At 36.1% G+C, this 72,089-nt stretch overlaps 1 protein-coding gene across 1 annotated transcript; it reads right to left on the bottom strand.

The window, feature by feature from the left end:
- Positions 1–5,714: 5,714 nt before the first annotated feature.
- LOC127548001 (immunoglobulin alpha-2 heavy chain-like) lies at positions 5,715–36,115 on the bottom strand. Its single transcript, XM_051975145.1, has 7 exons — positions 36,067–36,115; positions 11,402–11,452; positions 10,491–10,844; positions 9,438–9,701; positions 8,986–9,054; positions 6,786–6,899; positions 5,715–6,309 (listed from the first exon to the last, which is right to left on the bottom strand). The coding sequence occupies exons 1-6, from the start codon at positions 36,113–36,115 to the stop codon at positions 6,787–6,789; spliced, it is 900 nt and encodes a 299-aa protein (XP_051831105.1). The 3' UTR covers positions 5,715–6,309; position 6,786.
- Between the last annotated feature and the right edge of the window lie 35,974 nt (positions 36,116–72,089).

A 72,089-nucleotide genomic window follows, 5' to 3' on the forward strand; every position in this document is an offset into this window, starting at 1 on the left:
ACTCGAGTTGACTCAGGATTTCATTGCTGAGTTTCTCAAGTCACTGGGTTTTATGATGGTGTGACTCTGTAGCTCTTTAATGACCTATTTATAATCCATTCTAAAGGATTACAACTAGAATAGGAGTGTTTGTTATGTATGGACACAGAACACACTATAATGTAGAGAAGAAACTGAATGATGGGAAACACAGGTCTGGTTCTGGTCTGAGTCCAACAGTGATTAACTATGTGCCCTGAAATCTTAGAATTTTCATAGTAGAGATACTTACCAGGGTCCACAGTTAAATCTGTCCTCAAACCAAAGAGTAATTTGTCTGTGTCTTCTCTAGTGCCCATCCTCCTTACATAATGGTATTGTCCAGAATCTCTGAGGGCCAAGTCCTTAATCTGTAGGAAAATTCTGCCCCTACAGTCTTTCCCAGAGGTGAATGTGATTAGATTGGCAGTGAGGATTCAGAACAGAGTTTGTGATACTGGTCGGAATATTATCCTTCATTGGTTGGCTGTGTGAAGTAGGGGGATAATTAGGAGGATTAGGATGGAGGTTAGTAGGGCAAGGACTCTGCTAGAAGTAGTGATTGGGTCTTCAATGGCACCTGTAAAACTACTGGAGGAAATGAGAAAGAAAAAGGCTTCAGATAATAAATGATCTAAAATGGTCAAAAGATATGGACAATTTTCAGACAAAGATTTTGAAACTATTTGTAGTCATATGAAAAGGTGTTCCAAATCACTATTGATCAGAGAAATGCAAATTAAGAAAACTCTGAGATACCACTGCACACTTCTCAGGTTGGCTAAGATGACAGGAAAAGGTAATGATGAATGTTGGAGGGGATGTGGGAAAACTGGAACACTGATGCATTCTAGGTAGAACTGTGAACGGATCCAACCATTCTGGAGAACAATTTGGAACTATGCTCAAAAAGTTATCAAACTGTGCATATCCTTTTATCTAGAAGTGTTACTACTGGGCTTATATCCCCAAGATATATTAAAGAAGGGAAAGGGACCTGGATATGCCAAAATGTTTGTGGCAGCCCTCTTTGTAGTGGCTAGAAACTGGAAACTGAATGGATGCCCATCAGTTGGAGAATGGCTAAATAAATTATGGTATATGAATGTTATGGAATATTACTCTTCAGTAAGAAATGATCAGCAGGATGATTTCAGACAGGCCTGGAGAGACTTACATGAACTGATGCTAAGTGAAATGAGCAGAACCAGGAGATTATACACAGCAACAACAACAAGACTGTATGATGATCAATTCTGATGGATATGGCTCTTTTCAACAATGAGTTGATTCAAACCAGTTCCAATTGTCCAGTAATTAAGAGAGCCATCTACACCCAGAGAGAGAACTGTGGGAACTCAGTGTGGACCACAACATAGTATTTTCACTCTTTCTGTTATTGTGTGCTTGCATTTTTGTATTCTTTCTCAGTTTTTTTTCTTTCTAGATCCGATTTTTCTTGTGCAGCAGGATAACTGTATAAATATGTATACATATATTGGATTTAACATATAATTTAACATATTTAACATGTATTGGACTACCTGCCAGGTAGGGGAGAGGATGGGGGAAAGAAGGGAAAATTTGGAGCAGAAGGTTTTGTAAGGGTCGATGTTGTAAAAAGTTCCCATGCATATATTTTGTAAATAAAAATATATAATAATTTTAAAAAGATAAATTATCTATGAAGTAGGCATTTCAGAGAGCTCAGTGAAAGGAAACTTTATAGTGGAATATTGGGAAGATTTGTTTGAGAGGATGAGAGCAAGAGAGGATAAGTAGGGGACAAAAAACAGGTTTAAACAATGTCAATCAGGAGTTTAGAATTGCTGGGATAAGGAATGGATAACAACAGTGAGAGTTTTTTAATTAATAGAATGAATTCAGGTTGGCTATCATCTGTAGGGATTCTGCCTCTAGGTGGGGTTCTTCCAAGATAAGAGACAGCAAGAAAATTGGGGCCCCTAACAACTGTGATGTAATGGATAGACCAGGAAGGGTCTTAAAACAATGTCAATTTCTTTTTGCTAGTGGCAAAAAAAGAGCTAACAGAACATTGAAAAATTGGTACCATTATCTACTTAAGTGCAGACCCAAGAGACTTAATGTTATATATTTTTATATGCCCTTCTCTTTTTCTCCCTATGTCTGTGTGCATGTGTGTTCATCTATCTCTGTCTGTCTGTCTGTCTCTCTTTTTTCTGTGTGGGTCGCTATCTTTCTCTCTGTGTGTCTGTCTGTCAATCTCTGTCTCTGTCTCTCTGCCTCTGTTTCTCTCTGTCTCTGTGTGTGTCTTCCCCTTTACACACTCAGAACTGATTGCTGTGTCTCTGGCAATATGCTAGATACTGAATCTGATTCAAAGACTCATAATTGCAGCACAACATAGGCAAAGTGGACTATCCTACTTTGGGGTATACATGATCCTCCTTCTCTTTGCTGATACCTTCAGCTCCATCATCACCTCTCTCCTATAGAACATCTCATCTCAGCATTTCGTGAGGTGTTGACTTAAATTCTGTGCTGTCACTCAACTGTCCTAAATGACAACAGAGAAAAGCTGCTGCAGGGTTTGAATTGTACAACCAGCAAAGATTGCTACTCATTGTTCATTGATATTTTTCTTCAAGGATAACTAACAATGTTGTCTTAAACACTTTTCAGAGCAAGGACATGCATAATCCTAGGTATCAATAATTGAATCACTGAAACTCAACTCAGAAGACAAACCACTGGAATTTCCCCAGAACAATCTAAGGAAAAATAAAATTGAAATTCCAAATAAGGCAGTCATTATTGAGTAATATCCTCTCACCCCTCATAACCCTTCAAAACAAACAAACCAGAGAACAGTATAGAGAGAAAAGAGAGATAGGACACTTAAGAAAACAGTTTTCCACCTTAATGTCATTAAGTACTGATTTTAGCAAAGTAAAACTGGTATCCAATTACATAAATGAAAAATATGATTTCTAATCCCTACTTCTGTCTCCCAGCCCCTTTGAATTAGATACATCTCATTCTGCAATCTGAGTCCTTCACCTCTGTATCAACATCTATCCTCTGGGATTTTAGTTCATCATTAAGCTAATTCCCCAAAGCTGTCTTTACCATAATGTTATCATATAAATTCTTCTCTTGGTTCTCTTCAATTCACTTTGCTTCAGTTAATACTTAGAAGTATTTGTCTGTCTCTCCAAATATAAATATATTTATAAACATGTAGAGAAAAACAGATAAAGATAGATATCTATGATGAAATTAATGCAGAAAATCCCTTAATAAATGACACAGAACCAGAGGTTTCTATTTAGGATCTCTGTGATACTTTTCCTCATCTTTACTCTATTTTCATAACATCTCTTGTATATGCCCTCTTCTGCCCCTGATACTGTCACTTCCTTGATAGGCCCTCATCACCTCATGCCTAGACTATTGCAAAAGCCTGCTGATGTGTCTCTCTGCCACAAGTCTCTCCCACTCTAGTCCCTCCTCAGTTCATCTGCCAAAGTGATCTAACCCCCTACTCAATAGACTCCAATGGCTCTCACCTCCAAGATCAAACATTAACTCCTCTCTTTGGTATTCAAGGAGTTTCACAAACTAGCATAGACTTCTACGTTTTTAGTCTTATATTTTACATCCTCCATGTATTCTGTGATACTGGCCTTTCTAGCTCTCCCTTGGACTAGACATTCCATCTCCAGCCTCTAGACATATTCTCTGACTATCCTCTGTGCCTAAAATTCTCTCACTCCTCATCACTGGCTCTTATTATTTCCAATTTCTGACAGCATGGATGGTTTTGAACACATGTGCTGACCAAATTAGTCTGAGTCTTTTGCCTTTGGCTTATTCTTCTCTTTTGTTTCTTTCCCCTGCCATGGATGACTGAAGAGTGATTATAAGATAGATATTTCCAGTCTTAGAGGCAACCTTGTCAGTTCACTAGGACAGGGACATGTGGTCCTCTCCCTCAGTTGGAGTTGAGTAGAAGCTGCAACAAACACCTGTGATTACATTCTTCTTGGAAATGATCTCCAACAGATGGATATGTTCATCTGCTGGCCTGGTTCATTCAAAGATATGGACCTTGCAATATTATTTGTACCATAGAGAGCTGAGGTACAAGTTAGGCTGTTTGCCTAACACAAAATGTTTCATGACTTGTTGTCCCACATTCCCCTAGAAGTATACAGTAGAAAGTATGTCTCTGCTTCATATTTAAATTTGTATTAATTCAGGCTCTAGTATGTGTGTGACAGCTTAATTGATTGATATCCACAGGAGAATTTTAGAGGGAAAATCTGGGGGACCCTGAAACCCAGAACTATTTTGTAAATATTGAACAAATGTGCATTGGAGTTGACCTATCAGAAGTAATGAATACTAGGCAAATAGATTGGTTGATAATTTTCTGTCCAATCAGGTTATTTGAATGGAGACAGACTGCCTAACTCCTTTGTATTTACTATACACACAAATACACACACACACACACACACACACACACACACACCTCATATTTTTACTAGGCCAAATAATGATCAAGAAATTCAATGAGATAGTACAGTAAATGACTTCTTTCACCTTAAAAGTGCACAGAAAATCAGTCAGCAGCTAGCTGAAAATTAGGAAGGGGGCTCCTATCAAAGCCAGTTTCAGTGCAAACAAACAAGATTAGTCTCATAGCAGTACTCATCAGAGAAAAGCCAGAGACACTTGTGGTCTATTCTGATTTTCCCATGAGGTCAATGATGATTGACAAAAAAGCAGCTTCATGCACTGTGTGCAGTACATAGAGGTATGTACAGCAAACAGAAGTGTAGGGGAGAGGAAGGGAAGAAAGAAGGCAGATATTTGTAGAGAGCTGAAACTCTGAAAAAGGTGTGCTTGAATCAAACAACCAAGCACTTAAGGATAATTACCTATTTTATATGAGACAATGACTCTATAAGCATATGTTTGGATAAATGGCTCTTTTCAGTGTTTGGTGCTTACTGAATGTTTGGTATTAAGATAATTGAAGACAAGGATTTGAGGGCGGAGTGAGACAGGGGCCAGAGAGTGACTTTGTGGCAGGACAAGAAGGAGAGAGGCTGGTGGCTCTGGACTCAAGAATGTAAGATTCTGCTTGGCTGCCTCTTTTACTTTTCCCCCTAAAGATCCAGGACATTTATCCTGACTCTGGCTCACCCAGGAGCCCTCCAGAGAGCTAGCCCATACTTCAGCAGATATTAGTATGTCAGATATTATAATGTTCTTTGTTAGTTTTCTGGAGGTCTCAAAGCAGCCTTCCTTTCAACAAAGTAATCACTTCTGCTTTATGGGGGAATTTATCCCATTCATATTTATGGTTAAAATGACCAATTCTGTATTACTTGCCATCTTGTTAACTCCTGCTTGTGCTTTTCTCCTTTCCTTCCTTCTTACCTTCCTCCCCAGTATTAAACTTGTGAGCACCACTTGCTTCTCTCAGCCCTCCCTTTGTAGCATCCCTCCCCTCACCTTAGAGTTCCTCCCCTTTTCTTACCCCTTTTCCTCACAATTTCTGTATTCCCTTCCACTTAGCTACTCTGAAGGATACTTTCTACCAAAATGTCACACCTCTGAGCAGCTTGCAGAAGTACCTACATGGCACAGTAGTGAACAGGAAGTGGACAGGAAGACATTAATTCAAATCTGAACTCAGACACTTGTTAGCTGTGTGATCCTGACATGTCTGTTTACTTCTGTTTCAAAGTATGGATATAATATAGAGCCCTGAGAACAAAATGAGATAATTGTTAAGGACTTGGCAAACCTTTAAGGGCTAGTTCTTATCATTGTCAATATCATCATTATCATCCTTCCATTAGTTCACACAATCTCACTTCTTTTCCCTGTTGTTATCTATGGTCAGTTTCTCATCGGCATGAGTGACCCATGTCAGCTTCCAATAGAAAGAAAGGAGTTGGGGATGAGGTGAGGACATCACAGAAGGCTAAATTGTCAGATCCATATATACGTAGTCTTTAAATAAACCACCATAATACATAGAAGCCCAGAGTCCAGCAAAGTTTTCTTGTCTTTCTTGTAGAACTAAAGAAATGAGAAATGCTATATCATGGAAAATGTAGACTCAGGACTAAAGACTCTCCTATTCAAAGGGGATTGAATGTAGCAGGGATAATTTTGGGTCCTTGGGATCATTATAGAGTTATCTTGAGGTTATCCAGAAGTCTTCTGGGATCCCCTGAGAGATCCAGAATCCAAGCAATAGCTTCTTGGACCTTCTTCCTCAGGTTCTTCCTAGAGAAACAGAAGGAAGAAGTCAAAAATCAAAAGGTCAGATGCCAAACATATTGCCTTGTCCTCAGCTTTTCCCTTAAGGTCTAGTCTCAAGAAGAAGGAGAGACAACAAGATGGAAGAGATACCAAGAGGGCAGAGATGAGACCAGGGTGAAAGGGAGTCTGAAGTAAAGCTGGAGAAGGATCAAAGAGTATACAAGAGGAGAGACAAGAGACCAGAGCAGAGAGGAGACTGAAAGGCAAATGGGGCAAACTGAATCAGGAAAAATCCCTGGAAAAATTATGACAGGTCAGAGAGGATTCTGTGAGAAATGAACAAAGCATACAAGAGACTAAAGAGAGTCTGAGGGACAACGAATATGAAAAGACAAATTGAACAATGAAGAAAAGGGTGAGGTTGAGCTATGAACTATAGAGGAAAATCTGAGAAAACAGAAGGAAACCAAGATTAATGGTAAGAGAAGCTAAACATTTACCTCAGAAGATCAAGGACCTGGCACTTAAGAGGACATTGATGGCCACAGTCTTCATGAATACCAATCTCATGAACAGTACACTGAAGAGTAGCTTGTTCCCCTGCTCAGGTCCTTCTGCAAGGAGCAATGATGATGGTCAAGGGGAAACATGCTAAATTCCAGGACTATCCTAAATAGTAGATACATTAATCCTGGCTAACATTTATGTAGGGCTTATAAGGTTTGCAAAACAATCTATAAAATATCTCATGAGATTTTCACCACAATATCATGAAGTAGTTACCAGTTATTATTGCCATTTTATCAATAAAGAAAATTAGCTCAGAGAGTTTGCATCATTTGTCCATGGTCAATAGCTAATAGGAATCAAAGATGAGATTCAATTTTAGATCTTCTGACTCCACCTAGGCATATCCTAAGTATTCTAAACTGAGTGTGAACAATATAAAACTCATCACCTTTTCTCTAGGAACACCTTTCTTATAAACTGCAATTTTTTTTAAGGAACCACCATCCTTCTAGTCACCCAATTTCCTTATCTTGGCACCATCCTCAATTCCTTCCCTCCTTCACTCCACAAATCCAACCTGTTGTCAGGTGTTTTAAATTCTGCATTTCTTGTCTCTCTTTTGTTCATTTATACAGTCACTATTTTACTTCAAGGTTTCATTATTTCTTATTTAACCTATCACAACAATCTCCTATTGAACCTCCTCTTTTCCATCTCTCCTTATCTCAAATTTACCCTCTACACAGTTGTCAAAATTATTTTCCTTAAACCATAAGTCTAACCATGTCATTACCCCCAGCTCAAGAATCTTCAATGGCTCCCTATTGACTCCAGGACAATTTGGTTCTAATCTACTTCTCCAGTTTTAATGCCCCTTCACACATTCCATTTTTCAATCCATCTGGCCATATTTCAATCCATCTGTTCTCCAACTTTTATTCTATTTCCCAGCTCCCCTCATACCACCCCCAGTTTGGAATATATTCCTCCTTACCTCCATTCTTAGAATTTCTAGCTTACTTCAGCACTCAGTCCTTAAACCAATTCAAGCAGAAAGTCTGATCTCATTTATTTATTTATTGGTATTCTTTCCTTCCACAAATAATCATGTATATATTTATCTATTTGTATGTTGCATTCTATCCTCCAATAGAATGTAAGCTTCTTGGCTGCAAAGACTGCCTTTCATTTTTTCCCACTGAATCCCCAATGTATTGCACAAAGTAGGTAATCAGTAAATACATGTTAAATTATATTGAATTTGACATAAAATTGAGGTGAAGAAAATCACTTGAATAATTCAAGCATGGAATGAAAAGTGACAGAAACAGTGATAGAACAGAAGGAACAACTTTAAAGGAAATTATAACAATCTCTATTTGAAATAGTATGTCTGTTGCAACAATGGAAGATAAGGGTAGAAAGGAGAATAAAGAAGGTCTAGAGCAATCTGTGAAGAATCAAGAGAAAATGAATTATGAAAGAGCAGGGAGAGCTTAGCTCAGTTTGTGGAATATCACATTTCCTGAGCCTTGGATAACATATACTTTGATCCCTGAATTCTGACACATTCACACTGTGATCTATTTGAAATCGTATGTCTGTTGCAACAATGGAAGATAAGGGTAGAAAGGAGAATAAAGAAGGTCTAGAGCAATCTGTGAAGAATCAAGAGAAAATGAATTATGAAAGAGCAGGGAGAGCTTAGCTCAGTTTATGGAATATCACATTTCCTGAGCCTTGGATAACATACTTTGATCCCTGAATTCTGACACATTCACACTGTGAATATGACACACTCTCTTGTCACTCTGAATCCTGGACTATTCATTATCAAAGGAGGACACGTAGAAACTGGCACACTTAGAAAGAACCTGAGTAGCTAAATGCTCCAACCTGTGCCTGGAAGGAATTCCCTCTACAATATTCCCCAAAATGTTCTCATTTAGTTTTTGCTGGAAGATACTCAAGGAGATGGTTCCTTAACCTCCCCAGACAGCCAGTTCCACTTTTGAACTGTCCTAACAGTCAAAAAGGTATTCCTTACATTATCAAAGCTAACTTTGCCTCCTAGTGACTTCTAAGCTTTGTCAGGTTCCTTTCCTGGTCACTAATGCACTTTTCTTTCCTATGAATCTCTCAGGTTTAATCTCATTAGCTCTGCCTTTTCATCATGAATCTTTAACTCACCCATGAGGTCCTGCTCAGAACAAGCTAGTTTCTGGCCAGAGGCAATTCCAGGGTCTGGTCCGGTAGGACCTGAAGCAAAAAACACCTTCTTAGAAGCAGCTGTGATCCTCAGTGACCCCAGGATTGGCTTTCTCAGTACACAGCTCCCATTAACATCAGGAATTACCTTTCCAGCCTAGCATGATGACCCCTTCAATCTAAGACATTTCCCAGACTAGAATTCCTACCTTCAGCATTAGGATACTCTTTTGCTAGGATACTCCTTTCCATCCTAGAACCCACATTCCAGTTAGACCCTTTTCCCTTGCTTAAAACTTTACTCAGCATTTTGTATTACCTCATCCCCAGACAGCCTATATCCCTGTCCCTGTTCTTCAGTGAACATACGATGCCCTGTCTTAGACTAAAATATCCCTGTTCTCAGTCTTCTTCACCCCAGGGGCTAATCATACCTGACTTGTGGGACACATTCATCTCTTTCCCAAAGTGCTTCACTGAACAGGTTACTGTATCATTCTCACCAACCCTGCCAATCTGGATGGCATTGTAATTGCCATTGGCCATAGGACCCAGAGTTTGAGTCTGGGCTGTGATCAAAGCCCCAGACGATGCCAAGGACACATGGATTTCCTTGGGGTAGAAATTCCTGATCAGGCAGGCCATAGCATCTTGACTCCTCACCAAGAACACGCTGGGTGACAGTGGGTTTCCAAGTCCTGCAAGAAAATGAAAATTTCCTGTCTCTTCCCTGCACCTAGCCCCAGATGTGGGAAAGGCACACATTTGAACAACATATAGCTGTGAAAAACAATCTTTACCACCTAATTTCCTGCCCTGCTCTTAACTTCAGCCTGTCCCTGTATGTGGGGAATAAATTCATGTGACCAAATTAACTGTAAAAAACAAACCTTAACCCCATTTCCTGTCCCAACCCCCAGTCAAAGGCTGCTTCCCAAGTCCCCAACTCACATGTCTGTACTTCCCCTAGATCAGTCTTCTCTCCCCTTCCCAACAACCCCCAATTCTTGATTGTCCCTCAAGTTGACAAGTCTCAGGATTTTATTGCTGAGTGTCCCAAGTCACTGGATTTTATGATGATGTGACACTGTAGCCCTTGAATGGCCTATACAAGGTCCTCAAACTTTTTAAATAGGGGGCCAGTTCACTGTCCCTCAGATTGTTGGAGGGCCAGATTATATTAAAAACAAAAAACTTTGTTTTGTGGGCCTTTAAATAAAGAAATTTCATAGCTCTGGGTGAGGGCGATAATCATCCTCAGCTGCTGCATCTGGCCCACGGGCGTAATTTGAGGACCCCTGATTATAATCCATCTCAAAGGATTAAAATTAGAGTAGGAATATTAGCTGAGTATGGTCATAGAGTACACTGTGATAGAGAGAGGAGATTGGGAGATGGGGAATACTGTTTCTGGTCTGCATCCAACAGTGACTATGTGCCCTGAAATCGTAGGATTTTCATAGGTCTGTGATAGTAGAGGTACTCACCAGTCTCCACAGTCACATCTGTCCCGAGACCAAAGACCAATTTGTCTGTATCATCTCCAGTGCCTACCCTCCTTACACAATGGTATTGGCCAGAATCTCTGAGACCCAGGTCCTTAATCTGTAGGAAAATTCGGCTCCCACTGTCCTCCCTGGAGGTGGTGATTCGGTCTTCAGTGACATCTGTAGAACTACTGCCGAGATTGGTCAATCCTAGTGGGGCATTACTAGGTGCCCAAAGGTACCAGCCAAGTTTGCTTGTCTTGAATTGGAAACCAGAAGTTTCACATTTGAGTTTCAGGATGCTTCCAGCTTGATGAGAGCCTCCCCCTGACTCTTTCAACACTGATTGTTCCACTGAATGAAGCAGAGATGGAGGTAGAGTAAATAGGGGGAGTCCACTGATACCTCCTCCCAGGAGATAGAACTTTGATTCTCTTAAACTTTCTCATATCCTAACCCTGACCCATTCCCCTGCCTCTAGCCTGGAGAAGGGAAGAGTATGGGGGACAAAGGACCCAGAGCAGCAAGAAAGATTGTTGGTAGGATCCAGGGAATCACAAGGATCAAGGGTGGTCCTAGGTTCAAAGGAGTTATCCCTGGGGCCACAGAGTTCTCAGATTATCAGAAGCTCTGAAAGTCAGCAGATTCTCAAGGATAGGGAGATAGAGGTTCATAGGTAAGAGCAAACTGACAGGATTGGGGATTCCTGGAGCAAAGAGAGGGAGTCTATTTAAAAACAGTGTTGGTCTCAGAAGCTCACCAAGTCTAATCAAGACATAGAATGACTGGAACCCTCAATCCAACCTAAAGTCCTCCCCCACCCCTTGGTAGTCTTCATTCCAAAGGAATGAAATCCCTCTGCCAAGTTTTCACCACCCCTACACACATTCCCTGAAAACACAGAAACTTACATGGCAATACAGAGAGTTTTGTTCCAGGACCAAAATTTTCCCACTGAGCTGCTCACAGTGACACAGGAAGGAACCTAAACCCCTTGTTGCCAGAGAATTAGAAAGGGTGGAAGAACATGAGGGTGACAGGAAGTGAATTAAAAGTCCCAAGAGTTAAATCATTCATCAAGGTAATGAAGTCCAGGGAAAGATCTTCAGATAATTGTGAGGGATTTCAGGATATACATTCTAAATCAACTTCACATCAAGGTTCCAGGGGCAGGCTAGACATTTGGGAAGGGATTCACTCTTGCAGGATTTAAGATCAGTCCCCCACATGTCTTCTGGGGTGGCTGAATTAAATGACTTGTATGAGTTTGAGTGATCTATTCTCAGGCTAATCCAGGTAACACAAAGGAATGTCTGAAAGATGACTCCACTAACTGGAAATTAGTATGGCAGAAATTAGGCATTGACCCACACTTAACACCGTATACCAAGATAAGATCAAAATGGGTCCATGATTTGGGCATAAAGAACGAGATTATAAATAAATTAGAGTATCATAGGATAGTTTATCTCTCAGACTTGTGGAGCGGGAAGAAATTTGTGACCAAAGATGAATTAGAGACCATTATTGATCACAAGATAGAAAATTTTGATTACATCAAATTAAAAAGCCTTTGTACAAACAAAACTAATGCAAACAAGATTAGAAGGGAAGCAACAAACTGGGAAAACATCTTCACAGTTAAAGGTTCTGATAAAGGCCTCATTTCCAAAATATATAGCGAATTGACTCTAATTTATAAGAAATCCAGCTTGATAAATGGTCAAAGGATATAAACAGCCAATTCTCAGACAAAGAAATTGAAACTATTTCTAGCCATATGGAAGAGTGTTCCAAATCACTATTGATCAGAGAAATGCAAATTAAGACAACTCTGAGATACCACTACACACCTGTCAGATTGGCTAAGATGACAGGAAAAAATAATGATGAATGTTGGAGGGGATGCAGGAAAACTGGGACACTGATGCATTGTTGGTAGAGTTGTGAAAGAATCCAACCATTCTGGAGAGCAATCTGGAATTATGGCCAAAAAGTTATCAAACTGTGCATACCCTTCGATCCAGCAGTGCTACTACTGGGCTTATAACCCAAAGAGATACTAAAGAAGGGAAAGGGACTTGTATGTGCCAAAATGTTTGTGGCAGCCCTGTTTGTAGTGTCTAGAAACTGGAAAATGAATGGATGCCCATCAGTTGGAGAATGGTTGGGTAAATTGTGGTATATGAATATGAATGTGGAATATGAATATGAATGTGAATATGAAAATATTATGGAATATTATTGTTCTGTAAGAAATGATCAGCAGGATGAAAACAGAGAGACTTGGAGAAACTTACATGAACTGATGCTAAGTGAAATGAGCAGAAACAACAGATCATTATACACTTCAACAACGATACTGTATGAGGATGTATTTTGATGGAAGTGGTTTTCTTTGACAAAGAGATCTAACTCAGTTCCAACTGATCAATAATGGACAGAAGCAGCTACATCCAAAGAAAGAAACTGGGAAATGAATTGAACTGTTTGCATTTTGGTTTTTCTTCCTGGGTTATTTCTACCTTTTGAATCCAATTCTTCCTGTGCAATAAGAGAACTGTGTGGTTCTGCACACAAATATTGTAGCTAGGAAATACTGGGACATATTTAACATATATAGGACAGCTTGCCAACTGGGGGAATGGAGGGAGGGAGGGGAAATCGGAACAGAAGTAAGTGCAAGGGACAATGTTGTAAAAAATTACCCTGGCATGGGTTCTGTCAATAAAAAGTTATTATTAAAAAAATAATAAAGAGGACTCCATTCTGGGATCCATTGGGGAATCTTGTCATAGACTGAATAATAGTCAAGAAAAATTGGAGAATCCCAAGAACCAGCTATGATTTCCCAGAGATGTCTAAGTTGTGTGTCTTTTCTAGACCTTGTCTTGATAGGCACCTGTCCAAATTATAACTAATCAATGTCTCAGGGGTTGGTAGGGTAGGTGGATATTTGGATTGATGTATATCACTGTGGATCTTGGGAATCTTGAACCAAAGTGTTTGGAAATACTTCAGGGATTCAATGATGGAACACTGATGCAGCTGCAAAGATGTTGCAGATTCTCAGAGAGCATTCAGGAAGGGTTTTCCAACACCATTTTGATGAATTCCAGATCATCAGAATTTCATATGATGACATAATTCTCATCTGGGATTTTTTTCTACTTAAGAATTTTTATTGTTATTTTTTTATGATCCATGGATTTTATTTTTTAATTTTCATTTTTTAAACCTTGAGTTCCAATTTATTCTCTTGTCCTCCTGCCTATCCCACACACATTTAGAAGACATGCAATATGATGTAAAATACATATGTGAAGTCATATTTCCATATTAGTCATATTTTTAAAAAACACAAAGAAAAATTTAAAAGTTTGCTTCAACCTGCAGAATTCATCAGTTCTTCTTTGGATCATGGTTCTTTAGAATCATTCTGCATCATTGTAATGATCAAAGTAGCCATTTCACAACTGATCATCATTACATTATTTTTATTAATTGGTACAATGATCTCCTGGTTCCGCTCATTTCCCTTTGCAAGTCTTTCCAGGTTTTCCTAAAACCATACTTTTATCATTTCTTATAGTTTTCAATAGTATTCTATCACAATCATACATCACAACTTGTTCATATATTCCCCAGGTGTTGAACATCACCTCAATTTTCAATTCTTTGCCATCTCAAAAAGACTTGCTGAAATTATTTTTATACAATTAGGTCCTTTAACCTTTTTTTGGCCTCTGGGATGTAGATCTAACCATGGTATGGTTAGATTTAAGGATATCTTTTATATATATATATATATATATATATATATTTTATATCACAATTTTATAGTTCTTTGGGAAGAGTTCTACATTATTCCTTTTTTGTGCAGAAAGATTTTAATTTTCTATTTGTTTATTTTAATGCATAGTACTTTGTGAATCATGTTGGGAAAGAAAAATCAGAGCAAAAAGGGAAAAATCATGGGAGAGAAAAAAATAGAAAAAAGAAGTAAACATAAGATGAGTTGATTTACATGCAGTATCTTTAGTTCTTTTTCTGGATGCAGATGGCATTTTCTGTCCAAAGTCTATTGGGATTACTTTAAGTCACTAAATCACCATAAATTGTTCTTTAGAATGATTGAATCAGTTCACAACTTTTACCAACAGTGTTTTGGTATCCAGTATTTGCCATTTTCTTTTTCTGTTGTGTTATGTCTCTAGAAGAGACTCTCAGATTAAGAGGTATGAGATAGTAGAGATAGTATCTCCCAGATATTTTTATTTCCGTTTTTCTAATTGATACTGACTTGGAGTATTTTTTCACATAATTATAGATACTTTAGATTTAGTTATTTTAACTATGAATGGGAATGGGATGACTCTCCCACAAAAGAAATGCAGATAGCAGACTGGATCAAAAGCCAGAATTGTACAATATGTTGCTTACAGGAAACACATTTAAAACAAAGTGATACATACAGAGTGAAGGTAAAGGTCCAGAGGAGAATCTAATATGGTTCAGGTGAAGTAAAAAAAGCAAGGGTAGCAATTCTTATCTCTGATCAAGTAAAAGCAAAGATAGATCTAATTAAAAGAGATTAGGAAGGAAACTGTATCTTAATAAAGGGTACCATAGATAATGAAACAATTTCTTTTTTAATTTTATTTTTTATCATAGTTTTATATATAAAACATATGCATGGGTAATTTTTCAGCGTTGACCTTTGGAAAATCTTCTGTTCCAACTTTTCTCTTCTCCCCCCCCCCCCACTCTCTCCTCTAGATGCAAGATGGTTCCATACATATTAAATATGTTAAAGTATATGTTAAATACAACATATGTATACATATTTATATAGTTATCTTGTTGCACAGGAAAGATCAGACTTAGAAAGAAGGTAAAAATAACAAGAAGAAAAAAACAAAAATGCAAGCAAACATTAACAGAAAGAGTAGAAATGATATATTGTAGTCCATACTCATTTTCCAGTGTTTTTTCTCTGGGTGTAGCTGGTTCTGTTCATTACAGATCAATTGGAACTAATTTGAATCCTCTCGTTGTTGAAGAGAGCCATGCCCATCAGAATTGATCATCATGTAGTATTGTAGAAGTGTATAATGATCTCCTGGTTTTGCTCATTTCACTTAGCATTAGTTCATGTATGTCTCTCCAACCCTCTCTGTATTCATCCTGCTGGTCATTTCTTATAGAAAAATCATCATGATTTCCTGAGAAATAGTTGTCTAGGCTCTTTTTTTCAATAATGATTTTCAGGGAGTACAATAATCCTTAGATTATCTTTCGTAGATCTATTTTCCAGGTCTGTGGTTTTTCCAATTAGGTATTTTACATTTTTTTCAATAAAAATTACATGTAATAAAAGGCCAGGGGAAAATAGGCCAAAATTAATTGGAAACTATTCTAATTCTAAAGAATGAGTGGGTAAAACAACAATTGATAAGTTCATCCAAGAGAATGACAATAATGAGACAACATATGAAAATTTATGGGATGCAGCTAAAGTAGTTGTTAGGGGAAGTTTTATATCTCTAGATGCTTACTTGCATAAAATATAGAAAGGGAAGATTAATGAATTGGGCTTGAAAAGTTAGAAAAACAACAAATTAAAAATCTTCAATTAAATGCCAAATTTGAATTTCTGAAAATAAAAAGAGAGATCAATAAAATTGATAATAAAATATTAAAAATAATAAAATAAAACTGAAAGTAAGAAAACTAATGAATAAATAAACAAATGTATGAATTGGTTTTATGACAAAACCAAACAAATAGATAAACCTTTAGTTCATTTGGTTAGAAAAAGGAAAGAGAAAAATCAAATTGTTAGTCTCAAAAATGAAAAAAGAAAAATTTCCACCAATAAAGAAATAAGAGCAATAATTAGGAGTTATTTTGCCAATAAATCTGATGTATGCCAATAAATCTGATAATCTATTAAAATAGTCATATAGTTTTTGTTAGTTTAGTTATTGATATATTCAATTATGCTAATAGTTTTCCTAATATTGAATCAGGCCTGCATTATTGGTATAAATCCTGCTTGGTCATGGTGTATTATCCTGGGGGTGATTTTCTGTTATCTATTTGCTAATATTTTATTTAAGATTTTTGCATCAATATTCATCAGGGAAATTGGTCTATAATTTTCTTTCTCTGTTTTGACTCAACCTGATTTAGCTGGCACCATTATATCTGTGTCATAAGAGAAATTTGGAAGGACTCTTTCTTTCCCTATTTTTTCAAATAGTTTGCATAGTGTTAGAATTAATTGTTCTTTAAACGTTTGGTAGAATTCATATGTAAATCCATTTGGCCCTGGAGTTTTTTTCTTAGAGAGTTGATTAGAAGCTTGTGCTATTTCTTTTTTCTGAAATGGGATGATTTAAATAGTTTATTTCCTTTTCTGTTGATCTGGGCAATCTATATTTTTGTAGGTATTTCTCGATGCCACTTAGATTATCAGATTTATTGGCATACATCAGATTATTGGCAAAATAACTCCTAATTATTGCTCTTATTTCTTTATTGGTAGAAAGTTTTCTTTTTTCAGGAAAAGATAATGATGAAAGTTGGAGGGGATGTGGGAAAACTGGGACATTAATACATTGTTGGTGGAGTTGTGAACACATCCAACCATTCTGGAGAACAATTTGGAACTATGTCCAAAGGGCTATCAAAATGTGCATACCCTTTGATCTAGTGGCTCTACTGGGCTTATATCCCCAAAAGTTCATCAAGGAAAAAAAGGGACACAAATGGGCAAAAATATTTGTGGCAGCCCTTTTTGTAATGGCCCAAAACTGGAAATGTGAATGCCCATCTGTTGGAGAATGGTTGAATAAGTTATGATATATGAATGTTATGAAATATTATTGTTCTATAAGAAATGACCAGCAGGATGATTTCCGAGAATCCAGGAGAGACTTTTATGAATTGATACTGAGTGAAACAAGAAAAACTAGGAGATCATTGTAACCATCAATAAGATTATATGATGATCAATTCTGATGGCCATGGTTTTTTTCAACAATGAGATGATTGAGGTCAGTTCCAATGATGTTGTGATGAACAGAGCCATCTGCACACAGAGAGAAGATTGCGGGATGTGAATCATGACACAACATTTTCATTCTTTGTGTTTTTGTTTGTATTTTCTTTTTTTTTTTCATTTTTTTCCCTTTTTGATCTGATTTTTTCCTATGCAGCAAGATAATTGTATAGATATAGATATAGATATAGATTAGGTTTAACATATATTTTAACATACTTAACATATATTGGATTACTTGCTATCTAGAGGAGGGTGCTAGGGAAAGAGGAGAGAAATTTGGAAGACAAGGTTCTGCAAGGGTCAATGTTTATCCATGCATATGAATTTTTTTATTTTTTTATTAAAACTTTTTATTTACAAAACATATGCATGGGTAATTTTTCCAACATTGACTCTTGCAAAACCTTTTGTTCCAAATTTCACCCTCCTTTCCTCCATCTCCTACCCTAGCTGGCAGGTAGTCCAATACATGTTAAATATGTTAAAATACATGTTAAATCCAATATATGTATACATATTTATACAGTTATCTTGCTGCACAAGAAAAATCAGATCAAGAAGGAAGAAAAAGAAAAACTGAAAAAGAAAACAAAATGCAAGGAAATAACAGAGAGAGTAAGAATGCTAATGTTGTGTTCCACACTCTGTTCTGACGGTTCTCTCTCTGGGTGTGGATGGCATTCTTCATCACTGAACAAGTGGAACTGGTTTGCATCATCTAATTGTTGAAGAGAATTACATCCATTAGAATCGATCATCATATAGTCTCTTTGCCATGTATAATGATCTTCTGGTTCTCATGTATATGTTTTGAAAATAAAAAACTTTAATATAAAAAAATCAGATTTTTTTTCCTGTACTGATGAATAACAGATAATCATCTGCCATAAATATTTTCCGTCCCTACTAGTCACTGCTAATCCTATTCAGTACCAAAGCGAGAACTTTACCCAGTGGTTTTTATAGTATAAACTTTGGGGGATATATCACTGTGTTTCCCGACCACCTTGACTCAGCCCTAAACCAAAACCTTACTTTTCCCAGCCTCTTCAGCTCTCTCCCCACTTTCCCCTTGTCCCAGGTCATGAGATTTTTTTTTTGGATCTTTGATCTTAGGGGAAGAAAGGAGGCAACTACCATTCTTTGATGTTAAGAGAAAACACCTGTGTCACACAGAACAAACTACCATTTTAAGAATTGAAACCCCATAGCAGAATAACAATTTTACTTAAATTCTGGGTGTGAACTCAAATTCTGGTTAGTAAGTTGCCTAGTCTGGTAGAAGTTAGCTACTGAGGAGTGGCTGCAGCTGCACTGGATCAGTGCTGACTCACTTGTGGTGCTGAGTGAGAGTAACCAGGTCCCATGAGACTCTGGTCCTTCAGGGTTCACTCTTTACTTTGTGTACTTATGTTGGCTGTTTTATAACTTCTCTCCCGATTTACTGGCTTGCTACCAGGGCAGAGTAGACAACACCATGGTAGAGTCCTCCCTGTAGATTCTCCACCACACAGAGTCTACACTGCCCCACAGAGACCAAACCTTGCCCGAGGTCTGCACAGTGTACACTGGCATCCTGTGCCTGGCCACAGGATATGCACAGTTTGATAACTTTTTGAGCATAGTTCCAAATTGCTCTCCAGAATACCTGGGTGTATTCACAAGGGAATCAATTGTTTAAAAAAGATCATTAAAACATTAAACATTAAAATAATACACAAAAGAAACTATTTTTGGCTGAAGAAAAAATCCAAGACAAATTTTTTCTCAAGCCAAAATGTAATTCAGAAGCAATAACTTCCAGAAATAAGAAGAAATTCTTTCAAAGGAAAAGTCATTTGAATTACATTAGACTATTTAAATCCTGGGCAGCTAGCTGGTGGCTAATGGATTGAATGCTAAGTGCTGAGTCAGGAAAACTCCTCTTCCCACCATTGTGATCTCTAATCAACATGAAATAAAACTGAGGGAATGGAAAAAATTACCATGAATCAAAAAAAAAAAAAAAAAAAAAAAAAAGCAGGATTTTCCATCATGATATGAGCCAAAGCAAAAACTTTCAAAAAATTGAAAAGGAATGTACAAGAAACTATATGATTCTTAGAAGAACCATAGACAACATATCAATAAATATCAGTATTAAACGTATATTTACTCCAAATGCCTTAGTAGCTATATTCATAAAGGAAATATCATTTGAGCTTTAAGGAAAAAATAGATAAAACAAAATTGTGTCCAGAGATTTTACTATTCCCTCGGTTTTGAACAAGTATAACAGAAAGTGAAATAAAGAATTGAACAAACTTCTGGAGAAGCTAAATTTAAAACACTTATAATGTCTTCAAAATAATATAGCGAAAATGCATATTATCAGCAATACAGGGAACTTTTACAAAAATTTGCTAGGGTACAGAGATATTCCATACATCCTTATAAGCCATGATACACTACAAATAAAAATTGGCTCAAGGATCACAAATAAAATGTATGGACCAAAATGGAGACAACAATAAAATCTTAAACAATGATTGGGTTAAAGAATAAATCATAGAAACAGAGAGAAATAGAAAGCTATAATGAAGAAATAGAAAATGAAAATTTGGGAGATGTAGCTAAAACAGTCCCCAGAGCAGAAATCATAGCCTAATGATCATATATTAACTAAATAGAAAAATAAGGGATTAATAAACTGCAGATATATTTTACAGATTAGAAACTCAACAAATAAACAAATCTTAAAATAATCACTCTGTTTCATAAAAGAACTCCGTAATGAAACAAATATTGTCTAATAATTAAATCATAGAAAGATAAAAACATAGAAAAGAAACTATAGGGCAATATAAGGGATATATTCTTTAATCCCAGAATTAACCTGGGATTTCCTAAATATTTCTATCAACCTTCACCTTTCCAATTGTCCTGTGTACTGCATATCCCTCATCTTTCTTTAGATCTGGAGCCAGCAAAGTTGATAGGTAATAGTTCCTGAAGTTGGTATCTGGAAGACTACAGAAATCCAGAGAAAGCTGTGGTATGGAGGGAATGAGGAGATGAAGAACCTCTTTCCCAACAAGAATCATGGATGGACTGTCCCTCCTTAATCTATGTTCATCTTCCCTCCCTGTTTAGGGGATTAGAGATAGCAGGAAAAATCAGGGGAAGTTCCACATCTAGCCAGCACAATGTCAGATCTGAAGCCTGAACCAACTTGGGTTTTGGATATATGAGTTCAAGATATATATGGAACAATTAAGTGAAGATGTTCAATTGGTGATATGGGACTAGAATTTGTGAAAGAGACTGCATCTGGGGAACCTCCTGATGTTACTCAAGTTTACTTGACAATAGGCAAAGCATACCCTTCTCCTCCCTTAATGCCATCAACTCTAGTATGTGATGCTGGCCTCTCAGCTTTTTCCAGTCATTTTGAATCCAGAGAATATGAGTCTGTGGTCAGAAAGATGCCAAAATCTTTGAATACTTCAGAAATCCTGGAATACAGGGGGGAAACTTGCACTTAATTGGGCATAAGTTATATAAAAAAGCAGAGTCAGAGACAACCCCAAATTTGCCAAGATTGGAGAGAGAGTAAATGGTAAAATCACAGATTAACAGTCAGAAAAGAAGTGGTTTGGGAGAGGACAGATAGTGAGCTTAGCTTTGGACAAGAGAATGATTAATGTTACAGGAATATGAGGGATGGATCACACAGGTAAGAGAGCAAAAGCAGGAAAATTCATTGGGAGATTATTAGAATGATACAGGTATTCTACCTGGGAGTGTCTCTGTTAAGGGTTAGAAATGGTGATAGAAAGGAAGGGGATAGATTTTTTTGTGCTAGAGATAGATCTGATAAACTTCTAACAAAGCAGGAATCTCCTTTACACCTTCACCAATGGGTGGTGCTCTAGGCTTCTTTTGAGTCTTTCAGAGATTAAAAAAAGCACTATCCCACAGGACAACCCATTCAATTTCAGAACATTTCTGAGTGTTTAAACTTCCACTGAGCCAAAATCTTCCCATTTGAAGCTTCTATCTAGTTCTGTCTTCTGGAACCAAGAGAATAAATCTAATTCCTCTTCCCCTGGACAATATTTCAACTACTTAAAGGCTTTTTATCCTTCCAAATAACTAGAAATGGGAGTAACTTGTCCAAAAGGACACTGGGGAGGGAAAGAGCCTCCAGTGAATTACCGAAAGTAAGGCCTGATATTGGTCTGTTGCACGTTACAAGAGTGTCACCTCACAAGGGGCCAGCCTCAAGGGCCCCATTTCTCATGAGCAACATTGTTCCCTCCATTCTATTCCAGAAGCTCTAGGGTCAGAGAAGCAGAGACCAAGCTGAGTAAGGTTGCAGGATATTGTGGCACCAAGGAATGTCTGCATTATCCTAACTCCCAAATGTCCCCAACACAGCTTCTAACCCCTTCAACTAGTTGGCATGTTTTTGCCCTAGTTGTTGCTAATGTCATATCACTGTGCTCCCAAGTCCCACAGTAACACATGGCCCGTTATAAACCCTAAGAACACAGAGCCCTGGCAAGGTTACAGAGATTCATAGGGAGGATTCACAGACCACAGCAAAGCATTTCAAGAAGAGACTTACAGTGAATACACAAGGCAAGAAAAAGAAATATGGAAGTACAAAGAGAATATATAAACCCTGACCACGGATACAGAGGAATGCAGAAGTTCTTTATAGAATGTTTCTGAGAGTGAGGTGGAGCCCTAATGAGGAACAGTCTTTTTACAATGTATGTGGTGGTCCTTATAAAGAATGCACAGAAAATGGACAAGTCCAGCAAAAGATGAACAGGTGCAATATGAAAGATTCATGGGGGATAGATACTCAGGTTCTTTCAGATGAATGAGCCTCTTACAAAGATTGTAGATTGTTTCAGAGGATATACAGGCTCAAGAGAATATTCATCTTTCTGGAGCTGTTGAACTGATTCAACCATTTTGGAGAGATAGAACTATGCCAAAGCACTATGAAATCATGCATACCCTTGGATCCAGTATATTCCTACTGGGCTTGTATTCCAAAGGGATCATAAAGTAGGGAAAGGGACTTATATGTGCAAAAATGTTTGTTTCATAGTAGCAAAAAACTAGAAACTGAGTGGATGCTCATCAGTTGGAGAAGGGCTGAATATGTTATAGTATATGTATGCTAAAGAAAATTATTTTTAATAAGAAATTGTCAGCAGGATGATTTGAGAGATTTGGAGAGACTGATATGAACAGATGCTAAGTGACATGAGCAGAATGAGGAGATCATTGTACATGGTAACAGCAAGATTATGTGATGAACAATTCTGATACAAATGGCTTTTTTGAACAATATGATTTAGGCCAGTTTCAATGAGCTTGTGATGAAAAGAACCATTTTCACCCAGAGAGAGGACTGTGGGAACTGAATGTGGATCACAACATCATATTTTCACTCTTTTTGTTTTTGCATTTTCTGTCTCTTTTTATCACTTTTTCATCTGATTTTTATTGTGCAGCATAATTGTGGAAATATATATAGAAGAATTGTACATGTTTAATATATACTGGGTTACTTGCCATCTAAGGGAGGAGGTGGGGGAAATGGAGGGAAAAAATTGGAACACAAGGTTTTGCAAGGGTGAATGTTGCAAATAATCTATGCATATGTTTTCAAAATAAAAAGCTTTTATGAAAATTATCTATGCATTTTTTCAAAATAAAAAGCTTTAATAAAAATAAAGCCAGGTTGCAACCCTTTTAGAAAAAGAATAGAAAAAGCAACTTGAAGTTGGAGCACATGTCATTGGGATACATTCAGCATGATTCCACCTCTCAGTCTGAGTTGCTTTCTTCTCTTTGTTTATCTTTTTCTGAGAAAAGGCTAAAAATAATAATTGCAGTGATGTACATTTCCAACCTGGAGGATATCTCATGGATAATCCTAAATTTGAGAGTCTTGAGGATTCTAAACTTTCCTGAGTTCTAAGAAGAGAGCACAAGTGCCAAAGAGTTATTGTCTTAACAGCACACTTTTCCGAGAAGCAAAAAGAGGGATACAAGCAGGATCACTCTGTAAGTGAAAGACTAGAGCTATACTATGAATATAAAATTTACTTGTATAAAATAGAAAAAGAGAAGATCAGTGAATTCGGCTTACTACTAAAAAAGTTAGAAAAAGAACAAATTAAAAACCTTCAAATAACAAATTAGAAATCTTGAAAATAAAAGGAAAGATTAATAAAACTGAAAATAAAAAACTATTGAATTAATAAATAAAACTAAGAGTTGGTTTTATGAAAAAAACAAACAAAATAGATAAATATTTAGTTAATTTGATTAGAAAAAAGAAAGAAGAAAATCAAATTGTTAGTCTCAAAAATGAAAAGGGAGAACTTTTCACCAATGAAGAAAAAAATAGAGCAATTAATTAGGAGTTATTTTGCCCAAATATTTGCCAATAAATTTGATAATCTAAATGAAATGGAGGAATATCTACAAAAATATAGATTGCCCAAGTTAACAGAAGACAAAATAAATACTCTAAATTGTTTCACTTTAGAAAAAAAGAAATAGCTAAACCTGGTAAGGTGAAAACAGAGAAAGAAAATTATAGACCAATTTCCTTAATGAATATTGATGCAAAAATCTTAAATAAAATATTAGCAAAAAAAAAAAGATTACAGAAATTCATCCCCAGAATAATACACTAGGACCAAATAGGATTTATTCAAGGGCTTATATAGAGGGCTAGTTCAATATTAGGCAAACTATTAGCATAATCAACCTATATCAATAACCAAGCTAACAAAAATCATATGATTATCTCAATAGATGCAGAACTATGAAAAGATGATCAAAATCCCTATTGATCAGAGAAATCCAAATTAAGACAACTGTGAGATACCACTACATACCTTTCAGATTGGCTAAGATGACAGGAAAAGATAATGACAAATGTTGGAGTGGAGGTGGGAAAACTGGGATACTGATACATTATTGGTGGAACTGTGAATGAATCCAATCATTCTGGAGACCAAGGCTGGTCCTGAAATCCTCCAGAGAGCTAGTCCAAATAGTATACTTTGGTACCCAAATTTGGAGGGTCTAGAAAGCACACTACAGGAAACAACTCAAATGTCAAGGAGACACAATCAGAATTACGAAGGACCTAGCAGCTTCCACTTTAAAGGACTGAAGGACATGGAATCTGATATTCTAAAAGGCAAAGGAACTTGGATTGTAGCCAAGAATCAACTATCTAGCAAAATTGAGCATTATCTTTCAGGGGAAAAGATGGACATTCAATGAAACAGGTGAATTTCATTTATTTCTGATGAAAAGATCAGAGCTGAATACAAAATTTGATCTTCAAAAGCAAAACTTAAGAAAAGAATAAAAAGATAAAAAGGAAAGAAAAAAAATTTCTTTTAAAAGTTAAAAACCTATATCCCTATATAGGAAGATAATATGTTTAACTCTTAAAATCTGTATCTCTATTATGGATATAATTAGAGGATGCAAGTATAATTTGATTTTACTGTCATAAAAAAGAAAATAGAGGGAAAGGGCATTGTACTGGAAGAAGAAAATGGTAGTGTAATGAGGCAAATTACATTTCACAAAGACGCAAAGATCTATTTTAATAAAGGGAAAGAAGGAACAGAGATGGACATTATATAAATATTACTCCTCAGATTTGGCTCAAAGAGAGAAAATAAGATGCATTTAGTTTCACAGAGAAGCTTGTAGAGCTATAGAGATGTAATAGGAGAAAGGGCGAATGTAAAGGGGAGGTTAATAGAAGGAAGAACAGAAGTAGATGGGAGAAGAGATATGAAAGAAAAAGGGGATATAAAATGCAGAGGATTATTTGAGAGAGGGAGTGGTCAGAAGCAAAATACTGGGAAGGAGGGATAAGGGAAAAGGGGGAAAGAAAAGAGAAAAATATAACTTGGGGAAATCAAGATGGCAGGAAATATGGAATTAGTCATTTTAACTGTAAATGTGAATGGGATGAACTCGCCCATAAAAGAAAGCAGATAGCAGACTGGATTATAAGCCAGAATCTTGCAATTTGTTGTTTACAAGAAACACATTTAAAGCAGATTGATACATTCAGAATAAAGGTAAAAGGCTTGAGCAGAATCTATTATGCTTCAGCTAAAGTACAAAAAAGCAGGGGTAGCAATCCTGATCTCAGATCAAGTCAAAGCAAAAATACATCTAGTTAAGAGATAAGGAAGGCAGCTACACCCTACTAAAAGGTACTGTAGATAATGAAGTAATATCAATACTAAATATATATGTACCAAATGATAACTTTGGTTATTCCTAGAGGAGAAGTTAAGAGAACTGAAAGAACAATTAGGCAGCAAAACTATATTAATGGGAAATATCAATGCTGCTGTCTCAGAAGTAGATAAATTAAAGCACAAAATAAATAAGAAAGAAGTAAAGAAGGTAAATTGAATTCTAGAATAGTTATGTATGATAGACCTTTGGAGAAAATTGAATGGAGGCAGAAAAAAATATACTTTTTTCTCAGAAGTACATGGAATCTATACAAAAAATTGACCATGTATTAGGGCATAAAAACCTCAAATGAAATGCGGAAAGGCAGAAATAGTAAATGCATTTTTTCAAATCATGATGCAATAAAAATTACATGCAATAAAAGGCCAGTGGAAAATAGGACAAAATTAATTGGAAACTAATCTAATTCTAAAGAATGAGTGGGTAAAACAACAATTGATAATTTCATCCAAGAGAATGACAATAATGACACAACATGCCAAAATTGATGGGATGCAGCCAAAACAATTGCTAGGGGAAATTTTATATCTCTAGATGCTTACTTGCATAAAATATAGAAAAAGAAGGTTAATGAATTGGGCTAAAAAATTTAGAAAAAGAACAAATTAAAAACCCCTAATTAAATGCCAAATTTGAGTTTCTGAAAATAAAAGATCAATAAAATGGATAATAATTGATAATAAAATAATAAAATAAAACTGAAAGTAAGAAAACTAATGAATTAATAAACAAATGTATGGATTGGTTTTATGACAAAACCAAACAAATAGATAAACCTTTAGTTCATTTGGTTAGAAAAAGGAAAGAGAAAAATCAAATTGTTAGTTCCAAAATGAAAAAAGAAAACTTTCCACCAATAAAGAACAAATAAGAGCAATAATTAGGAGTTATTTTGCCAATAAATCTGATATATGCCAATAAATCTGATAATCTAAGTGGAATTGAGAAATACCTACAAAATTATAGATTGCCCAGATTAACAGAAAAGGAAATAAACTACTTAAATCACCCCATTTCAGAAAAAAAGAAATAATACAAGCTATTAATCAACTCTCTAAGAAAAAACTCCAGGGCCAAATGGATTTACATATGAATTCTACCAAACATTTAAAGAACAATTAATTCTAATACTATGCAAACTATTTGAAAAAATAGGGAAAGAAAGAGTCCTGCCAAAGTTCTTTTATGACACAGATATGATGTTGTCAGTTAAATCAGACTGAGTCAAAACAGAAAAAGAAAATTATAGACCAATTTCCCTGATGAATATTGATGCAAGAATCTTAAATAAAATATTAGCAAACAGATAATGGAAAATCATCCCCAAGATAATACAACATAATCAAGTAGGATTTATACCAGAAATGCAGGCCTGGTTCAATATTAGGAAAACTATTAGCATAATTGAATATATCAATAACCAAACTAACAAAAACCATATGATTATCTCAATAGATGTAGAAAAAGCATTTGACAGAATCCAACACCCATTCCTATTAAAACCACTAGAAAGTAGAGGAATAAATGGAATTTTCCTTAAAATGATCAACAGCATCTATTTAAAGCCATTAGCAAGCATTACATGTAATGAGGATACATTAGAATCATTCCCAGTAAGATCAGGAATGAAACAAGGTTGCCCACTATCAACATTACTATTGAACATTGCATTAGAAATATTAGCTTTGTCAATAAGAGAAGAAAAATATATTAAAGGAATTAGAGTAAGTAATGAGGAGACTAAATTATCATTCTGCAGATGATATGATGGTATACTTAGAGAAATCTAGAGGATAAACTAAAAAACTACTAGAAACTATTCACAACTTTAGCCAAGTTGTAGGATACAAACTAAATCCACAGAAATCATCAGTACTTTTATTTTATTACCAACACAGTCCAGCAGCAAAGGTACAAAGAGAAATTCCATTTAAATTAACTGTAGGTAATATAAAATATTTGGGAATCTACCTGCCAAGGCAAAGGTAGGAACTACATGAACACGAGTGCAAAACACCTTCCACATAAATAAACTCAGATCAAAATATGAAGTGCTTATGTGGAGGTTGGATGAATATAATAAAATGACAATACTACCCAAATTAACCTACTTGTTCAGTGCCATACCAATCAAATTCCCAAGAAATTACTTTACAGATCTAAAAAAACAGAAGAAAGTTCATCAAAAAGAACAAAAAGTCAAGAATCTTAAGGGAATTAATGGGGGAAAATGCAAATGAAGGTGGTCCAGCTGCACCAGACCTAAAACTATATTATATAGCAGTGATCATCAATACTATTTGATTCTGACTAAGAAATAGAGTAGTTGATCAGTGGAATAGGTTAGGTTTACAGGACAAAATAGTAAATGACAATAGTAATCTGGTATTTGACAAACCCAAAGACCCCAGTTTTGGGGATAAGGACTCACTGTTTGACAAAAACTGCTAGGAAAATTGAAAATTAGTGTGGCAGAAATTAGGCATTGACCAATAACCTATTCCAAGGTAAGATAAAAACTGATTCATGATTTATACATAAAAAGTGATAATATAAGCAAATTAGAAGAATAAAGGATAGTTTATACTTCTCAGATCTGTGGAGAAGGAAGGTATTTGTGGCCAAAAAAGAACTGGAGTTCATTATAGAACACAAAATAAATAATTTTGATTATATTAAGTTAAAAAGTTTTTGTTCAAACATAACCAATACAAAAGATTATAGAAGGGAAGCAACAAACTGGGAAGGGGGGAGAACATTCAGGGATTCTGATAAAGGTCTCAATTCTAAAATATATAGAAGAATTGACTCAAATATATAAGAATTCAAGCCATTCTCTAAATGATAAATGGTCACAGGATATGAACTGGCAATTTTCAGATGAAGAAATTGAAACCACTTCTAGTCATATGAAAAGATGCTCTAAATCATTATTGATCAGAGAAATGCAAATTAAGACAAATCTGAGGTACCACTCCATACCTCTCAGATTGGCTAAGATGACAGGAAAAGATAATGATGAAAGTTGGAAGGGATGTGGGAAAACTGGGACACCAATACATTGTTGGTAGAGTTGTGAACACATTCAACTATTCCAGAAAACAATTTGGAACTATGTCCAAAGGGCTATCAAAATGTGCATACCCGTTGATCTGGTGGCTCTACTAGACTTATATCCTCAAGAGTTCATCAAGGAGAAAAAGGGACACAAATGGGCAAAAATATTTGTGTCAGCTCTTTTTGTAATGGTCAAAAACTAGAAATTGAGTGAATGCCCATCAGTTGGAGAATGGTTGAATAAGTTATGATACATGAATGTTATGAAATATTATTGTTCTTTAAGAAATGATCAGCAGGATGATTTCAAAGTCCAGGAACTGATGCTGAGTGAAGCAAGCAGAACAAGGAGATCATTGTAACCAGCAATAAGATTATATGATGATCAATTCTGATGGAAATGGTTCTTTTCAACAATGAGATGATTGAGGTCAGTTCCAATGATCTTGTGATGAACAGAGCCATTTACACATAGAGAGAAGATTGTGGGAACTGAGTGTGGATCATGACATAGCATTTTCATTCTTTTTGTTGTTGTTTGCTTGTATTTTCTTTTTTTTCATTTTTTCCTTTTTGATTTGATTTTTTTTTCCTTTTTGATCTGATTTTTTTCCTGTGCAGCAAAATAATTGTATAGATATAGATTAGGTTTAACATATATTTTAACATATTTAACATATATTGTATTACTTGTCATCTAGAAGAGGGTGTTAGGGAAAGGGGAGAGAAATTTGGAAGACAAGGTTCTGCAAGGGTCAATGTTGAAAATTTATCCACGCATATGTTTTTTTTAATTTTTTTATTTACAAAAAATATGCGTGGGTAATTTTTCCAACATTGACCCTTGCAAAACCTTTTGTTCCAAATTTTCCCCTCCTTTCACCTATCCCCTACCCTAGCTGGCAAGTAGTCCAATACATGTTAAATATGTTAAAATATGTCCTATATATGTCTACATATTTATACAGTTATCTTGCTGCAAAAGAAAAATCAGATCAAGAAGGAAGAAAAAGAAAAACTGAGAAAGAAAACAAAATGCAAGCAAATAACAGAGAGAGTGAGTTGTGTTTCACACTCTGTTACGACGGTTCTCTCTCTGGGTGCAGATGGCTTTCTTCATCACTGAACAAGTGGAACTGGTTTGAATCATCTCATTGTTGAAGAGAGTTACATCCATTAGAACTGATCATCACATAGTCTTGTCGCCATGTATAATGATCTTCTGGTTCTCATGCATATGTTTTGAAAATAAAAAAATAACTTTAATATAAAAAATCAGATTTTTTCCCCTGTACTGATGAATAACAGATAATTGTTTGCCATAAATATTTTCCTTCCCTAGTAATCATTGCTAATCCTATTCAGTACCAAAGCTCGAACTTTACCCAGTGGTTTTTATAGTATTAACTTCAGGAGATATATCACTGTGTTTCCTGACCACCTTGACTCAGCCCTAAACCAAAACCTTACTCCTCCCAGATTCTTCAGCTCTCTCCCTACTTGATCTGAGGGTAAGAAAGGAGGCAACTACCATTCTTTGATTTTAAGAGAAAACACTTGTGTCACACAGAACAAACTACCATCCTAAGAATAGAAACCCCACTGCAGAATAACAATTCTACTCAAATTCTGGTTAGTAATTGCCTAGTCTGGTAGAAATTAGCTGCACATTTCTCCAGCCTGTCCCTTTCTACTCACATTACACCCATTCTAATTCACACAAGCCCTCACCACCTTTCTCCACGACTTTTGAAATGGTCTTCTAATGGATCACCTACCACAGCCTTTATTTTCTCCAGAGCATACTCCAAAGAGCTGCCAAATTGTTATCCCCAAAATTCTGACCATTTTCAACTCCAGAAGTTTCATGTGGCCCCTTCTTGCCTCCAGGATAAAATAGAAATTCCTCTTATCCTTAAAACTTCATAATTTTTTTTTTGCCTCTAATGTTATTTATTTTAATCTGAATTTAAGAAATAAAACAAACATTTGCATATCATCAAAAATGAGGGTGAAAGATGATTGTATATGAAACTGGAACTCTCTGATACATACTGGTTGTGTGACCCTTGGCAAATTATTTACTTTCTTTTTTATTATTATATTATATATTATAATATATTATGTATATTTTTATTTACAATACATATGCATGGGTAGTTTTTCAGCATTGATCCTTGCAAAACCTTCTGTTCCAACTTTTTCCCTCCTTCCTACCACCACCTGCTCTAGATGGCAGGTAGTTCAACACAACTTCATAATCTTAAAAAAAATGGCTTTTTATTTTTAAAATACATACAAAGATAGTTTTCAGCATCCACTCTTGTAAAACCTTGTGTTCCAATTGTTTCTCTCTTCTTTTCCCACACTTCCTTCCCCGTCAGCAAGTAAATATATGTTAAACATGTGCAATTTTCTAAACATATTTCCACATTTATCAATTTGCAGAAGAGAAATCTGATAAAAGGGGTTGGGGGGGAGGGAGAAAGAAAGAAAGAAAAAGCAAGGGAAAAACGTCAAAAATAGGAAAATACTATGTTTTGATCCACATTCAATCCTTATACTCCTTTTTCTGGATACAGATAACTCTGTCCATCACAATTCTATTGGAATTGGACTGAATTGTTAAATTGGACCTTATTGTTAAAAAACCCCATATTCATCAGAGTTGAGCAACAGCAATCTTGTTCCTGTGTACAATGGTCTCTTAGTTCTACTCATTTCACTTAGCATCAGTTTATGTAAATTTCTCCAGGACTTTTGGAAATCATTCTGCTGATTGTTTCTTATAAAATGATAATATTTCATTACATCCATATATTATAATTTATTCAGCCATTTTGCAACTGCTAGACATCTACTCAGTTTCCAATTTCCAATTCCTTGCCACTACAAAAAAGGGCTGCTACAAACATTTTTGTAGATATTTTCACAATCTTTTCAGACAGATTGATGACACAGGACTTTTCCAACTAAATTTTCCTGCTTGCTCTTGTACATTCATAATGTTTCCTTTTTTGTTTGGAGTTTTTTGATGAGACTGTTGGAGTTAAATCACTTGCCCAGGGTCACACAACTAGTAAGGGTCAACTGCCTGAAGCCAGATATGAACGTACATAATGTTTCAGTTCTCCTGTTCCTTATTTGTTACAGGAGCAACCTGCTGGTGGCTGCTGGGGATCTAATTCTGACCAGCAGAGTAGTTCCCTTCATGTGAGAGTATGATAAAGATACAAGAAGATTGAGAGGCAATTGCATTCTCTGACCTCTCTCCTCTTCCCTTTTGCCTCCAATTTATTTCATTCTCAATCCACAAGCAACATCTGCATCAGTAAAGGCTGATTTGCAATTCCTTCAAATGTGTTATGATTCATAGCTGTGGGGGCTTTTGGAGAATCAACTTGCCCCTTTACATTTAGGCATGGTCCTTAACAATTCCTGATTTTTTGTTTCATGGGAACACAATTATTCTTCCCCCAGCAGCATGGTCAGTAAGTTTTTCCAATATTGTGAAGCAGCTGTTATCTGAGTCCACATGCTGAGGAAATGCAAACAGCACTATCAAAGTCTTTCCCATCCTATTTCTCTGGATAGATTCAGGGTGAAATGCTATAGCAGCTGTTGAATCTTGTGAGAATTAATTTGCTCTAACATCATAATAGTCCATCATGGAGACAAACTTTCTGACAGAGAAGTATGATTTTATATATATATATATAGTCAGAGAAGGCATTTTTCATAAATTCCTCATCAGTCTTCTGGCTTTGATGTATTGGTCTATTTTAATTACCCCAACTGAAAAAGTTTTATGAGGTCTCTTCTCTCTTTTCTTCCCCATGGGTTTATCAAAGGAACTCTCCTGGGAGGATCCTACTCATGAACAGGTCTTGAACAATGCTGCTTCTTTGTTCTTTGTGCCCCACATTGGGTGTCATTTATTGCAGGAGTCACCTGCTAGTGGCTGCTGGGGATCAAATTGTGACCAGTAGATCCCTCCATATAAGAGAATGATAACAATACAAGGAGACTGACAGGTAGTTGTGTTCTCTGACCTCTCTCCTCTTCCCTCTTAGCTCCAATTTTTTTTTCATTTCCAATTCACAAGCAACGTCTGTGTCAGTAAAGGCTGATTTGAAATTCCTTCAAGTGTGTTATGATTCACAGCTTCTGGGGCTTTTGGAGAAATGACTTGCCCCTTCACACTTAGTCATAGTCCTTAACACTTATTAAGGTTGACAGACCTTAAGGCTTATTATCTTGATACACCTAGTCTGTTATGCCCTGGTGTGCTCTCAAAGTTCTCCAATGACTTACCTAGACTTCCTTGGCATTATGACCCAAATGAATATGGTAGCTATACATAGTCACACAGCACCAAGCTACTTGAGAAAGAACAGAGAAGAAATCTGTTAGGATTCTTACAAAGTGCTAAGTCACTGGAATTGATAGGCACTTCAGGAGATTCACAATTTCAGTGGAGGAGATTCACAAATCACAGGTCCCACAATCCCACTCTCAGAGGAGGCGTCAACCTTTGAATTCACACCTTTAAAAGATCATATATAAGGAACTCCCACAAGCCAACTAGAGACTTTTGGGAGAGACTTTTAAGAGATTGAGAAGCCAGGATTCAGTTGGGCAGAATGAAGGATTCAGAGAGAGCTGGAGGCTGAAGCTGGCAGAGGCAAAGGACTAGCAACAAGAGCTCTTGGAACCAAGGACAGAGATAGGCCTCTAAGAAAACTAACTGGGCTATTTTGAAAGAGACAATAAAGGACTGAACTTTTAACAGATGGCTGCATTTGAGATGATTATTATTTTGAACTGAAACTAAGGCTGCCTTCAGAAGCCCCGCAAGAAATCTGCTTCCAGAGAATGATTATATTTTAGAGAAGAGAACACTACAGAGATCAAAGAGGGGATAGACTAATATGTTCAAAAATTTTTATAGAAGCACTTTTTTTGTACCAAAGAAACAGAAACAAAGTTAGTGCCCATCAATTGGAAGATATGGTATGTGAATATAGTGCAAGATTATTGTGCTGTGAGAAAAGATGAAGATTCAGAAAAATCTTAGAAGACTTGCATGAACTAATATAGAGTGAACAGATACAGGGGAATTATTACTAACAAATGACTGAAGGGAGATCACAGCACTGTCAGAAGTAATGAGGAATAATCAGAACATACTATTCACAGTAATATGCAAACAAAACTTAAAACATAAAAGAAATAAAGGAATAACTTCAAAAATATTAGGTACTCAAGTTAACAAAGGACTAGATAGAAATCTCTGATAACTCAGTCTCAAAAAAGGAAACAGATTTGGTGCCAAGGAAATACCAGAGGAAAATAGTTTATTCCCAATGGATTCACAAGAACAATCTATCAATCTCTGGGGAAAAAATATGGAGATATATATATAGATATATAGATATATGTGTGTGTGTGTATGTGTGTATACACACACACACACACACACAGATATAGATATAGATATAGATATAATTTTATATGACAATTAAGTGAAGATATCCAATTGGTGATATGAAACTAGAATCTGTGAAAAAGACTGCATCTGGGGAACCTCCTGATATTCCTCAAGTTTACTAGGCAATGGACAAACCACACCTTCCTTCCTTCCTTAATGCCACCTGTAATGTCCAGGCTAGCTTTCTGGAGGATCTCTAGACAGGTGGTTTTTAGGGAGAGAAGTGGTGAAGGCAGGAGAGCCACCATGAGGCTGGTCAAAGATAGAGTCCGGAGTCTGCAATCTGGATTCTCGAGTCTTCTCTGTATCTGTGACTATGAGTCTTCTTCTATATCTGTGTCTGAGAGACTCTTGTGTATCTGTGTCTGAGAGACTCTCTCTTAAATATCTCAGTCCAATTATATCATTACAACTGAGCATTGCCAACTGCCCATTATATCACCATCAGATTAAAGATATGTTTAGAGAACCATTATCTCACACTGAGTAGGTGCTTAACTATAAGCACACTGCTATCCTGTATTCAAATGTATTTTTTTCAGAGTCCCAGCCCTCTACAGCCATCAATTCTACTATGTGACACTGGTATCTCAGATTTTTCCAGCCATTTTGAATCCAAAGCATGTGAGTCTGTGGCCAGAAAGGCCCCCAAATCTTTGAATACTCCAGAAATCCTGGAATACAGGGGGGAAACTTGCACTTAATTGTATATAAGTGAAACAGAAAAGCAGAGTCAAAGACAATCCCAAAGTAGCTAACGATGGAGAGAAAATAAGTGGTAAAATCAAAGACACATTAACAAAGTCAAAAAGGAAGTAGGTTTTGGGGAGGACAGATAGGAAGCTAAGCTTTAGACAATGATTAATGTTACAGGAATATGAGGGATGAGTTGGGCAAGGGAGCAAAAGCAAGAAAATGTATGGGGAGATTTTTAAAATGATACAGATTTTCAACTTGGGAGCTTCTTGTTATGGGTAGAAATTGTGATAGAAAGGAGGGGATAGATGTGACCTTTGTGCTAGAGATAGCTCTTACAAACTTATAACAAAGCAGGAATCTCCTTTACACCTTCACCAGTGGGTGGTGTTCTAGGTTTCTTTTGAGTCTTTCAGAGACAAAAAAAAAAAAAAAAGCACTATCCCACAGGGCAACCCATTCAATTTCAGAACATTTCTGAGTCTTTAGACTTCCACTGAGCCTAAATCTTCCCATTTGAAACTTCTATCTAGTTCTGCCTTCTGGAACCAAGAGAATAAGTCTAATTCCTCTTCCCCTTGACAATATTTCAACTTCTTTAAAGGCTTTTTATCCTACCAAATAACTAGAAATGGGAGTAGCTTATTCAAAAGAACACTGAGGGAGGGAAAGAGTGCAGAGACCTCCAGTAAATTAACCAAAGCAAGACCTGTTCTGTTGAGCTCTACAAGAGTTTCACCTTGCTAGGGATCTGCCTGAAGGCCCCCGTTTCTCATGAGCAGCACTATTCCCTCCATTCTATGCCAGAAGCTCTAAGGTCAGGGAGGTGGAGACCAAGCTGAGTGAGGTGGCAAGATATTGTGGCACCAAGGAATGTCTGCATGATTTTAAGTCCTAAATGTCCCCACCACAGCTTCTAACCCCTCCAATTAGCTGGCATATTTTTGTCCTACTTGTCCCTGATGTCATATCACTCTGCTCTGAAATCCTACAGTAACGCATGGCCCATCATAAACCCTGAGAGCACAGAGCCCTGGCAAGGCTACAGAGATTCATAGGGAGGATTCACAGACCACAGCAAAGCATTTCAAGAAGAGACACAGGTTCTTACAGTGAATACACAAGGCAAGAAAAGGAAGTATGGAAGTACAAAAATATATATACATACCTGACCAAGGATATAGAGGAATGTACAGTGAATGTGCAAGTTCTGCATAGCATGCTTCTGAGAGTGAGATGGAGCCCTAATGAGGAACAGTCTCTTTACAATGCATGTGGCGGTCCTTATAAAGGAGCCCTGAAATAGATGCCTATGCCCTTAATGGAGAATGAAGAGGACCCTTAAGAAAAGTACTCAAATTCTGCTGAGAATGTACTTATACTTCCAGGGAATGAATACCCCTCTATAAAGAATGCAAAAGAGACAGAAAAGACAAGGCACTTAGAAAGGTTACACAAATTCATGAAGGATTTCCAGGTTACTTCAGAAAATGCACAAGTCCAGTAAAAGATGAATAGGTGCAGTATGGAAGATTCATGGGGGATACTCAGGTTCTTTCAGAAGATGAATGAGCCTCTTACAAAGATTATAGATTGTTTCATAGGATATACAGGCATGAGAGAGGATTCACCTTTCTGGAGTTTTGAACTGATTCAACCATTCTGGAGAGCAATTTGGAACTATGCCCAAAAAGCTCTTAAACTGGGTATACCCTATGATCCAGCAGTGTTTCTGCTGGGCTTGTATCCCAAAGAGATCTTAAAGAAGGGAAAGGGACCCACATGTGCAAAAATGTTTGTGGCAGTTCTTTTTGTAGTGGCAAGAAACTGGAAAATGAGTGGATGCCCATTCTAATCAATTCTGATGGAATTATGGAAATAATTCTGATGGAAATAGTTCTTTTCAACAATTAGATAATTAAGGTCATTTCCAATGATCTTGTGATGAAGAGAGTCATCTACACCCAGAGAGAAGACTGTGGGAACTTAATGTGGATCACAACATAGAATTTTCTCTTTTTGTTATTGTTTGCTTGCATTTGTTTTCTTTCTCATTTTTTCCCTTTTGATTTGAATTTTTCTTATGCATCCAGATAATTGTATCAATATACATATTTTAGATTTAACATATATTTTAACATATTTAACATATATAGGACTACTTGCCATCTAGGAGAGAGGATAGAAAATTTCTGTAAAGAATTTACAGATTCTGTAAAGGTCAATATTAAAAAATTACACATGCATAAATTTTGAAAATAGAAAGTTTTAATAAAAAATAATCAGATTGCTTTCCTATGCTGTTGAATAAAAAATAATCATCTGTCATAAATATATTTCTTTGTTGATGGTAGTCACTGGTAATCCTATTTAGTACCAAAGCTTCACCTTCACCCAGTTTTTTTTTTGTTGTTTTTTGTTTTTGTAGTATAACATTCAGGTGATGCATCACTGTGTTTCCCAAACACTTTGATTCATCTCTCAACCAAAACCTTACTACACCCAGCCTTTTCAGCTCTCTTCCTCCCTTCTCCTTGTCCTAAGACATGAGTTTTTTTTTTGGGGGGGTGATCTTTGATCTTAGGGAAAAGAAGGAGGCAAGTACTATTCTTTGATGTTAAGAGAGAACACCTGTATCACACAAAACAAATTACCAAGCTAAGAATCTAAATCCCACTGCAGAACAACAATTGTACTCAAATTATGGATGTGAAGTCAAATTCTGTTTAGTAGTTGCCAAGTCTGGTAGTAGTCAGCTGCACAGTTCTCCAGCCTGTCCCTTTCTACTCACACCCCACCTACTCTAATTCACACAAACCCTCTCCACCTTTCTCCTAATGGATCACTTACCTATAGTCTTTATTTTCTCCAGAGCATAATTCAAGGAGCTGCCAAATTATTATTCCTAAAGTTCTGACCATTTCCCACTCCAGAAATTTTATGTGGTCCCTTCTTGACTCAAGGAAAAAATATAAATGTCTCTGTTTAATGCTTAAAACTTCACAATCTTTTACAATTTTTATAATAGCTTTCTATTTTCAAAATACAATGATAGTTTTCAACATCCACCCTTGCCAAACTTTGTGTTCCAATTTTTCTACATTCTTTTCTCCCATCTCCATCCCTTAGACAACAAGTAATCCAATATATATTAAATATGTGCAATTTTCTAAACGTATTTCCACATTTATTATGCTGCACAGAAAAATCAGATCAAAAGAGGAAAAACAGAAAGAAACAAAACAAAAACATAAACAACAACAAAAACATGAAAATACTGTTTTGATCCACATTCAGTCCTTATAATAAGATTCACTAAATGTTCATCCCCTTCCCTTCCTTCCCTCAAATGTAATAGGTTTCCTTTGCCTCTTCCTGAGATGTAATTTCCCTCATTTTACCTCCACTTTTCCCTTTTTCTAGTACACTCACTTTTCCACCTCTAGTTACTTTTTTATATTATAACAGTAAAAATCAAATTATACATACACTTTCTTTGTATACCCATAACAGAAATATAGTTCTCAAGAGGTTTTTTTAACCTTTTGATGCTTCTCTGAAGTACTATATTTGGAGGTCAATTTTTTTTTGTTTAGCTTTGGTCTTTTCATCAGAAATAAATGGAATTCTCCTGTTTCATTAGATGTCCATATTATTCCCTGGAAGAAAATTCTCAGTTTAGTGGAATAGTTTATTCTTGACTGCATTCCAAGTTCCTTTGCCTTTCAGAACATCAGACTCCAGGCCCTTCGATCCTTTCAGCTGGAAACTGCTAAATCCTAAGTGATCCTTATTGTTGCTCCTGTGTATTTGAATTGTTTTTTTCTGGCTGCTTGTGATATTTTTTCCTTGGTGTGATAGTTCTGAAATTTAGCCACGATGTTCCTTAGAGTCTTAATTTTGGGGTCTCTTTTAGGAGGTGTTTGGTGAATTCTTTCAATGGCTATTTTACCTTCTGATTCTATGCCATCAGGGCAGTTCTCTTTAATGAGTTCCTGAAAAAAATAGGCTCATTTTTTCATCATGGTTTTCAGGGAGTCCAATAATCCTTAGATTGTATTTCTCTAGCTCTCTTTTCCAGGTCAGTTGTTTTTCCAAGTAGGTATTTTACTTTTTTCTATTTTTTCATTTTTTTGCTTTTGCTTGACTGATTCTTGATGTTTCTTTGTGAGAAAGAAGCATGTGTCCTCTCCATGGACACATTCTCATCCTATCTTGGCTCTACCCCAAAAAATCTGTTTTTAAGGAATTAATTTCTTTTTCCATTCCACAAATTTTATTTTTTAAGAAGTTATTTTTTTCCATTTCACAAATTCTGTTTTTCAGAGGGTTATTTTCTTTTTCCATTTCACAAATTCTGTTTTTCAAGGATTTGTTTTCTTTTTCCATCTTGTCAACTCTATTTTTAAAAGAGTTACATGTTTCCATTTCACTGTCTATTTTGTAATGAATTTTCTTCAGATCATTTCTGTTTTTTCTTTTCCAAATCCTCTAGTAAAGTTCTCGTTCTCTTTCCCCATTTTTCTTCCAGCTCTCTTCTTCTAGGAGAGCCTTGTGTGATGGGTACCTATATATCATATTTTGGGGCTTCATCTCAACACGATCTGCATTTAGTGTCCTCAGGTTTTGAAATCTGTTCTTCTCTTTCACCATAAAAACTACCTGTGGACAAAATTCTTTTTACTTTTTTACTCATTTTTTTAAAGTGGAGATCTGCTTGTAGGGTAAGGGAGTTTGTCCAAGCTTTCTCTACAAGCAGCAACAGCTGCTTTTACAAGCAGCAGCGACTGTGCTGACTGACTTCAGGTGATGGGTGGGCACGGCCAGGTCTGGTGGAATTGTGGTGCTTTGGAGCTCTCTTTTTACCTTTTGTGTTTGTGTTGGATGTTTTATAACTTCTCTGCTGACCTACCGGATACTATCCAGGGCAGAGTGGCCAACACTACTATAGATTCCTCCTGTTAGATTCTGCAGCCAAAGGACCCCTCACTACCCTGGATCTGTGCTGCCTGCATTCAGAATCTGTGGTTGCCCTGCTTGAACTTGGCTTGCTTCCCTCTGTGTCTGATTGAAACCATCTTTTCTGGAGAGCTTCAAAATTATCTTCTTCTGGTAACTTGTTGAACTCCCAATATTTGTGGATTCTGCCAGTCCAGAACTAATTCAGAGGCTGGATTTGCTAATTAGTCTGAGTGTCATGGAAGAAGATCAGAAAGAAACATATATCCTCTCGACCATCTTGGCTCCACCTTTGGGGAATCAATTGTTTAAAAAAGATCATTAAAACATTAAACATTAAAATAATACACAAAAGAAACTATTTTTGGCTGAAGAAAAAATCCAAGACAATTTTTTTCTCAAGCCAAAATGTAATTCAGAAGCAATAACTTCCAGAAGTAAGGAGAAATTCTTTCAAAGGAAAAGTCATTTGAATTACATTAGACTATTCTAAATCCTGGGCAGCTAGCTGGTGGCTAATGGATTGAATGCTAAGTGTTGAGTCAGGAAGATTCCTCTTCCCACCATTGTGATCTCTAATCAACATGAAATAAAACTGAGGAATAGAAAAAATTGCCATGAATCAAACAAAAGCAGGATTTTCCATCATGATATGAGCCAAAGCAAAAACTTTCAAAAAATTGAAAAGGAATGTACAAGAAACTATATGATTCTTAGAAAAACCATAGACAACATATCAATAAATATCAGTATTAAACGTATATTTACTCCAAATGCCTTAGTAGCTATATTCATAAAGGAAATATCATTTGAGCTTTAAGGAAAAAATAGATAAAACAAAATTGTGTCCAGAGATTTTATTATTCCCTTGGTTTTGAACAAGTATAACAGAAAGTGAAATAAAGAATTGAACAAACTTCTGGAGAAGCTAAATTTAAAACACTTATAATGTCTTCAAAATAATATAGCGAAAATGCATATTATCAGCAATACAGGGAACTTTTACAAAAATTTGCTAGGGTACAGAGATATTCCATACATCCTTATAAGCCATGATACACTACAAATAAAAATTGGCTCAAGGATCACAAATAAAATGTATGGACCAAAATGGAGACAACAATAAAATCTTAAACAATGATTGGGTTAAAGAATAAATCATAGAAACAGACAGAAATAGAAAGCTATAATGAAGAAATAGAAAACGAAAATTTGGGAGATGTAGCTAAAACAGTCCCCAGAGCAGAAATCATAGCCTAATGATCATATATTAACTAAATAGAAAAATAGGAGATTAATAAACTGCAGATATATTTTACAGATTAGAAACTCAACAAATAAACAAATCTTAAAATAATCACTCTGCTTCATAAAAGAACTCCGTAATGAAACAAATATTGTCTAATAATTAAATCATAGGAAGATAAAAACATAGAAAAGAAACTATAGGGCAATATAAGGGATATATCCTTTAATCCCAGAATTAACCTGGGATTTCCTAAATGTTTCCATCAACCTTCACCTTTCCAATTGTCCTGTGTACTGCATATCCCTCATCTTTCTTTAGATCTGGAGCCAGCAAAGTTGATAGGTAATAGTTCCTGAAGTTGGTGTCTGGAAGACTACAGAAATCCAGAGAAAGCTGTGGTATGGAGGGAATAAGGAGATGAAGAACCTCTTTCCCAACAAGAATCATGGATGGACTGTCCCTCCTTAATCTATGTTCATCTCCCCTCCCTATTTAGGGGATTAGAGATAGCTGGAAAAATCAGGGGAAGTTCCACATCTAGCCAGCACAATGTCAGATCCGAAGCCTGAACCAACTTGGGTTTTGGATATATTGAGTTCAAGATATATATGGGACAATTAAGTGAAGATGTTCAATTGGTGACTAGAATTTGTGAAAGAGACTGCATCTAGGGAACCTTCTGATGTTACTCAAGTTTACTTGACAATAGGCATTAAGGACGGAGGAGGATATGCTTTGACAATAGGCAAAGCATACCCTCCTCTGTCTTTAATGCCATCAACTCTAATATGTGATGCTGGCCTCTCAGCTTTTTCCAGTCATTTTGAATCCAGAGAATATGAGTCTGTGGTCAGAACAATGCCAAAATCTTTGAATACTCCAGAAATTCTGGAATACATGGGGGGAAACTTGCACTTAATTGGGCATAAGTTATATAAAAAAGCAGAGTCAAAGACAACCCCAAATTTGCCAAGATTGAAGAGAGAGTAAATGGTAAAATCACAGATTAACAAAGTCAGAAAAGAAGTAGTTTTGGGGAGAACAGATAGTGAGCTTAGCTTTGGACAAGAGTGATTAATGTTACAGGAATATGAGGGATGGATCACATAAGTAAGAGAGCAAAAGCAGGAAAACTCATTGGGAGATTATTAGAATGATACAGTTTTCTACTATGGAATAGAAATGGTGATAGAGAGGAGGGGTATAGATATGAGCTTCATGCTAGAGATAAATCTGATAAACTTATAACAAAGCAAGAATCTCCTTTACACCTTCACTACTGGGTGGTGCTCTAGGTTTCTTTTGAGTCTTTCAGAGATAAAAAAAAAAAAAAAAGAACTATCCCACAGGACAACCCATTCAATTTCAGAACATTTCTGAGTCTTTAGACTTCCACTAAGCCAAAATCTTCCCATTTGAAGCTTCTATCTAGTTCTGTCTTCTGGAACCAAGAGAATAAGTCTAATTCCTCTTCTCCTTGACAATATTTCAACTACTTACAGGCTTTTTATGCTCCCAGATAATTAGAAATGGGAGTAGCTTGTCCAAAAGGACACTGGGGAGGGAAAGAGCTCAGAAACTTCCAGTCAATTACCCAAAGTAAGGCCTGATATTGGCCTGTTGAACTCTACAAGCGTGTCACCTCATGAGGGGCCAGCCTCAAGGCCCCCATTTCTCATGAGCAACATTGTTCCCTCCATTCTAATCCAGAAGCTCCAGGGTCAGAGAGGCTGAGTACCAAGCTGAGCAAGGTGGCAGGATACTGTGGCACCAAGTTTTGTCTGCATGATTGTAAGTCCCAATGTCCCCACCACAGCTTCTAACCCCTTCAAATAGGTGGCATGTTTTTGCCCTTGTTGTCGCTGATGTCATATCACTGTGCTCCCCAAGTCTCACAGTAACACATGGCCCATCATAAACCCTAAGAGCACAGAGCCCTGGCAAGGTTACAGAGATTCATAGGGAGTATTCACAGACCACAGCATAGCATTTCAAGAAGAAGCACAGGTTCTTACAGTGAATACACAAGGTAAGAAAAGGAAATACGGATGTACAAAGAGAATATACATAACCTGATCAAGGCTACAGAGAAATGTACAGGGGATGCGCAGTTTTGCATAGAATGCTTCTGAGAGTGAGGTGGAGCCCTTAATGAGGAACATACTCTTTACAATATATGTGGTGGTCCTTATAAAGAATGCACAGAAAATGGACAAGTCCAGCAAAAGATGAACAGGTGCAATATGAAAGATTCATGGGGGATAGATACTCAGGTTCTTTCAGATGAATGAGCCTCTTACAAAGATTGTAGATTGTTTCAGAGGATATACAGGCTGAAGAGAATATTCACTTTTCTGGAGCTGTTGAACTGATTCAACCATTCTGGAGAGATAGAACTATAACAAAGGACTATCAGACCATTCATATCCTTGGACCCAGCAATGTTTCTACTGGACTTGTATTCCAAAAGGATCATAAAGTAGGGAAAGGGACTTACATGTGCAAAAATGTTTGTGGCAGCCCTTTTTATAGTAGCAAAAAACTAGAAACTGAATGGATGCTCATCAGTTGGAGAAGGGCTGAATATGTTATAGTATACGTATGCTAAAGAAAATTATTTTTTAATAAGAAATTATCAGCAGGATGATTTCAGAGATACTTGGAGAGACTAATATAAACAAATGCTAAATGATGGGAGCAGAATGAGGAGATCATTGTACATGGTAATAGTAAGATTATGTGATGAACAATTCTGATGCAAGTGGCTTTATTCAACAATATGATTTAGACCAGTTTCAATGATCTTGTGATGAAAAGAACCATCTTCACCCAGAGAGAGGACTGAGGGAACTGAATATGGATCACAACATCATATTTTCACTCTTTTTGTTTTTGCTTACTAGCATTCTTTTGCTCTCTCTTTTTATCACATTTTCATCTGATTTTTCTTGTGCAGCATAATTGTGGAAATATACATAGAAGAATTGTACATGTTTAATATATATTGGGTTACTTGCCATCTAGGGGAAGAAGTGAAGGAAAAGGAAGGGAAAAAAAATTGGAACACAAGGTTTTGCAAGGGTGAATGTTGAAAATTATCTATGCATTTATTTGACTTCTATGCAGCATTTGATACTGCTGATGGCCCCCTTCCCTTCTCTTCACCATGGATTTTTGCCACTACTCTCTTCTTTTCCTTCCTCTCTCATTACTCTCTTCCCTTTGAAAGACTGTCAGCTGCTCCTCATCACTTTATCATTATACCCCTTCAAGACTCTGTCTTGGGTCCCATTTTTTTTTTATTTCAGTGCCCTCTCTTAGTGATCTGATTATCGGTTCCCATGTGTTCAATCATTATATCTATGAGGATGACTCTTCAAATATCTATATTGTCACAGGGCCAGGACTGTTATATATCTTTATCATGGTTCTAGGGAAATCTGAGGAGAATTTATTTTCTCTGCTATCACAGCAAGTCTCCACCTACCATGTTCTCTTACACTTTTAGGGTCTCACTGACTAATATCTCAGTTCCATTTAACCACTTAACATCAATTGATTTTTACAAAGGCATACATACTTGAAAGATAAGATAAAACAAACACACAATCATTTCTTTGAACGCCTCGAGAATAATTCTTTTTTTTCCTGAGGCAATTGGGGTTAAGTGACTTGTCCAGGGTCACACAGCTAAGAACTGTTAAGTGTCCAAGACCATATTTGAATTCAGGTCCTCCTGACTTCAGGGCTGGTGCTCCATTCACTGCACCACCTAACTGCCCCCGCTCAAGCATAATTCTTAACAGCAAACACACAAACACCTCTGAGTGGGGGATAGGCAGAAATTTTGACTCAAACCTTAGCTCAATTACTATAAAGCATTGATCTGACCAAGTTCATATCTAACAATTCCTGGCCTCTGTTGGGATGTTATATTCCTTGAGTTGAATGAAAGAGAGAAAGAAATATTATAATTTACATTAGTCGCTATATTATCTAGCACAGACCTTTGAACATCATAGTCACTTTAACATGTTTGAGAATTCTTGACAGTTATCATATTGGCGAAACAAGGAAATACTGTTGATAGAATTTATTAGTATTTTAGAAAAGGATTTCACCAAGTTTCTCATGCTATTCTTGTGAAATATATACAGAATGTTAAGTATTGGCCAATGCCTATTTTCTGCCATATCATTTTCCAATTTTTCCCAGAAATTTTTGTCAAATAGTGAGTTCTTATACCAGAAGCTGGAGCCTTATCAAATATTAGGTTACAAATATATACATTGACTATTGTATTTTGTGAACCCAATCTATTTCACTAATCTCTATATCTTAGCCTGTACCAAATGATTTTGATGACTGCTGTTTTATAATATAGTTTTAGGTCTGGTACTTTTGCTTGAATTTTTTCATTAATGCTCTTGAAATTCTTGACCTTTTGTTCTTCCAGGTGAATTTTGTTATTATTTTTCTAACTCTAAATTAATTTCTTGGGAGTTTGATTGGTATGGCACTGAATAAGCAGATTAATTTAGGTAGAATTATTAGTTTTATCACATTAACTTGGCCTACCCATGAGCACTTGATACTCTTCCAATTATCTAGATCTAACTTTATTTGTGAGAAAAGTGTTTTGTAATTATGTTCATATACTTCATGGCTTTGTAGAGTCCCAAATATTTTATACTATCTACAGATATTTTAAATGGAATTTCGCTTTTTATCTCTTGCTGCTGGACCTTGTTGATAACATAGAAATGCCAATGATTTATGTGGATTCATTCTATATCCTGAAACTTTGCTAAAATTGTTGTTTCTAATAGTTTTTTTAAAAAATTCATTCTCTAGGATTCTCTAAGTATGCCCTCATATCATCTACATGCATCATGTATCTGTTTTTACATTACCTTCTCTAATTCCTTCGATTGCTTTTTTTTTCTCTTATTGCTAAAGCTAACATTTCTAATACAATATTAAATAGTAATGGTAATAGTGAGCAACTTGTTTCACCCTGATCTAGTGGGAATGCTTCTAATTTATCCCCTTTGCATATGATGCTTACTGATGGTTTTAAATAAATACTGTTTGCCATTTTAAGGAAAACTCAATTTATTCCTATTCCAATAGGAATTGATGTTGGATTTTCTCAAATGTTTTTTCTTCAACTATTGATATAATTATATGACTTCTGGTTAATTTGGTTATTGATATAATCAATTATGTTAATAGTTTTCCTAATAATTGAAGCAACCCTGCATTCCTGGTATAAATGCTACTTGGTCATAGTGTATTATCCTGGTGATAAGTGGCTATAATCTCTTTGCTAATATTTTATTTAAGATTTTTGCATCAATAATTTTCTTTCTCTGTTTTGACTCTACCTGGTTTAGATATTAGCATCATAGCAATGTCATGAAAGGAATTTGGTAGGGCTCCTTTTCCCTCTATTTCTACAAATAGTTTACAAATAGAAAATGTTACCAAAAAAAGTTCAGCAGCAAGAGATAAAAAGTGAAATTCCATTTAAAATAACTGTAGATAGTATAAAATATTTGGGACTCTACAAAGCCATGAAGTATATGAACATAATTACATAGTACCAGAATTGATCATTTTTTAAATTATGGCTAGAATGCATTTGTATATCCATTTGTCCCTAGAGATTTTTTTTCTTAGAAAGTTCATTAATAGCTTGTTCAATTTTTTTTTGTTGTTGTTTTTCAGTGGGATTATTTAGGTAATTTATTTTCTCTTCTGCTAATCTGGGCAACCTATATTTTTGTAACTATTCATTCATTTCACTTAAATTATCAGGTTTATTGGCATACAGTTGAGCAAAATAGCTCCTAATTATTGCTTTAATTTCCTCTTCATTGGTAGTAAGTTCACCCTTTTCATTTTTGATACTGGCAATTTAATTTTCTTATTTCCTTTTTCTAATCAAATTAACTAAAACTTTATCTATTTTGTTGGGGGGGGGTGTTTCTCATAAAACTAACAGCTTTTTTGTCAATTCATTAGTTTTCTTACTTTCAATCTTATTGATCTCCCCTTTTATTTTTAGAATTTCAAATTTGGTATTTAATTGAGGGTTTTTAATTTGTTCTTTCTCTAGCTCTTTAAGTTGCATGTCCAATTCATTGATCTTTTCTTTCTCTATTTTATTCAAGTAAGTAAGTAGAGATATAAATTTACCCTTAAGAACTATTTTGGTTGCATCAGATAAATTTTGATAAGTTGTTTCATTATTGTCATTCTCTTGGATGAAATTATTGATTGTTTCTAAGGTTTGTTATTTCATCCACTCATTTTTTGGGGATTGGATTATTTAGTTTCCAATTAATTTTGGTCTATTTTTCCATGATCTTTTATTACATATAATTTTATTGCATCATGATCTGAGAAGGATGCATTTATTATTTCTGTCTTTCTGCATTTGATTTTGAGAGTTTTATACCCTAATACTTGGTCAGTTTTTGTGTAAGTGCCATGTACCACTGAGAAAAAAAAGTATATTCCTTTTTGCTCCCATTCAATTTTCTCCAAAGTTCTATCATATCTAAGTTTTTTAAAATTCTATTTACTTCCTTAACTTCTTTCTTGTTTATTTTGTTTTGAGTTATCTAATTATGATAAAGAGAGGTTGAGATCTTACCACTAATATAGTTTTGCTGTCTATTTCTTCTTGCAACTCTGTTAACTTTTCCTCTAGGAATTTGGATGCTATCCAACTTGGTGCATATATGTTTGTTATTGATATTATTTCATTATCTATAGTATCCTTTAATTAGATCATTTTGTTTTTGTTTTTGCTTGATCTGAAATAAGGATTGCTATCCCTGATTTTTTTTTTTACTTCAGCTGAAACATAATAGATTCTGCTTCAGCTTTTTACATTTACTCTGTATGTATCTCCTGCTTCAAATGTGTTTCATATAAACAACATATCGTAGTATTCTGCCTTTTAATCTAGTCTGTTATTCACTTCAGTTTTATGGGAGAATTCATCCTGTTCACATTCACAGTTAAAATTACTAACTCTGATTATTCTGCCATTCTATTTTTCAGGTTATATTTTTCTCTCTCCTTTCCCCTTTCACTCATCACCAGTATTTTGCTTCTGACCATCACCTCCCTCAGTCTGCCTGTCCTTTTTCAGCCCCTTCTCCCTTTCTTATCCCTTTCTCCTTTTACTTCTGCCCTTACTTCTATTAGCCTTCCCCTTTCTTTTCCTTTTTTCCTTCCTACTTTCCAAAAAATGAGACATTTCTACATTACACTAAATGTGTATGATATTTTCTATTTGAGTCAGATCCAATGAGATTAAGTCACACAATGCCGATTCCCTTCTCTTTTGAGTGTGGCTTCTCAATATTTGAATTCTTTCTGGCTGCTTGCCATATTTTCTCCTTGATCTGATAATTTTGGAATTTAGCTACAATACTCTTTGAAGTTTTCATTTTGGAGTTCCTTTCAGGGGGATTGGTGGATTCTTTCAATGGCTATTTTACCCTCTGTTTCTAGGATATTGAACCACTTTTTCTTAAAGATTTTTTGAAAGATGTTGTCCTGGCTCTTTTTTCATCATGGTTTTCAGGTAAACCAATAATTCTTAGATTGTCTCTCCTGTCTCTATTTTCCAGGTCACTCCTGTGTCATTATTATTTTTTCTTTTTTGATTTTGTTTGACTGATTCTTGATGTCTCATTGAGTCATTCACTTCCATTTGCCCAATTCTAATTTTTAGTGAATTAATTTCTTCATTTATCTTTTTTTACCTCCTTTTGCAATTGGCCAGATGTGCTATTAATGATGTTGTTTTGTTCTTTTTTCCATTTTTAAGGAATTGCTCTTTTTTCCAGTTCACCAATTCTATTTTTCAAGGAGTTGTTTCTTCTTCTAGTTTGTCAAATCTATTTCTTAAGAAGTGGTTTTCTTTAGTACATTTCCTCCCACTTCAGCAAACACATTTTTAAAGAAAGTTTTTCTTCAGATAATTTCCATGTTTCTTATTTCTATGTCTCTTATTTCTTTTCACTATTTTTCTTCTAACTCTCTTTATAGATCCTTTTAAAATTCTTCTAAGAGAGCCATTTGAGTTAGGGACCAATTCATGTTCCTTTTGAGGCTTCATCTGGGGAGGCATTTTACCTTTAGTGTAGCTCTATTCTTTCCTGTCTTTATAATAGCTATCTATGATCAGAGCTCTTTTTTTTTTTTTTTTGCTTTTTTGCTCATTTTTAAAAGTTGAGCTCTGCTCCTAGGGCAGAGAGGAGTTTGTCTCTAAATTTCTTCACAGGGCAACAGTGCTTTTATACTTCCCTGGGGCTGGTGGTTCTAAAGGCTTCCTCCTCAAGGATGGGTCTGGTCAGGTCTTACCTGTTTTGCTGAGGTTCAGGGGCTATTTGCTTTCTGCAACTGCATTGAACATCTCACCACTAATCTGCTGGCTTCTGAACTAGGATCAAGTAGCCAGTGCTGCTGTATCTTGGCAAAAAGCTTCCCATTTTATTTCCCACAAGAGCCTCCTCACCCTGTGTCTCCCTGCACCATGCCTGCACTGAGCTGCTGTCCTCTTGCCTGATTGTGACAGACCTTTCCTGAAGTTCTTCCAAGATATCTTCTGCTGGAAATTTGTTATACTCCAAATATTTGTGGGTTTGCTCCAAAATCTGTTCAGAGGCTTGATCTAGTGTTGGTTCTGAGATAAGCCAGAAAGAGCTCAAGCAAAGTCCTATATACTGTCAATCATCTTGGATATGCCCCTAGATCTTGGAGTTTTAATAAACTTCCAAGTTTAATATGTGACCTAAGAAAGTTAGTACAGGAGCAGCCAAATGGCACAGTAAATAGAGCACCGGCCCTGAAGTATGAAGGATATGAGTTCAAATCTGGCTTCACACATGTAATACTTCTTTACTGTATGACCTTGGGCAAGTCACTTAACCCTAATTCTATAAAAGAAGGTTAATACAATCTTAAATGACCTAAGAGAGCGATAGCCAGGACAAAAAAAGTAACAGTATATCAAGACTTGAATCAGATGATGATGGTGGTGGTAATGGTTATAAGGTTGAAGATGGGAATGAAGATGATGACAGCAGCTAACATTTATATAGTGTTTACTATGTGCCAGACACTGCCAAGAAAATTATTTTTTAATTCACTTGATCCTTACAACAACCCTGGGAGGTAGGTGTTATTATTTTCCCCATTTTACAATTGAGGAAACTAAGTTAAACAGAGATTAAATGAGCTGCTCAGTTATACTACTACTAAATGTCTGGGGCCATCTTTGAACTAAGGTATTCCTGGATCTAAGCTTCATTTTACTTTTGTTTAAAAAGGTCAAGGCCATCCATTGCACCACAACTTGAATTGGGTATTACTGCTTTCTCTTCCTCCTCTTCCTCCTCCTTTTCTTCCTCCTCCTCCTCCTCCTCTTCTTCTTCTACCATGACTACTTTTTTTTTCTCCTTCTCCTTCTTTCTTTCTTTCTTTCTTTCTTTCTTTCTTTCTTCTTCCTTCATCAATTTATTCCTTCAATCCATATGGGGACTCAAATCATTAGATGTGGGAACATATGTCCAAATGTCTTGCACAGTTTTAACTTATGATTTCTTGAAATATAGTTCTGAAAAAAGCAGGTTTAGAAAAAGTCCACTATGATTCAAATAGAGATACCTGACTAACCTTCAAATCCAAATCACTCTGACTTTCATTGAATGGCCAGTAATAGGTCCCAACACAACCTTCTCGATCATTGTTGGGCTTTTGGTGGCTCTGAGTGAGTGTAAAATAGAAATTGCTTTCTGTTCTGGCTAGAAATTCTGAGGATCTTCCCCTCCCAGAATTATTCTTTTGTGATGGCAAACTAGGCCTTCTTTTCTCTCTTAGTCATGGAAGGGCTAATGTCTTAGGCAAACCAAGACCTGAGAAAGACCTTAGTCTAAAAAGATCAAGATCTTTCACTGCTTCCTGGGCCATCACCAGTCATCTTGACTCATGTCATTCTATGTGAAGATATGATGAAACAACTGACAGAGTTTGACCTAGAGAAGTCAGAGGACACATCTGATAGCTGTCTTCTAATATTTGTAAGGTTGTCCCATGGAAGGGGAAATGTCTTAGTTCTGCTCAGCCCCAAAGGACAAAAGTAAGAGTGGGGATATTGGGAACAAACATGAGACTTGATGGAAAAAAAGACTTCCAAATATTTCAAGCTATCCAAGACTACAATAGACCATCTCAGGAAATAGTGGGCTCCCTTCAAGTAAAGAGTGGATAGCCACTTGCGCAGTATATTGCCAAGGAAATTCCTTCTCAGGAACAGCAAAAACTAGATAGCCCCTAAGCTTTTGTGATGTTGATTTCTTAAGTAGAACAAATAGGTCCTTATAATGAAAGTACAAGATCCTTAGCAATAATACACTATGGATGTAGAGTTTAACTTCTTTTTTTAATAAATCCCACTGAGAACCAATCACTGTGTAACTCCCGCTGACACAATGATTCACAGCTTACTCCAAACCACCTCTCTGAACCACCATCAAGCCCTAAGGAGCTCTAGTTACCACAGGTGTTTGTCTCAAACATTAGCCTCTCCAAGAAGCTGTTACACTTTCTATTGGTGAGTTTAACAGTTCCCAGGAAGTTACTTTGAAGATCTGGTATTAAAGACACCAAAAGGGGATCAGTATAGCCCAATCATGATGTCTGAGGACTCTCCTGCTGCACAGTATGTCTGATTCCAAACCATGTCTCTGACAGCTCCCCAGATTTCATGCCTGAAAAGTGTGATGTCAATGTCCCTTCCCCCCCACAGACCTGCTAACAAAACCATCAAAGATAAAAATCTATATCCTTCCATCCCCCATGCCCAAATACTTTTTACAGTTTCCCTAGAATGGGGTTATCTACCATATTTTATTGGACATCTCCAGGGACAAAGATCTTTCTCTTTTCCAAGAGTTAAAATCACAACTTGAAGATTTCTCACCTGGATGACCTTGGGAAGTCATTTAAATTCCCTGATCTAATAACAGGGAGCTTAAGCACATAAACTTTAAGATCCCTTCAATTTCTAAATCTTTATTCTTCTAATCAATTGTAGGATGGATGATTATTTGGAATTATTCCTTTAAGACAAAATAAATCCACTTATTCACACAAACACATACGCACACACACACACACACACACACACACACACACACACACACAAACTCACACACACCCATCCTTCCTATAGGGAAGACAGGAATCCATCACCTGTCACCAACCGTCACAGACAAACAGCCTAACTAAAGCAACAGGTTACTCTAAGGTAGGAACAAAGACAGTATATGCCAAGCAACTGTCACCACCATCACCACTTTGAATACTATGTCCTTTCAGATCCATGTGGACTGAGTACATGATCCTGAATCTCAAAGTTTTGGAAATAACAACATTTGCATTCCCAAATGCACAGTCATCATACTGGGAAACAGTCCCTATGGAGATACATCCTGGCAATCACTCCTGCCTTTTAGAGACACTGAAAAAAAGTATTACCACGAAAGTCCTTTGTACTCAATGAAGGATAAATATCAAAAATGGATATAACTTCATCAATGGAAGTGACATTAAAAAATAAATATGACCATCTGCTTTGCCACTGCACCTTAAGGACAATGGGACTTCCATCTGATTTGCAGCAGAAACCTTCACCTACAGGCTTTGCTGAGCACTTTAGACTTAGAAAACAATTAATAAATGCTTTTTAAATCATTCTTTTCATTTATTTCACCCATTAATTTGCACACATATATACATTGCTCCTAATTTTATTCAGTAGGGCCAACTGGATGAGTATCTCAAAATAGTTCAAATAACTTCCATTCCCAATGGAAACTGAAATAAACTTTGGTTGATTGCTTCCTCCTGGAATTGTAAAGAATGCATTTTAGGTTCAATACAATACAAAAACTTGCCCATTGTTAATATTCTCCAAAAGCAAAGGAAACTCAAAAAACTGAATAAAATCCAAAGCTCTTCCTAGATCATTCCACCTCCAAGCTTTTCTCCTATCTATATTTATCATAAGTGTGACCAGGTCCCACATTTTTCTGGGTAGAGTAGCCTTGATCTTAAAATCTAACTTGGGGGCAGAGCCAAGATCACAGAGAAAAGACAAGTATCTATGTGACCTCTTCCAAGCTTTCCTCAAAATAACAGAATATTAAACCTCTAAACTGTTTTTGGAGTGACAGAACCCACAAATATTTGAAGTACAACAATTTTCCAGAAGAAGATACTGTGGAAGAATTTCAGAAAAGCTATGTTTCAATCAGGCAGGGGGAGAGGCTGCCAAGTTCAGATGAAAGCACAGGGAAGCCAGGGCATTGCTGTGTCGGCGCACCTGGGAATCTATTACAAGGCTCTCAGGCTACTCTGTCCTGGTCACAAGCCAGTATTTAAGCAGATTTGCTGTAAAACACACAAAGGCAAATAAAAAAGGCAAACTGTGAGCCTCTGAGGCCCAGAAAAATGTTGAACCTGGTCACACTTACACAGCCCCAGAAGTCAGTCAACAGATCTTCCCCAGGGCAAACTAAAGTGGCTGCACCTTTTGCCTTATCAGAAGAACTCAAACTTTTTTTTTTTAATGAGCAACAAAGCAAAAACAACTCTAACCATAGAAAGATATTATGGAGAAAGAGAACAACAAACTTCAAACCCTGAGAATTCTAAAGGCAAATCAACACCAGGTGAAACTCCAAAGAATGATATGAGTTGGCCTCCATTTCACAAGGCTCTCTTGGAAGAATGCAAAAAGGATTTTAAAAGAAAGTTAGAAGAAAAATGGGGAAAGAAAATGAGATTTTTGTAAAAGGGTACAGAAAAGGAAAACCAGAAATTATTTAAAGAAAAAACAGACTTGATGAAATGGAAAAAGCATGTAACTCTTTATAAAATAGATATGAAAAAGAAACTAAATCACTGAAAAAAATCTGTGAAATGCAAAAAAATGCAGTGGGAAAAAAAGGACTTAATATAAAAAGCTCAGTTGGCCAAAACAAAAGGAGATTAAAAAGCTAACTGAAGAAAATAATTCACTAAAAATTAGAGTGGAATAAATGGGAGTGAATGAATCAATGAGACTTCAAGAATCCATCAAACAAAACCAGAAAATGAAAAAAATAAAAGAAAATGTAAAATACCTCGATGGAAAAACAACTGACTTGGAAAGTAGATATAGGACAGACAATCTAAAAATTGTTGGACTTCCTGAAAACCATGATGAAGAAAAAGAGCCTTGACATCATCTTTCAGGAAATCATCAAGGAAAACTGCCTGGATGTCCTAGAATGGTAAAATATCCATTGCAAGAATTTACTGATCACCTCCTGAAAGAGATGCCAAAGTGAAAACTCCAAGGAACATTGTAGCTAAATTTCACAATTATCAAATCAGGGAAAAAATATTGCAAGCATCCAGAAGGAAACAATTCAAATATTGAGGAGTCACAATCAGGATCACTCAGGACATAGCAATTTCCAATTTAAAAGATTGAAGGGCATGGAATCTGACATTCCAAAAGGGCAAAGGAACTTGGATTGCAGCCAAGAATCAATTATCCAGCAAAACTGAGCGTCATCTTTCAGGGGAAAAGATGAATATCCAATGAAACAGGTGAATTTCATCTATTTCTGATGAAAAGACCAGAGTCTAATAGAAAATTTGATCTTCAAATACAGAACTCAAGAGAGGCATAAAAAGAAAAGAAAGGAAAAAAAAAACTTTCTTTTAAAAGTTTAAAAGCTTATATCCCTATATGGGAAGATGATATGTTTAACTCTGGAGATCTGTAGGTTCATAATGGGTATACTTTAAAGATGTAGGTATAATTTGATTTTATTGTGATGATTTAAAAAAGAAATTAGAGGAGGAATGGTTATTCTACTGGAAGGAGAGGAAAATGGAGTTAAAAAGGTATACATTGCATCTCATAAGGAGGCAAAAAAAAAAACTATTGCAACTGAGGGAAAGAAGGAAGGGGGATGAGCATTGAGCAAATCTTACTCTCATCAGATTTGCCTCAAAGAGAGAATATCAGACACAATTAGTCTCACAGAGAAGCTTTAAGCAGATTTGCTGTAAAAAACACACAAAAGCAAATATAAAAGGCAAACTGAAGGAAAAGAAGGAGTCCCACCAAAATCCTTTTATGACATGGATATAATGCTGATAGCTAAACCAGGTAGGATAAAAACAGAGAAAGAAAATTATAGACCAATTTCCCTAATGAATATTGACACAAAAATCTTAAATAAAATACTAACAAAGAGATTACAGAAAGTCAACCCTAGGATTACCCACTATGACCCATAGGATTTATAGTAGGAATGCAGGGCTGGTTCAATGTTAGGAAAACTTTTAGCATAATTGACTATATCAATAATCAAACTAACCCAAAAAAACAGGATTATCTCAATTAATGTAGAAAAAGCATTTGACAAAATCCAACACCCATTCTTATTAAAAACACTAGAGAGTATAGGGAAAAAATGGAGTTTTCCCTAAAATGATCAGTAGCAGATATGTAATGAAGATGAAGTAGAACCATTCCCAATAAGATCAGGTATGAAACAAGGATGCCCACTATCAGCATTACTATTTAATATCATACTAGAAATGTTGGCTTTGGCAACAAGAGAAGAAAAAGATATTAACAGAATTAGAATAGGTAATGACAAAACCTTTGCAGATGATATGATGGCATACTTGGAGAACCTTAGAGAATCAACTAAAAATGACTAGAAACAATTCAAAACTTTAGCAAAGTTGTAGGATGCAAAATAAATCCACATAAATCATCAGAATTTTTATATATTACACACAAAGCTCAACAGCAAGAGATACAAAAAGAAATGTCATTTTAAATAACTGATTCCTATTTAAATAATTTATTTTCGCTTCTGTTATCCTGGGCAATCCATATAAAATATTTGGGGATCTTTCTGTCAAGGGAAAGTCAGGAACTGTATGAACACAACTACAAAATACTTTCCACACCAATAAAGTCAGATCTAATCAATTGGAAAAGCATAAAGGATTCATGGGTAGACCAAGCTAATATAATAAAAATGACAATACTACCTATATTAATCTACTTATTCAGTGCTATACCAATCAAACTCCCAATAAATTATTTTACAGATTTAGAAAAAATAATAAAGGTCATCTGGAAGAACAAAATGTCAAGAATTTCAAGGGAATTAATGAAAAAATTCAAATGAAAGTGGCTTAGCTGTGGTCTAGATATAAAATTATTTTTACAAAGCAGCAGTAATCAAAAGCATTCAGTGGAATAGGTTAGGGTCACAAGAAAAATTTGTCAATGACTATAGTAATCTAGTGTTTGACAAACTCCCAAGCCCCAGATTTTGGGATTAGAATTCACTATTTGACAAAAACTGCTGGGAAAATTGGAAACTACTAGTATGGAAGAAACTAGGCATTGACCCACACTTAACACCATATACCAAGATAAGGTAGAAATGGATTCATGATTTAGACATAAAGAGTGATAAATATAAGCAAATTAGAAGAACAAATATAGTTTACCTCTCAAATCTGTAAAGAAAGAAGAAATTTGTGACTTGAAAGAAGAATTGGAATATATTATGGAATGCAAAATGGGTAATTTTGATTATATTAAATTAAAAAGTTTTTGTACAAACAAAACTAATGCAGACAAAATTAGAAGGGAAACAATAAATTGGGAAAACTGTAAGGGGCAATGAAGCACTGCTCTCTTTTTGAGATGTGTCAGGGAGCCTATATACTACATTAGCTAATAGAGCAGGCCCAGGAGGTAAAAAGGGACTTGGCCTCTGAGGCAGGAGGTTGTGTCTAACAGGAGTTAAAGGAACTGCTATAAGTTTCTTGAGATGGCAAGGGGCACATCGTCTTGCTTGATCTTCTGGGATGCAGCACTAACACCAGAAGGCTCCATCTGGGGCTCTGCCTATGCAGTTCTAAGTGGGTGGGGCATGGGCAATCCTGGAAGAGAGGCAGCATAAATAGACAGCCCTGAGAAGAGCTTGCTCTCTTGCTACTGTGCTCTTGCTTTCTGCTACCCACACTGAGAGGATGACTGAATAAAGACAGAATGCTTGCACCTCGTGGTCAGTCTGTTTCTGTGTAATCTGGGTTGGAGCCCAAAGACTAGTAAGTTTGGCCTAGCCGTGCCACCAATGGTAGATAGTTAGAGTAGTCCAAAGGGGACGCTGCAGAAAATATTTTTACATTCAAAGATTCTGATAATGACCTCATTTCTGCAATATGTAATTTATAAGAATTCAAGCCATTCTCCAATTGATAAATGGTCAAAGGATACGAACAAGCAATTTTCAGATGAAGAAATTAAAACCATATGAAAAGGTGCTATAAGCCACTATTGATCAGAGAAATGCAAATGAAGACAACTCTGAGGTACCACAACATACTTTTCACATTGACTAACATGGCAGGAAAAGACAATAACGAATGTTGGACAGAATGTGGGAAAACTGGGGCACATCCATTGTTGATGGAGTTATGAACTACTAATCCAACCATTCTGGAGAGCAATTTGGAACTATGTTCAAAAAGTTATCAAACTGTCCATATACTTTCCATCCAGCAGTGTTTCTACTAGGCTTATATCCCAAAGAGATTTTAAAGGAGGAAAGTGGACTCACATGTGCAAAAATGTTTGTGCACATGTGGGTCCACTTTCCTCCTTTAAAATGGTTGTGGCAGCCCTTTTTGTAGTGGCAAGAATGTAGAAACTGAATGGATGCCCATTAGGTGGAGAATGACTGAATAAATTATGGCATATGAAAGTTATAGAATATTATTGTTGTATAAGAATTGATAAGCAGGATGATTTCAGAGAGAAAGACTAGAGAGGTCTGAAGAGACTTACATAAACTGATGCTAAGTGAAATAGCAAAACCAGGAAATCATTGTACACAGCAACAACAAGATTATATGATAATCAATTTTGATGGATGTGGCTCTTCTCAACAATGAGATGATTTAGACCAGTTCCAATGATCTTGTGATAAAGAGAGCCATCTACATCCAGAAAGAGGACTGTGGGAACTAAGTGTGGATCACAGCATAGCATTTTCACTCTTTTTCTGTTGTTTGCTTGCATTTTTATTTTATTTCTCATTTTTTTTTCTTTTTGATTTGATTGTTCTTGTGCAGCAAGATAATTGTATAAATATATATGTATATATTTGATTTAACATATATTTTACAATGTTTAACATATATTGGACTACTTACTATCTAGAAGAGTGGATAGGGAGAAGAGGGGAAAATTTGGAACACAAGCTTTTGCAGTGGTTAATATTAAAAAATTATCCATGCATATCTTTTGAAAATTAGAAAGGTTTAATATAAAAAAGCAAAAATAATCCTAACGGACCACATTACTCTCCCTGCTCAAGTATGTCAGTGACTCACAATTACTCAGAGGATAAAGTCCAAACTAATACATTTCTCTCACTTTATGTTATATACTTTTCTCCAGGGATTCTATGGCCTAGCCAAATAACTTCATTAAATATACAGAAAATATCAAAACTTCAGATTCTTGCAGTTTGAAGGGACCTCATAGTCCATCTATCCAGGAACTTTTTCCATTGTAGTAAACTTATTTATTTTTTAATACACACAGCTTTATGAATCATGTTGGGAGAGAAAAATCAGACCAAAAGGGAAAAACCATGAGAGAGAGAAAAAAAATAGAAGTGAACATAGCATGTGTTGATTTACATTCAGTTTTGTTTTTCTGGATGAAGATGTCATTTTTTGTCCAAAGTCTATTGGGATTGCTTTTAGGGATGAGATAACCAGAACTCTAACCCAAAGCAAGGAAGTTTTGCTCATATGGAACTTTTAAAAGATGATTTTATTAAATTATTCAATTTAATAGAGTGTTGCATTTTACTAAGATTTTAGGCTCAAAAGCTGGAAGGGACTTCGGAAACCATCTAATCCAAACTCCTTATTTTTACATATTAAAAAACTAAGGCCCAGACATTGTGTCTAAGGTCACACAACTAGCAAAAGTCAGAGGCAGGATATTTTCACTCCTTCAACACTATAGAGATGACTTAGCGATAATAATTAATTAATTTTGGAAGATTCTAGATGGTATGTCTTCCACTTCCTTGAACCCAGATCAGATGAGAATTTCATTGGGTGGCAGAGTGAACCCCTACACAAGTTGGTAGTCTATTTCAACCTGACAAATTGAAGCATCTACCCAAAATTTCACCATCGTGAGGTTGATGTCCAAGGTTTATTCCCATCATTGTTAATTTTGAAGGCAATTTTTAAATCTAGTGCCAAGATTCCTAGTTATATCTCTGCATCTTGCCATTTTCAAGGCTGTTCATCCACCTTTGGTGTTCATCTTTAACTCAATTCTAATCCGTGGCTCCAAAAAGCTGCAACATATATAGCAGCGACACCCTGGTAGAGCCATCACAGAAATAGGGCTAAACCGGGTTAAGGGTGATCAACAGGCTTCATACTAGTTGGTGAGTTAGAAGGATGTCTACTCTAACATGTGAAGACTTTCCCTGTGGAATAGGTGGTAAGAACAATTTGTGCCAACAAGCCATGAAGGGTCCTTAGCAGGCTTTGTGGACCACTTAGATCTTGGGTCTAAGACATCAAAGACACCAAGGTCATCCACTGCATCTAAGGCCATTGCCACTCATCTTGTCTTCTGTCTTCCCTTTGGATTCTCATGATTCTGGAAGAAAGAGAAAATCCAATTTACACACAAGTCAAGACTTAGCCCCTTGATGTCATTGGTCCCCTTTGAAACAAACAACAAAAGTTCTATATGGGCATGAACATGTTAAAGGTGGCAGAATATGCCAAAGGGCAAACAGGAGATGGGGAATGGTTACAAGCCACAATGGTGATAACAGATAACAGGCAACTAATAATGCTTACAATAACCAAGGAACATTGTTACTAGGGACAAAAGCATACTAGTGCCCACTTGCTCCTGAGGTTGGCTGAGGTTGGAGGTAGGGAAAAAGTAGGATTTAAGGCAGATCACCCAAACCAGAAAAATGGGGTAGTTAAAGAGGTGATGGGTTCCCTCTTGGGAGTACAAGAAGAAGCTGCATGAATAGGGAGTTTTGGGATATATTATGTAGCAGGAATTCCTCTCAAGTATGGGTTGGACTAAATGGCTGCTAAGGTCCTTTCCAATTCTCAAACTTTGTTATTCTCTGATGGTGTCAATCATTCAGCCTCATCTTGAACTCCTTGAGGGACAGGAAGCTTAGTGCTTGATTCTTTAATTGTTCAAGGATGTTGACTAACACTGACCAACATCTCCTGATTTGATTGGACAGAAAACAATGTGGTATTTAACTTTGGCACTCTCTGACTAGCCAAAGATTTCAAATAGAGCTCCATGAAGACTTTTCTATGGGGCTGATAGCCATACCATCTGGGAATATGGCTTCTTAAGTGTTCAACCTCAACACCATGACAAATAGGTGGCACATAGTATATAGAGTGCCAGGTCTGGCATCAGGAAAATCTGAGTTCAAATTCTGCTTTACATACTTACTAGGTATGTGATCCTGGGCAAATGACTTTACCTCTGTTTGCCTCTATTTTCCAAGCTGTGAAATGGTGATGATGATATATCTACTTCTCAAAATTGTTGTGGTGATCAAATAAGATAAAAATTTCAAAGTGCTTAGCACAGTGCCTGGTGCTATATAAATGTTAACTATTATTAAGCCAAAGGGCTTTTTATATTGTGGCATTCTTCTGGGTGGCTTTCACTCATACAGACTGCTGAAAGGCTTTAATACAGGACCTACTATTGAGTTCACTGATAGCTACAACCCAAAGTTCTTTGGGGAGCTACCTATGGGAATCAACTGGGATGCTCAGAATAGGAACAAGACCCAGGGAATACAAAATGTGTTCTATCAAGGGGTCAGGGAACCATTATACCCCGTATCTAAATCATGAATAGATATAAACATTTTGAACAGGGATGGACTTAATTTTCTGCTTATTATTCACTCATTTAATATACCATTTCATTTACACCCCTATCACCATCTCCTTCAGGAATCCATGCTCTCATACTGGTCCCAACAAATTTAAAGTCCATTACTTGTCCTTTTGGTGCTCTTTACCAACACTCAAAATAATAAATTTTGTTTTGGAAAACACTGCCACCATGTGGAGCTAGGTAGTTTCAATATAACTTCAAGAAATCAAGGATCTGTGAGTGATTCCTGGAATCAACTATATGCATAGCTAACTGAGATCATAAGTTTTCTAGGTACTTCTCTTTTAGTAAAAACATAATTTTTTCTCAAAATATTTATACTAAACACCATTAACAATGAAATATGAGATTTCTCTCTATAGAATACAAAATTCTTGACAATAGCAATGATTTGTTTTTGTTTCTCTATCCCTAATACCTAGCAGTGACTTACACAAAATAAGTACTTAAATATTTCTTGGTGTGAAGTGAAGAGAAGTGAATTCTGTTGAGGGCTCCATCATCCTTCAAAGTCATCCAAGGTCTTAAACTGTAGTCATCTTGAACACTTTTCTGTTCTCATCACACACACACACACACACACACACACACACACACACACCTTCCCATATGCTTTGTAAGTCCTTTGTCAAGCATTGAGAGAAAGAATTCATTTGGACTCCTAGTCTTATTCCAATTAGTATTTAATCAATTTGATAGGATCATATCAAAGTTCTGTAAATAAAACTTTAGAGGTGTGAGCTGCAGATATAAGTTCACTTGCTTCACTATAGGAAGTTAACTAAACATGTTCCATCCTTGTTTTGCCTTGGGATGGTGACCAAGTCCAGCTTGGCAGAGATCACAACTTCATTAAAAGATCCCTAAAATATTTTTGCACCTCTACACCAATTACTTGTCCAATAGAAGAAGATGACCATCATATGACCACTTAAGTCACTGACTGTAGAGGACCGCAGATAGTGGAGAACTCTGGAAAGATATACTTGAAACAAGGATACTTACAGCAAGGTGTTTACTCAGTATGATTGATGAGCTAATGGTTTTCTAGTTCACATTTGATAAGATAATGGTTCTCTAGTTCACATTTACTTAGTGTGATGTAATGATGTAATCAGACTGAGGCATTTAAGGACTGAGAGGACAGAGAGAGGAAGAGAGATCTCAGACACAAGCTCAGACACACTCAGACTAGGACACAGAGGAGACACAGAAGATGGAGACAGAAGCAGAGATCCTCTTGGTGGTTTTCCTACCTTCATCACTTCTCCACCTCAGACCAAGGCTCATCCAGAGATCCTTCAGAAAGCTAGTCTGGACATTACAACTGATTATGACAACTTATATCATTTCCTCCTGCCCAAATTAAGGAGAATCCTGTCCATCTTATGTGAAGATATTCCTTGATTCACCTAACCTGTGATGCTGCTAATACATTGCTTATTTTAGCTTATACATCACATGTCGATCAATGCAATTATTCTGTATTTGTATGGCTGTTCTGGAATGATGGGACATCTAGACCAATTAAAAATAAGGTCCTGGAAGGAGGTGGCATTTCAGATCATGAGGAAGATCTGAGTTCCACTTCATTAGAGGGGGGCATGGATCCTTTAATAAAGTGCCACTGGCTCAGACCTCTGCTTCAGTCTCTCTTATTGTAGATGGGATAGTTTTAATCTCTATAGCATATGTGGAATAACATGGAAAGAAGTACGTAGACTTGAGAGATATAGAGGAATTTCAGTCCACTATCACAGAAGAGATCATAAATAATCATAACCCTGTTAAATGTTTATTTATATAGCGCTTTAAAAATTACAAAGCATTTTGCATACAGCATCTTGTTTGCTCTTTATAACTATGAAATAGATGCTATTATTACCATTTTACATATGAGGAAACTGAGACTGAGGAAAAATAAGTGAATTTCCTAGGGTCACATAGCTAGTTTCTGAAGCAGAATTTGAACTCAGGACTTCCTGACTTCAAACCTGTCATTCTGTTATGCTACCCAACTGCCTCTTATCATTCAATCTATTCAGTATACAGTTTTTGAGAAGAGAAAGCACAGATGGGATGGGAGTTATGTGGAGATGTCGCTAAAATCAAAAGTGGGGAAAAGGAAGATGCAGGAGAGGATGAAGCTGTTTAATTATTCCCTGGCTGTTTTTTTTTTTCTCAGAAGTGGCTAGCACTCCAGGACCTGTTCATGAATGTATGCTGGCTCTATGACCAATCTAGGTAAACAGCTAGATCTAGATAAGCTAGAATTCTTGGTCACTGGATGAATGGCATGATACTGATAATGACCAGATACTGAGGTGACTGTTGTCACTTCTCCTTTCTTTTCTTTTTTTTTTTTTGTTATAGCTTTTTATTGACAAAACATATACATGGATAATTTTTTCAACATTGATCCTTCAAAAACTTCTGTTTCAACTTTTCCCCTCCTTCCCTCCACTTCCTCCTCTAGATGGCAGATAGTCCCATACATGTAAAATATGTTAAAGTATATGGTAAATACAATATATGTATACATATTTATGCAGTTATCTTGCTGCACAAGAAAAACTGGATTTATAAAAAAGGTAAAAATAACCTGGAAAGAAAAACAAAAATGCAAGCAAACAATAACAGAAAGAGTGTAAATGCTATGTTGTGGTCCATGCTCATTTCCCAGTGTTCTTTTGCTGGATGAAGCTGGTTCTGTTCATTACTGATCAAGTGGAACTGATATGGATCCTCTCATTGTTGAAGATAGCCAGTTCCATCAGAATTGATCATCATAGACTTCTGGGGGTGAAGGCAAGATGGCAGAAAAGACACACATGACTCTCTAAGCTCCTTTTATTCCCTTCATAACCAACTATTTAATTCAGCCTCAAAAATAGCTCTTTACTGCTTAAATTCATGAAGATTAGAAGCACTACAACTTACCAGCCGAAGTCAGTCTGGTGTCCTGAGGGGCCAGGAACAGACTAGCACAGGCAGTGAGAGGCAAGCGTCCTGAGCAGACCAGGAATGGGGGTAATCTCGGTGCCCAGAGAAATTATAGAGACCACTCTGCTATAGGCTAACTGCTCTGTCTTGACTACAAAGCAGTAAACTGACAGTGAAATTAAAGCCTAAAACAGAGGGTACTCTAAAAAATGCCAGAACCTAAGGAGATCTGGCTGTAACCACTCAAACCCGGAAGTAAGTCAGGCAGACTTTAACCCAGCCCTGCAGCCACATCCTGCAGTTTGGGGCTTTTGCAGGGGCAGTTACAAATCTGCACAGCAGGGGGGGCACAGCCTGGGCAGCCTCTAATCGGCACAGTGGGGGGCTCGGCCTGGGGCAATAGAAATTCCCCAGCAGACTGTGCTTCCTGGGCAGACACTTCTGGTCCCTGCAAATCCATTCACTGCTCAACTGCTAATACCCACAGCCCCAGGGCACGCTTTGGCGTGGGGTAGTGAAACTCTCACTACTCAGCACCTAGCCCCAGGGCAGTCATTATCTCACACAGCAGGGGATCTTTGCAGGGCACTTTCCCAGCTCGGCCCTGCAGGCCTGAGTTACTCCCGGGTGGGGAACTCTTTCCCAGAGTACTCCAGTACCTCACTGCTTTTTGTAGCTGGCTGGCAGGCCAGCTACCCTTCCATACACCTTTCACTGCTCTGCAGAGGAAGCTGGTAACCTCCTGGCTCTGAAGGCAGACCCTACAGGCTTTAACAAAATGAGTAAAAAAATCAAAAGAATGATTGATAGTTTCTATACAGAAAGAGAACAGCTTTTCAACCCTGAAGAAACTAATAGCAGACAGTCTCCAGACAACTCTTGGTCCCCAATACAAAAGGCTCTCCTAGAAGACACTGTTAAAAACCTAAAAAGAGAACTAGAAGAGAAATGGGGAAAGTAAAGAGAAGCTATGCAAGAGAGTACAGAAAAGGCATATAACTCACTAAAAGAAAATTTTGATAAAGTGGAAAAAGAAAACAACTTCCTGAAATGTGAATTGGAAAAGGTAAAAAAACTCCCAAGAAGTGCAGGGAAACACAATTTGGGAATTGGAAAAAGAAAATAACTCTCTAAAAAAAAAAAAATTAGTGAAATGGGGAAAAAAAATCCATAGAGCAAAACAACTCAATTGGACATATACAAAAAGAAGTAAAAAAAGCGAATGAAGAAAATAACTCACTAAAAATCAGAACTGAACAAATAGAAATGACTGATTCGTTAAGACATCAAGGCTCAGTCAAGCAAAACCAAAAAAATGAAAAATTGGGGAAAAATGCCAAATAATTACTTGGAAAAACAACAGACCTGGAAAATAGATCTAGGAGAGATAACCTGAGGATCATTGGACTACCCCCAAAATTATGATGAAAAAAAGAGCCTAGATAGTCTTTTACAGGAAATCAACAAAGAGAACTGCCCAGAAGTAATAGAACCGGAAGGGAAAATAGGCATTGAAAGAATTCATCGAATGCCTTCTGAAAAAGACCCTAAGATAAAGATTCCGAGGAATATTGTGGCCAAACTTCAGAATTTTCAGACTAAAGAAAAAATTTTACAAGCAGCCAGGAAAAAACAGTTCAAATACTGAGATGCCACAATAAGGGTCACTCAAGATCTGGCTGCCTCAACATTAAAGGATCAAAGGGCCTGGAATCAGATATTCTGAATGGCAAAAGAACTTGGAATGCAACAAAGAATAAACTCCCCAGCTAAGCTGAGTATTTTTTCCATGGAAGAAGATGGACATTTAATGAAATAGAGGAATTCCATTTATTTCTAAGGAAAAAAACATATTTGAACAAAAAATTTGATCAACAACAAGACTCAAGAGAAGTAGAAAAAGATAAAAAGAACTCTTGAGAACTGTATTTCTGTTGTGGATATACATAAAAACCATATGTATAATTTTATTTTACTGATATAACATAAACAAGGGAAGTAAAAATGGAAAGGGATAGTGTCAGAAAAAGGGAAAAGGGGAGATAAAAATAGGGAAACTACATGTGATAATGAGGCAAAGGAAACCTATCATACCTGAGGGAATGTAGAGAGGGGGAGGAACACTGTGTGAATCCTACTCTCATCAGAGTTGGCTCAAAGAGGAAGCAATTGACATATTTGTTTTACAGAGATTCTTCTCTCACTTCATTAAATAGTGGGAGAGGAAAGGGGAAAAGGAAAAAGAGTAATAAGGGAAGGGTATAAGAAAGGGGAAGGGATACAAAGAGAGGAGGTAGGGATACTAAAGAGGGAGAGCTGCATGACGCAAGTGGGACACTAAGTTTAATACTAGGAAAGAAGGGAAGGAGGGCAAGAAAAAGAAAAGTATAATCTGGGAATATTAGGATGGCAGGAAATACAGAGTTAGTAATTTTAACTGTAAATGTGAATGGGATGAATTCTCCCATAAAGAGGAGGTGGATGCCAGACAGGATCAAAAGTCAGAACCCTTCAATATGTTGTTTACAGGAAACACATTTAAAACAGGGAGATACATACAGAGTAAAGGTAAAAGGCTGGAGCAGAATCTATTATGCTTCAGGTGAAGTCAAAAAAGCAGGTGTAGCCATCCTTATCTCAGATGAAGCAAAAGCAAAGATTGATCTAATTAAGAGAGATAAGTAAGGAAACTATATCTTGCTTAAGGGTACTATAGACAATGAAGCAATATCAGTATTAAACATATATGCACCAAGTGGTATAGCATCTAACTTACTAAAGGAGAAGTTAAGAGAGTTGAGAGAAGAAATAGATAGCAAAACTATAATAGTGGGAGATCAAAATCTTGCACTCTCAGATTTAGATAAATCAAATCACAAAACAAATAAGAAAGAAATTAAAGAGGTAAATAAAATATTAGAAAAATTAGGTATGATAGATCTCTGGAGAAAACTCAATGATGACAGAAAGGAGTATACTTTCTTCTCAGCAGTTCATGGAACCTACACAAAAATTGACCATATATTAGGATATAAAGACCTCAAAATTAAATGCAGGAAGGCAAAAATAGTAAATGCTTTCTTTTCAGATCACAATGCAATAAAAACTATATTCAACAAAAAGTTAGGTATCAATAGACCAAAAAATAATTGGAAACAAAATAATCTCATCTTAAAGAATGATTGGATGAAACAGCAAATTATAGACACAATTAATAATTTCGCTCAAGATAATGACAATGGTGATACATCAAATCAAAATTTATGGGATGCAGCCAAAGTGGTGATAAGGGGAAATTTTTTATCCTTAGAGGCTTACTTGAATAAAATAGAAAAAGAGAAGATCAATGATTTAGGCCTGCAACTTAAAAAGCTAGAAAAAGATCAAATAAAAACCCCCAATCAATTACTAAACTTGAAATTATAAAATTTAAAGGAGAAATTAATAATATAGAAAGTAAAAAAAAAACCTATTGAACTAATAAATAAAACTAAAAGTTGGTTTTATGAAAAACCCAATAAATCTGATTAGAAAAAGGAAAGAGGAAAATCAAATTAGTAGTCTTAAAAATGAAAAGGGAGAACTTTCCACCAATGAAGAGGAAATTAAAGAAATAATAAGGACTGTAACCTACTTAACATGTAAAGGACTGCTTGCCATCTGGGGGAGGGGGTGGAGGGAGGAAGGGGGAAAATCGGAACTGAAGTGAGTGCAAGGGATAATGCTGTAAAAAATTACCCTGGCATGGGTTCTGTCAATAAAAAGTTATTGAGAGAGAGAGAGAGAGAGAGAGAGAGAGAGAGAGAGGAGTCTTCAGTTCCCTGAAGAAGGCTTGCAAAAAAGGATCTGGATTGAGACTGCCAACTGCAATGGCTACTACTAAGATTGAGGAAAAACTCTGAAAGGTTTCCATAAATTTCTCTTTCATACAAACAACATTATTAATCTTTTCCTTAAAATAAAAAAAATTTAAAAAAGAAATAATAAAGGGTTACTTTGCCCAACTTTATGCCAATAAATTTGATGACCTAAGTGAAATGGATGACTACCTCCAAAAATATAGGCTTCCCAGATTATCAGAGGAGGAAGTAAATTGCTTAAATAGTCCCATTTCAGAAAAAGAAATAGAACAAGCTATTAATCAACTCCTAAAAAAAAAAAAATCCCCAGGACCAGATGGATTTACATGGGAATTCTACCAAACATTCAAAGAACAATTAGCCCCAAATGTTGTATAAATTATTTGAAAAAATAGGGAGTGAAGGAGTCCTACCAAATTCCTTTTATGACACAGCCATGGTACTGATACCTAAACCAGGTAGGTTGGAAACAGAGAAAGAAAACTATAGACCAGTCTCCCTAATGAATATTGATGCTAAAATCTTAAATAAGATATTAGCAAAAAGAATACAGAGAATCATCCCCAGGATAATACACCATGATCAAGTAGGATTTATACCAGGAATGTAGGGCTGGTTCAATATTAGGAAAACTATCAGTATAATTGGCTATGTTAATAATCAAATTAACAAAAATCATATGATCATCTCAATAGATGCAGAAAAAGCATTTGATAAAATCCAACATCCATTCCTATTAAAAACTCTTGAAAGTATAGGAATAAATGGACTTTTCCTTAAAAAAATCAGTAGCATCTATTTAAAACCAGCAGTAAGCATCATATGTAATGGGGACAAACTGCAACCATTCCCAATAAGATCAGGAGTGAAACAAGGTTGCCCACTATCACCATTACTATTTAATATTGTATTAGAAATGCTAGCTTTGGCAATAAGAGTTGAGAAAGAGATTAAAGGAATAAGAATAGGCAATGAGGAAACCAAATTATCACTCTTCGTTGATGATATGATGGTATACTTAGAGAACCCCAGAGATTCTACTAAAAAGTTATTAGAAACAATCCACCTTTAGCAAAGTTGCAGGATACAAAATAAACCCACATAAGCCATCAACATTCTTATATATCACTAACAAAATCCAACAGTTAGAGTTACAAAGAGAAATTCCATTTAAAGTAATTACTGATTGTATAAAATATTTAGGAATCTATCTGCCAAGGGAAAATAAGAAACTTTATGAGCAAAACTACAAAACATTTTCCATACAAATTAAGTCTGATCTAACCAACTGGAAAAATATTAAATGCTCTTGGATTGGGTGAGCAAATATAATAAAGATGACAATACTACCTAAACTAATCTATTTATTTAGCACTATACCAATCAGACTCCCAAAAAACTATTTTGATGACCTAGAAAAAATAACAACAAAGTTTATATGGAAAAACAAAAGGTCAAGAATTTCAAGGGAATTAATGAAAACAAATCAAATGAAGGTAGCCTAGCTGTACCAAATCTAAAATTATAATATAAAGCAACAATCACTAAAACCATCTCGTATTGGCTAAGAAATAGACTAGTTGATCAATGGAATAGGTTAGGTTCAAAGGACAAAACAGTCAATAACTTTAATAATCTAGTGTTTGACAGACCCAAACACCCCAGTTTTGGGGATAAGACTGCATTATTTGAAAAAAATTGCTGGGAAAATTGGAAATGAGTATGGCAGGAACGAGGCATTGACCCACACTTAACACCGTACACCAAGATAAGGTCAAAATGGGTTCATGACCTAGGCATAAAGAATGAGATTATAAATAAATTGGAAGAGCATAGTATAGTTTACCTCTCAGACCTGTGTAAGAGGAAGGAATTTATGACCAAAGAAGAACTAGAGACCACTATTGACCACAAAATACAAAATTTTGATTATATCAAATTGAAAAGTTTTTGTACAAACAAAACTAATGCAGACAAGATTAGAAGGGAAACAATAAACTGGGAAAACATTTTTACAGTCAAAGGTTCTGATAAAGGCCTCATTTCCAAAATATATAGAGAATTGAGTCTAATTTATAAGAAATCAAGCCATTCTCCAATTGATAAATGGTCAAAGGATATGAACAGACAATTCTCAGACAAAGGAATTAAAACTATCTATAGACATATGAAAATATGCTCCAAATCATTATTAATCAGAGAAATGCAAATTAAGACAACTCTGAGTTACCACTACACACCTGTCAGATTGGCTAGAATAACAGGGAAAGATAATGCGGAATTTTGGAGGGGATGTGGGAAAACAGGGACACTGATACATTGTTGGTGGAATTGTGAACACATCCAGCCATTCTGGAGAGCAATTTGGAACTATGCTCAAAAAGTTATCAAACTGTGCATACCCTTTGATCCAGCAGTGTTTCTACTGGGCTTATACCCCAAAGAGACACTAAAGAAGGGAAAGGGACCTGTATGTGCCAAAATGTTTGTGGCAGCCCTGTTTGTAGTGGCTAGAAGCTGGAAAATGAATAGATGCCCATCAATTGGAGAATGGTTGAGTAAATTGTGGTATATGAACATTATGGAATATTATTGTTCAGTAAGAAATGACCAGCAGAATGAATACAGAGAGGACTGGAGAGACTTACATGAACTGATGCTAAGTGAAATGAGCAGAACCAGGAGATCATTATATACCTCAACAACGATACTATATGAGGATGTATTCTGATGGAAATGGATCTCTTCGATAAAGAGATCTAATTCACTTTCAATTGATCAAGGATGGACAGAAGCAGCTATACCCAAAGAAAGAATACTGGGAAATGAATATAAACTGCTTGAATTTTTGTTTTTCTTCCTGGGTTATTTCTACCTTCTGAATCCAATTCTCCCTGTGCAACAAGAGAACTGTTCGGTTCTGCACACATATATTGTATCTAGGAGATACTGTAACCTATTTAACATGTATAGGACTGCTTGCTATCTGGGGGAGGGAGTGCAGGGAGGGAGGGGAAAAATAAGAACAGAAATGAGTGCAAGGGATAGTGTAAAAAAATTACCCTGGCATGGGGTCTATCAATAAAAGAGTTATTAAAAAAAATAGAATTGATCATCATATAGTGTTGTTGTTGAAGTGGATAATGATCTCCTGCTTCTGCTCATTTCACTTAGCATTAGTTTCATGTAAGTCTCACCAAGCCTCTCCGTAATCATCCTGCTGGTTGTTTCTTACAGAACAATAATATTCCATAACATTCATATAGCACAATTTACTCAGCCATTCTCCAGTTGATGGGCATCCATTCAATTTTCAGTTTCTAGCCATTATGAGAAGGGGTGCCACAAACATTTTTGAACATACAGGTCCCTTTCCCTTCTTTAATATCTCTTTGGGATATAAGCTCAGAAGTAACATTGCTGGATCAAAAAGTATGTACAGTTTGATAACTTTTTGAGTGTAGTTCCAAATTGCTCTTCAGAATGGTTGGATCCATTCACAACTTCACCAACAATGCATCAGTGTTCCAGTTTTGCACATCCTCTCCAACATTCATCATTATCTTTTCCTGTTATCTTAGCCAATCTGACAGATGTGTAGTGGTATCTCATAGTTGTCTTAATTTGCATTTCTCTGATCAATAGTGATTTGGAATACCCTTTCATTTGAGTAGGAATAGTTTCAATTTCATCATCTGAAAATTGTTTGTTCATATCCTTTGACCATTTATCAATTGAAGAATGGCTTGATTTCTTATATATTAGAGTCAATTCTCTATATATTTTGGAAATGAGGCCTTTATCAGAAACTATAACTGTAAAAAATGTTTTCCGAGTTTATTATTTCCTCTCTAATCT

This window comes from Antechinus flavipes, chromosome 1 (assembly GCF_016432865.1).
Source record: "Antechinus flavipes isolate AdamAnt ecotype Samford, QLD, Australia chromosome 1, AdamAnt_v2, whole genome shotgun sequence".
Classification (NCBI taxonomy): domain Eukaryota; kingdom Metazoa; phylum Chordata; class Mammalia; order Dasyuromorphia; family Dasyuridae; genus Antechinus; species Antechinus flavipes.

Coding starts and splice junctions, on each gene's coding strand:
- LOC127548001 (XM_051975145.1), bottom strand. CDS start 36,115: ATGCGTTACTGTAGGATTTCAGAGCAGAGTGATATGACATCAGGGACA. Junction 10,845..11,401: donor AAAACTCTCTGTATTGCCAT/GTAAGTTTCTGT, acceptor TGCTTCATTCAG/TGGAACAATCAGTGTTGAAA. Junction 9,055..9,437: donor GAATGTGTCCCACAAGTCAG/GTATGATTAGCC, acceptor TTTTTGCTTCAG/GTCCTACCGGACCAGACCCT.